Here is a 60,948-nt window from a genome sequence, read left to right on the forward strand (position 1 = left end):
GACCTCACAGCTCCATGTGGTGGAAACATCTCAGGGAATTAAAGTGCATCACTGCAGGTTCTTCATAAAGCTGCAGCGTCGCTCGCTTCATATCGACTGTTAATGAGAAAAAAATAACAAGTTTGCTTCGGGCCAAACACTCAGCTCCTCTTTGTCTCCCTTCGTCTCCCAGACAAGATGAGCCTCCTGTGGAAAACAGTTTGTGTTTGTGTGGCATCAGCACAACGACCGAGCTGCTCCTCACACATTCAGTCAGTGTCGCTGAGGCAAATGTTGTTTTCTGTAATAGGGAGAGAACTTTGTTTTTGTTTACTGCCTTCGACCAAAAGAGCCGCAAGTCTTACGATGAATTATTTTCTAATCTAACGTGGGTTGTGGTTTAATTTGCATGGACGCAGACGTGGAAAATAAATTGTACCTGGGAAGTATCTGAGTTTTTACTTTACCTGATAATTATTTCTTAGCAGATTTTAAAACACTGAGTTTTCAAAACTACAGCTAGAGATTAAATCATCTAAGAGTTTATAAAGTAGTTTCAGTTTTATCCACAAAATGCTTCTTGAAGTTTGCATGTTCCTCCGGTTTCTCATTTCTCTTGATTATTCTTGACCTGGATTGAACGTGTCAATAAACGCAAACGTGGATATATACATACATATATATATATATATATATATATATATAGTCCATAGTCAATGGACTGAATCCTAAATCCATTTTTATACATATATACTGTATACTGAGTTTACAAAACTATAGCTAGAGATTAAATCATCTAAGAGTTTATAAAGTAGTTTCAGTTTTATCAACAAAATGCTTCTTGAAGTTTGCATGTTCCTCCGGTTTCTCATTTCTCTTGAATAATCTTGACCTGGATTGAACGTCAATAAAAGTAAATGTGGAGATGTATAAATATATAGTCCATAGTCCATGGACTGAATCCTAAATCCATTTATATACGTATTTACATATATATATATATATATATATATATACTGTATATTATAGGGACTTTCACATTGGCTTAACTTTCTAGACCTGGATTCTATTGGATCCATATTTATACACAATCTCTGGATGGAAGAAAGTGCTCAGTGAGATAATGTAACTATAAACAAGAATAAAGATCTATACACAATAATATTCTGATGTAAACATGACAATTATCTTATTTTTACATTATTTTCCTTGAATTAATCATCAAACAATGTAATTTTTTATTTACATGAACTAGTAATACTAATATCATATTAATAGTAATAATGTACCCGGGTTGACAGATGTGTGTTCGACTGCTGAGCAGCTGCTCTCAGAGTCTCAGGCTCCCTGGTGTTTTGGTGGATGAGATGAAGTTTGTGTCTCCAAATGTGTGCGACTGATAAATTATTAATAATCGTTCGACTCCAGGCGCCTGTTTTTTCTCTGTGGGATTTCAGACTTTGGTTCAGCTTCCTCCTCCAACCACAGGCTCGTTTTCTCTCCAGCACATCTCTCATTCTCCCTCTTTACTCGCACCCCCACTGCCGCTGTCTCCTCATCCTTTCTCCTCCAGCATCATCATCACCATCTCAGACTCGGCTGGAGATTGTTCTGCTGAAGACTTTCATCCTTCCCGTCTCGTAAAAGTAAAGAACTGTGTCAGCTGCTCATGAATGAACAAAATACAACTGATACCAGGTTTGGGAAAAGAGACGTTGGATTTATTTTTCATTTGAGCGTAACGACCGTTTCTCTGGTTTTCATTTAGCAGAGAGGAGGAGATCGAGCTGAATATGAAAACGAAAGAAAAAGCGAAGTTTGAAAATTATTCGGCCGAGAATGAGGAGAATTATTTAATAGATAATAAAAGATCGAAAGAAGACGACTCAGGAAGCTGCTTATGAACATGGACGAACTGAAGCCAAGTCGTGCTGATCGCCCCCTGGTGCAGGGCTGGAGAACGGATCAGGTTGTATTTCGCTTCTGGAATCCGGCCCAAATACCACAAGTGTAAAATCGACAATTTGTCTTGCACCCAGCCGCCAAAAGCCATTAATCGTCTGGCGAGCGAAAACATGTATTTTTCAAAGTTTCAAAAGAGCCAGACTCGCTGTTTCCTCTTCTCTTCCCTGTTGTGCTCAGCAAACCCAGGCGGCTGCTGGCTGAAGCCTTTGGTGTATATTTAATGGACAGATGTGAGAGGTATTGATTTCCTCATCTCTACCTCGCTGCCAGAGAGCAAGAAGGAAGAAAAAAAATCATATCCCCACAAAAAAAAAAATCAAACTTGAGATTAAAACCTGGGGAGAAATTAACTCGTCAAGGTTAAAGGATCAGAAACCTCGGGAACCTTCCGGGACCTGAACTGTCTCACTGCACTTTTAAAGTTCAATTTCTTTCCGGATGCTTCCAGGTCCGCTTTCTCCTCTGAGAGCCGCGGACGACACATAAACAAACCCGACGACGCCGGGTTCATCGTCGTGTTAACCTCATCAAGCGGGCAAATGTATCGACGGGATGAAGGCCGCGGCCTCCAGACGCCAGATTACCCAGGATCCTCTGTAATGTCATCACGACCAGCGGAGGAGGCAGGAGAGAGGCCGACGTGGAGGCTGCGGAGAGTCGCAGCTTATTGGGTTTACGTCGGGTTAATTACACGACTGGGAGACAGACCCGCCGGCGGGAGGGACGCTGATATCATTAACGTTCGTCTGAAGAGGAGGAACGAGATGCGTGGGCTGGAGTGTGGAGCTGTGAGGGAGAAATGCCAGAAGGTAATGAAAGATGCAGGCGAGCGGCAGGAGAGAGTCTTACTCAGGTATCAGAACAGCCTGATTAGGATTAAATATTAATCACTATTGTTTTTTTCTGCTCTGCGAGTTTCTCAGCGAGAAAAAAGTGTTTCTCCTCCGACAGACGAGAGCCGATCAACTGAATGTTTTTAATATCCGATGAATTAACGGACCGGGATCTGAACGAGAGCTTCAGGATCATGAGACTGTTAATGTCCTCACCTGTGATGGTGATACTTAAACTTTCCTCATCCTGTTCACACATCAAATTGTAAATATCTAAAATTCATACTGAACATAACTTATTTCTTGGTTCTAGGGTTTATATTTTGTATTTATGTACATTAGTACTTTTACACAACAGCTAATTCAGATTAATACAATTAGGCAGGAACTGTATAGAACCACAGACCGTAGATAAAGATGGACGACATGTCAGCTCCCATAAAGTGAAGCCAGAGAGTCTCCATTGCCCCCTGGTGGCTGGCTACAAAAGGACACAAACTCCGCCTCCTCCCCTTTAGATGACGGGACATAGACTTAACTAAGACGATTTCTCAAAAAGAGCTTCTGTCGCTAGATCGTTCTCATCACATGTTTGTCTGAGTGGAAATATTTAGAATTTTTTTTGTTATTTCAAGCTAAAAAAAATCGACTTATGATTCGTCAACCCATCATTCAACAGGACGTCGTTAAAGCAGCTCTATCAGCCAATCAGAGCAGACGCTGGCTCTAGATGTCTTCAGAGCAGGTGTTTGTATGCAGGTTAATTCCAGGATAGAGGGAGAAAGATGACATGTATCGTTCATCTCTATTTACAGTCTACGATTAGACCTGATCCTTTTCTATAGAATCCGAAGTAAAGAATTTGCACTCTGAGACAGTTTGAATATGTCGTCCACAATAAACAAAGGTTTTGATGTTCGAGCCACAGACCTGAGAAGAAGAAAACATTCTATTGACGTCTTCACATGACTTTGTCCGACCAGCAGCTCAATTTAATTTCATTCATTTAACATTTAACATTTTGACATTTAATTTAAGAAAAGTGGGAAAACTTCAAAGCTGAGGAGCGGATCAATAATTGTTCTCCAATTATCTTCTGATGAATATTCTATTGATCAAATGCTCAACTAAACGTATAAGTGGAAAGATGTGAACAGTCAGATGAGTCTCATAACAGTTCATAGTATGAACATCTTCAAAACACTGAAAGACACAGAACTTTAAGAAAAATGCTTTTATTTTGCACACCTTTTAAAAAGCAACTTTTATAGCACAAAGATTTACTCTGTATATAAACACTTCTCTTCCTGTGGCTAAAAAACGGTAGCTTTTGCACATTGTGCTTAGATTGCAAAGTCTATACAACTGCTCTGGGTCTCCTGCGGTGGAACGACCCCAGTAAACATTTTATTGCATAAATCACATGTGACCTCAGCGGTCATATGTTGACGTCTTTTGAATGGATAGTGGAAAGACCGGGAGAAAAGATACCACTGAGAACGAGGAAAAGGAATTTCTCATCTCCATTATACAGTGAACAATCATAGCAGCTTTCTTAATGAAGGCGATGCACATTTTCCTAAACAAAAAATTAAAATAAAGTGATTATACACGGCAGTTGTGCTTTTGTCTAGAAAAAAAAATCGGATGCAAATGATATCAACAAATGAACAAACACAAAATGTAAAAATGAGCAAAAGCTTTCAAGGATAATTTGCAGCTCTTGGCTCACTTCCCTTTTAAACAGTAGCTGACTAAATGCTAATCTCTAGTTGCACACAGCCCCCGTTTACCATGAGCGAGTTTTACAAGCAAGTTGTTTTTGCGATAATCTATTTAACCTACATTTGATAAAACGAGCATGTCTCAAAAGGCAGTGTCCCGCTCCACGACTCCTCCGAGGAGACGCATCATTAAATACTGAGTGGAAATGAGTTTGCACAGAAATATACAAATTCAAATGTACTTAATTCTATGACTTTGGTATAACCAAAACAGAGGAAACATCAGTTCCTGGCAGTTTCCCTTCAAACAAAGAAGAATCAATAATGCAAGTGTTCATGGGAAGAAAAAAAAAAACACCACCACGAAATGAACAAAATCAAAAACTGCAGATTATCAAAATGTGCACACACACACACGTCCTCTCTGGGATTAAACATTTATCTGATAGCTTTATGAACTGAGTATTCATATCACTGTTTGCATCCACAATATAAACCTCTAATAGTATCAGGGCCTCTGCGGGAATAAAACGTGTTTCCAGACAAAATAAGATAGTGAATTACCGAATTCGGTTTTAAAGACGTTTTCTGCTCATATTCAGGTTCAGAATTTTGAATTTGTGTTATAACTTGAAAGTTTAAATGCTGTAATGTTCTCAAACTGTTGCTGCAGCTCCTCCTTTCAGCCTCTGTCTGAAACACTTGATTTTAGCTCCTGTCTCTTTAAGGCCCACCCCCTCCTCCAATAAAGACTTTGGGGTTTTTAACTTTGCAGAACTTTTACATTCACAACAACCATAAAACACACAAGAGGAAAGAGAAACTGAAAAAAAGCATAATGTGCCAGCTTTCAGAGTCAGGAACCAACTCTTTTCATCAGAATGAATCACAAGCTTTTCCCTTCATTTCTCGCACTAAGACGACCTGAAATCAGACTCTGTGGGAAATTGTGTTTATCTCAAAGTTTAATGGAAACGACCAAAGAAAATTCACCAGCGCCACTTTTCAGACGAGCGACGGCGCCACATTCTCCTGCTTCTCATTAATAATCTTTAAAGCAGATCGATGAAAGCCTCATTGAAGCCGAGGGCTCCACTCTGTTTTGTTTGTGAATGCGACGCCGGCGGATGCTGACTCATCCCCCCCCCCCCCGACGAGCGACCTCGCCGCCCGGCCGCCTCTCCAGCCTATTAGCCGGGTGAATTGTTGGTGTCTGGGCGAGTCAGTTTCTCCTCGAACAGCGGTCAGCAGGGCAGCGCTCAGATTAAAAACACAGAGTTCATGCACCCAGAGAGAGAGAGAGGGAGAGGGAGAGAGATGGAGAGAAACGAGAGCCTCTTTGCGTTTATAAAGAATTCACCTCCGGCTCCACTTCTCCTGGCTTTGTTGATTTTTAACGTTAAGAGGCTGCCTTGGCTGTGAGCTGCAGCTGTGCCTCCTCCTCTTCCTCTGCTCTGAGACACAACACAGACGTCTACACTTAGCTTCACCTGCAGCTCACTTTGAGAGGAAGAGGACTCTAAAGCTGTTTCTCCACCGAGCACTGAACAGCAGCAGGGAAACGTCAGGAAAACTCAGAGCGGGCGAGCGGGCGCTATGATGACGTCTCCGCAATGAAAGCGGAATGTAAATATCTCAGGATGAAAAGACACGTGGAAGATGCAGATGAAGATTGGGAAAATTTGGAAAGACGGATTGCACGCGATTTGGGCGATAACGTCAGATGGCAGTGATGACGTGTTGTAAACAAAAAACATGCGATTTCCACAATTTATACGTCACATCCTGCGTTGTTTGAATGTTCCAGACTTTATCCAGTGGTTGTGAACGTGTCTCACCCAGAACATCTCCTGCTGCTTCTTCATATGTGGAAGAAAAACTCAATTTCTTATGGGATGACAGAGCTTTAAAATAAAACGGATCTTACTCAAATTTTCCATTAGAATTTGTCCTGTAATGCACATTGATCTCCATTCATCCAAACTGCTGACTCATCTCCATCCGTACTTCCTTGTTTAAATGGAAATTATGAATAATAAAACCTAAGATGACTCTTAAGGTGGAACGCGCCCACGAAGGAGTTAAATATATCTGAAGCTTTATCCAAACCGTGCAAACCAGAAGAACTGGGGGGAGTTTTAATCAGCAAATCTTCATTTCTCAGTCGCCTTCTTTCTTTTTCATTAATCACTGTGATTTGTGATCAGCTGCGACCGCACACACACACACAGACACACACACACACAGACACACACACACACACACACACACAGACACACACACACAGCTGACTGGACTGAGTTGGGATTCACAGCCAGGTTCTCTGAGATGGGAAACTTATGCTTTACAAACTGAGCTGAACTCAAAGTGATGCAGAACTAATTACTTTTAGCCGTGTTCCTCAACGCCACATGAATTATTAATGATTCTTTGTGACCAGCCAGACTTTAGGGGGGGTTTGGTTACAGCTGAGAATGGTGGCAAACAGCGTGTTGTCTTAAAACTTTACGTATAATGATTCTTTGTGACCAGCCAGACTTTAGGGGGGGTTTGGTTACAGCTGAGAATGGTGGCAAACAGCGTGTTGTCTTAAAACTTTACGTATAGATACAAGCTTTGCAGCGGCTTCAGCGCTGGTGACAAATTATTAATTCAGATTATTGATTATAGGTCATGAATTGTAATAGGAACACTCATGTTGGGGCAGCTCCATCCCCAGATTGCTACAGACTCTGGTTACATAATGATCTGCATTTGTATCCAGGATGTTTTTGGGTTCATTTCTAGACAGTAGGTGGAAATGTGTCGTCCATATATTTACAGTTTACAGTGGGAGAGCAGCAGAATTCAAATATGTTGGTTTATCAGACACATGGTCCATGATGTTGAGTTTAGATTAAAACAAAAATACTTAAAAGGAGTTCAGCTCATGAACTGGAAAAAAACCTAATCAACAAAAAAACATTTGTCACGTTTTATGTGGATCAGAGAGAAAAGTGTTTCAGAACAAACCTGGAAGCTACTGGTTGGGAAGCGTTCGACTCTTCATCTTTCCTGATGAAGGGAAAATAAATCTCACCTCAAAGCTTAAAGACCAAAAAATGTATAACTCGTCTTTCGTAGGTTATGAGATAAAAATGATGAATTTGAGAATTATAATCCAAAATAATTAAATATTGATATTCTTTTTTCTTTTTTTGGCAACATTCTCCAAATAATTTATCATATATTCTGTTATTTACAGTTTATCTATTCCAATAAACTTTGCAACTCCGGGGTGAAATGGTAGAAAAGTAGTGTTGGGTTTATCGAAGACCGTTGTGACCTCAATGTGATTCGGTTTTAACTATTTGAAGGTAGTGTATATCACACACACACACACACACACACACACACACACACACACACACACACACACACACAAGGTCTGTGCATAATTACAAACACTCGCTGAAGGAAAAAGGGGGGGGGAGCTACAGTCGGCAGAAAATATAAAACCTGCAGCAGAGATGAGAATTATTTTGAGTTGTGAGCTGCAGCAGATTACACTCATCTGTTACATGTTGAACCTCAACCAGGAACACACACATTCACACACACTCACAATGTGAGAGAACCCACCTCACATTCATTATCCAGTTCACACACACACACACACACAGTCGTCCCCTCGGCTGGATCACATTGGTGGATTACACTCTGCCTAGTTGTGCTTGGCGCGAATCCCTTTTAAGTAGTTTTTCCAGCGCTTGACCACATCTTTGAAGACGGGAGCATTGTCTATGGACGCCAGCAGCTGCAGCTGGTTAATGTGCGTGGTGTGATAGTCCCAGCGCGCCAGGTTGGGCGCGGCGCCCAGCATGAAGTGACGCAGGTCATAGATGCTGCCCGACCCGGTGTCGTAGAGCGGCAGCATGGCCTTCAGCGACTCCATGCCGCGGCTGAACAGCTGCCCCGCCTCCCTGCCGACCTTCTCTCCCGCCGTCTCCGTCAAGTCGAAGAGTCCCAGCAGGGAGTAGATGAAGCCGTTGAGGACGAAGGAGCTGGGCGTGGTGGGGTACTCCTCGTACCAGTCGTACTTGTTCATGAACACAGCTTTGACCCCGTGCTGCGCTGAAGGCACCTTGTAGGGTCCGACCGCCTTGAGGGCAGCGTTGAGGTAAACCTGCTCCTTGGTGAGGAGGTAGGCTCTCACTAAGGTGGACATGGCCTGGCCCTGGGCCATGGCCGAGTACCAGCCGGGCTCCAGAGGCCGGAAGCCCTCGCCCAGTTTGCGAGTGACCATGATGGGCCAGCCGCCTCGCTCGTCCTGGTTGCGCACCAGCCAGTCGCTGGCGGCGAAGAAGGCGGCCATGTGGGCGGTGGTGGAGATGGTGACGTTGTCGACGGAGCCGCGTCCCTGTAGAACTAAGCGCACCACCCGTCTGGGCATGATCTGAGAGGAAAACCAGACACAATCAAAGCAAAGTTTAACTTTGTTGCTTGAAAACCGAGGAGATAAATTATCTCACTTTAGCGACACAGTTAACTCCCTTTCAAGGGGATTCGTGATTCTAAATGATGACTCATTAATCCTTGTGATTACTGATTCATCTTCTACTGAGAGTATATTTGTTTCTTCTCCAGTCCAGTTAAATATTCATTAGAGCAGGGGTTTTCAACTGGTTTTGTCCCAGGGACCACCATTCTGACCATAAAGTAATCCGCGGCCCACTGAAATGGTTTTCCATGTTGGTTTTATTTAAAAATCTCAAACAAATCTAGAAAAATCTGTGTAAAAACAACAAAAACGGTTGATTTTCAGTGCTTAAGAATTGGAAACAAAATTAAAATGCAGTTTGTAGTTGTACTGCATCTCAGAACCATATGAACATCAATATATAACGTTCATGACTTAAATGTACAGACATGTAGCTGACATGTTGAGAGAACGTTAAAGTAACGGTGATCAATAACAATCAACATAAACTGGGGCTACAACGGTAGAGGGAAGATCACAAAGGAATGCAGAATATGTCACAAATGATAATCATACAATATCACACAAACAATTGAGGCCTACTTAAGTTTAACCTCATGATCACCAGCACCTTTATATTATTTTAGACTAGGGCTGGGCAAGTTAACTCGTTTCAATCGAGTTAACCCAAGTGATGAGTTAACGATTAATTATTTTATCTCGCATTAACTCAGGTTTGATTATTTATTGTTTTATTGTGAAAGTCAGGCTTTTATTTTGTGAAAGTCTGTTGCTGACTGCTGCAGAACAGGAAAAAAGAAAATAATTGGCGGATGAACAATCGAGTTAACTCATCACTTGAGTTAACTCGATTAAAACGAGTTAACTTGCCCAGCCCTAGTTTTAGACATATTTTTCTTATTATATATATTTTTCACGATATTCAAGAGTAATCTGGAAATGTGTCGAAATATCAAAGCGAATGTCGCGGACCCCCTGCAATGGCGTCGCGGACCACCAGGGGGCCGCGGACCCCCGGTTGAAAACCCCTGCATTAGAACACAGATATCTTATGAACGCACCTTAGTGGCCTTCACAGCCTTGGTGTTGGACAAGCCGACGCCCTTCCTCAGGTCGGTGAGCAGGTCCCGGGTCAGAGTGCTCCAGCCGGTTCTCGGCCCGATTCCGTAGGTGATCTCGTGATCCTTGAAGGCGATGAGCTGCGAGCTGGTCACATAGTGAATGGTGAAGTGGGGGCCCTTCTCCGTGGTTTCCAGGACCACCGACACGCTGCCGTTGGAGGTGAACTTGATGTCCAGGCTGAGGATGAAGTCCTTGGCGTTTCCCAGCTGGAGGGAGACGCCTTCTGACGACTCTGTGGAACCAGAGGAAGAAATGTGTCTGAAGCAGCCGAATGACAGGAGAAGGTAAAGTTTACAGCTTATATTCAAGTGCATTCCTTCAAACTAAATAAAAGACTTAGTGAGTTCAAGAACTTCAGACAGTTACTAGACGACAATGGGCTATTTTTAGCGCAGTGACTGGAAGTCTGTCTCTGAATAGTCGTCTTTGATGCTTCAATGAGAGCTTGTCTTTTTTACTCTTGTTCCCAAGATTCACTCTGTAGTCACACTGTCAAATCAATAACAGACTGACGACTTCAGACACACTCGCTGCCTTTTATTACAGAGTTCATGATTCGTTGTTACCTGTGTGAAGTGTGTACGAGTGAGTGTGTGTGTGTGTGTGAGGTGTCTTTGAGTGCAGAGAGAGAAGTTAGACTCCGACACGCACAGACGAGGTTCTCACGGGAAGCTGAGTACAGATGTTCCACTGCACATTGAAATTAATTAGGAGGACAGAATGAAGAGAATAGAGGAAAAGAAGTGAGAAGCAGCAGGATGGAAGAAGAGAGTGTGACGACTGCGGCTCTTTGGCTGCTGTGGAATCGTCTACTTTAGTTAACAAAGTTTCTCACCGAGCGAAATGATCCGGAAAGATTTCAGCTGCAGCCATGACGAGACCTTTTTGAGTTCTCTTAATGATGAGGAAAGGAGCTTCGATGTTTCCTATGTTGTCTCCTTAAGGAAACACTGGACCATCCTTTATGAAAGGAAAGGAGGAAATGCTCTCCCACAATTCAAATCAGCTATTATTTCAATCGCACAAGCATTTCTACTTCTTTTATTCCGTATGTATTTATATTATTTCAACATTTCAGCAGTTTGTTTTGGATTTGTTTTCAATAATATCTCTTTAGTTGTGTTTTTGATGAGGGAAACTTATTTTCATCATTGTGTTTGTAGTAGGGGTGGGAATTGGCAAAAATGTGACGATTCAATAGTATTGTGATTCGATTCTGCGATTTATTGCGATTCGTGTCCCCCATATTATTCAAAGGCATTACAAAAAATGAGGAAAATAAAACTGCTCAACTCACTTCAAATGTCACATTTAATTCTGTGAACAACATCGTCTTGTACACATTAACTGAAGTGTAAAAACTTTGTCCTTGAACATTCAGGACACAGGACCTTTGTAATTATTTTCTGAATAGGAGACCTCTCACATGAACACTGAGCTCAATCATATAAATAAGAGTAACCTAGAGCTTCAATCAAATTGAGACCTGCAAGGTCATGACCCAAAATGTTAAATTCATTTGGGAATATTTGCTTTTTTGTTCAGAAAAAGGAGTTGGTCAACATGCTCAGATGTTAAAGTTCCTCTGGGCAGTTACTGGTCCTGCAGTGGAGAACATCCTTTCCACAGACACACTAGGTATCTTTTAAACTCTGAAACTCTCCTCGTCATGCTTTGCCAGCCAGGGGCTGTTACATATATAATTGTAAATAAATATAAGTATCGATATAATTGCGGGCGCAAAATATCGCGATACTGAACAGAATCGATTTTTTCCCCCAACACTATTTTGTAGTTGTACTTTATTAAGTTATTGATGAAGCTAGATTAAAAGAACTCATTAAAGATTCTCCTTCACATATTTCCTCAACCTGATGATGTTTTCCATGTTGGGGAAGTGATTCCTTGTTTGATTCCTTGTTTGTGGTACTTTTTGTCAGCGGCCCTTGTGTGTGTTCTGTTCTCCTCTGCCTGTTGAGGAGTAAATCAGAGTGGCAGACGGGCGTCAGGAGAAGATGAGCCACATCTGAATCCATTTCTCCTGATCGTGATACGAGAGGTCTGGAGGATCTCTCTCTCTCTCTCTCTCTCTCTCTCTCTCTCTCTCTCTCTCTCTCTCTCTCTCTCTCTCTCTCTCTCTCTCTCTCTCTCTCTCTCTCTCTCTCTCTCTCTCTCTCTCTCTCTCTCTCTCTCTCTCTCTCTCTCTCTCTCTCTCTCTCTCTCTCTCTCTCTCTCTCTCTCTCTCTCTCTCTCTCTCTCTCTCTCTCTCTCTCTCTCTCTCTCTCTCTCTCTCTCTCTCTCTCTCTCTCTCTCTCTCTCTCTCTCTCTCTCTCTCTCTCCCTCTCTCTCTCTCCCTCTCTCTCTCTCTCTCTCTCTCTCTCTCTCCCTCTCTCTCCTCCCAGGAGGGAGGGTTTTTGTTTGGTTCTTTGAGGTTTCTTTTTTCACTCCGTCTCTTTCATACCCTTAGTTACACTTTCACACATTCCAGCTGTCACCACATCACCGATACTACTGACCTACATATTCCACAGTAGGTTTTCGTAGAGCTTACTATAAATGCTGTTTTCCGGCATGAACAGACCTAAACTTTACGTTTGCGTTTCACATATGAAGAAAGCAGCAGGAGATTGTTGGGGTCAGACAAGCGGAAAAGCTGAAGGCAGGAAGAAATGACTTATAAATTCCACTGTCTTCTACACGTCTTCTCTTTTTCCTCCTGAGATATGTGTAGTCTCACATGAGCCGTTTCATGACAGAGTGAAACTTCTCTCCTCTTCCCACACACTGCCACGGCTCCGCTCACACCCCATCATCTCTCATCCAGTTAAACTTGAGTTGAGTTCATTTCAAAACCCCTGGAGCGCCACGAGCTCCTCCATTGATCTCCCCTTTGGCCTCATTGCTGGATCTAAACAAACCTTTTTTCTAATCAAGGCTCCCCCGGAGGACGGAGGGAGGACAGCGTGGAGGAGTCAGGAAACAGAAAAAGGAGGGTAATGGAATGACGGGTCGCCCAAGAGCCCTTAAGGCCAGCTGAAGAGCGGAAAGAGTGAAAATGAGCCAACAGCGAGAAGACAATTGAGAATCGGAGACTCAGAGAGATCTCGCGTGACACGAGCCGAAAGAGCAGAAGCAGACGAGGTGGACGGAGACACAAAGACAGTTGATCAGCAGGAGAGTGAAGGAGGGAGCCAGTCTGGCAGGGGCCTCTGGATGACTACGGCTCTTTAATGCACTCATAAATCCATTACTTAAGGCAATGCAGAGAGTAAGTGGATTTGTACGCTGGCCCTGTGATTACCCTGCCATCAATAAAGGATGGACAGGGAATATAGAGGAGCAGATTCCACCTCCTCTGCTCGGCTCGCTGGCTGTTTAGCAATAAGGAAGGAGACAGAGGAGACGTGCAGCTAGAAGCACGTGTCAGCACAAACCCAGCTTGTATTCATGAGCGAGCGTGTGAGGCGAACACGTGAAAACACATGTACGGTGCGTGTTGTGCGTCAGGGGACACAAAGGATCCAAGTGACAGGAAAACAGTCAGTGACGTGCGAGTAATCAGACAGAATCTCTGAACACATACAGGAGACATGGGGCCTATTAAACCTCTAGGAAATTGGAATGTTGATATATTTGTATTCGTACTTCTTAATTATTTTCTTCATTTCATCTTTTGTCCATGCAATATTGTAAAATATGATGAAAAATACTAGGCCAAGGTGATTGATTCCAGATTGAGTCCAACTCTTAAACATTTCGATAAAACTGAAACCATAATAACAACCTGATTGTTGGCCTTTGAGATATTGAAATATAAGTTTTGATTTCATCAATTGAACGGATTATAAAACTAGTTAACGGTGAACTTTCTGTTTAAATACTAGATTTAATGAGGCTTTTTTAATATGAATACATTTGGGGGGAAAAATCTTTAGCAGGGATTCTCATAAATCTTTAAAATCAAAAAATGTATGTTTGAGTAAGTATTCACTCTTTTCAAGTCAGTATTCAGAAGATTCACCTTTCAGCCTCGAGTGTATGTGAATAAAGATGGACGACACATCTCCACTTCCTCCCACTGACCAGAGATTAAGCAAACAGTGTCAGTCATGTTTAATCCTGTTTCTACAATATCAAACAACTAATCAAAACCAAACTTACTGGGAAAACTGAGCACTTGAACATACTTCAGTGTAATAAGAACAACATAAAACCATCAGGCAAGCAGATCACAGTGGCATCTATAATAGCCTGACTTTGTATTTGTGATGAAGTAGCTGCTCAAGGTCTCCAAGGACTGAAATCTTAAGGAACTTTAAAGAGACTTTGTATGTTTATCACACCAAATAAAGTCTGCTTTAATTTGGTGACGTAAAACTTTGAAGATTTGAGAAAACTTTGAGAAAAAGACGCAGTACAGCTGGTGACAGATGTTACTGCGTCTGCAAACAGTGAACAATTCCAGCAGTGATTAGTCCGTACAAACTACATTCTTATACTAATAATCGAACCACGAGGGGATTGAGAAAATAACGGTGCTCTGTGGAGGACAGTGTTGGTGCAGCCATGTGCAGATGGTAGACAGCGGGTTATTATCAGGGGACCGACGATTGATCCACTTGTCAGAAGCTTTGAGGGGCTGCTCAACACAGGTGCCCTAGATACAGTAGAAAGAAGGGAGAGAAGGAGGAGAAGGAGGAGAAGAAGGAGGAGAAGGGAAGGGAGGCAGAGGACAGAGAGAGAAACTGACAGCAGAGGAATAAAACAAAGAAATATGTACGAGAACAGAAGGCATTCAGATGAATCAGAAAAATATGACTGCAACGTTTAGGACGCACAAGAGGGTTGAGGCGTGATAAGCAGGTGGAAATGATAAAATAGAGGTTGAAGACGGAAATACGGTGATAGACAGTGAAGATTAATGGAGAACGAAGACTGTCAAGGGAAAGTTGAGGAGCGATGATGAAAACATGATGATGTCAAGGAAACAGAGAGCTGCAATGGAGAGTGGAAGCTACAAGCTGAGCGATGAGAGAGACAATAAGCTGTAGAGCGTTGGAATGAATGGAAATTGATGATGATGAGGGGATGAAAGCTGAAGAATTAGGAGGAGGGGGGAAATTTCAGGAGAGATAGAGATTCACTCGAGAGAGATCGGAGAAAATGACTGTCCTAGAAATCTCAGTAGATCAGATCAGAAGAATGAGTTCACAGTTATCGCTGGGTGAAAGATTCTGACTTCTCCCGATTCCAAAAAGTATCTCAGCAAAGTGGCCGTCGTTATTTTACAGATCACGACCACTTATAGATTTGCACAGTCACGTCTCAGCACTAAAAACATAAACCTAGGTGTCCAGCTTGTTCTAGTAGATATGCTTAAGCTTAAGAGTCAACAGGCAGCAGTCTACTAACTCTGCTGCTTTCAGACACGTATTGAAGTTCGGACATTTTCCTGAAAAAAAAAAGCTGTAGGAGAAACCAGGATGTGAGAGGCAGGATCAATCGTGCTTCTGACACCTGAGCAGGTCTTTCCCTTATTAGAGGAAATAGACAGCCGAGCACCAGCCTGGTCCTGTCTGTCCTCCTGTGCACTATCCAGACTTTGAAACTGACCTCAGACCTGAGCAAAATCTGGCTGCCTTTGATACCAGCTGTCTGTGTAGCATAGGAGGCCTGAGGTGGTCCCACAGTGTCTCCAATGCTAGACTACAGCAGCTGAATGTAAAGCCACCTGTCTCAGCAATGATCAGGGGCCAGATTCTCCCCATTAAACCTGCTCAACTGCTCTGGGAGCTGCCACCCCGAGGATGGACCAGACATCCCAGGAGAACGTGGACTGGTCTCCTGTAGGAGGACCTGAGAGGCCTGGGACTATTTCAGAGTCCAGAGAATCCAGCACACGATGAAGGAAGTTATCACAAGCTCAGTGTTTTCCTCTAATGACCCACATTTGATCCCATTGATTTCCTCAGCTGTATCTGTGCCTTCTGAATCATTTGGTCAGAATTAAAATCCACAGTATCTGAGTCTGTATCCCGACGCATACTGACATTGCCCGGAAAGTCATTCTGTTTGGGATGCAGTTGAAATAACAATAAGAGTCAAGAGGTTTTTTTATTTTATATTTTCCCCTCTTCAAAGATCAATTTTTAGATGCATAAGTGAGAACACTGCACCCAATAACAAATGACTGCATGTTCCGAGGCACCTGGAGCACAGTGTTCTCAGTACCACACGACTCCGGGATGCACTGTGAGAGAGGTGAATTAAATTTGATTCCTTGGAGGTAAAATGGTGCAAAGTCAGTAAGCTTTATCGCGAGTGATAACATTTTATGAAAGTGTGTTAATTACGCACTTGAGGAGAAATAAAGAGACAATAGGGCGAAAATTCAACAGTTTGGAAAGATGTTATAGTTCTGCCTGCAATTTTCAGATATTTTTTAGATGTTAACTCAATCTGTGACTCACCCTTTATATACATCTATATATAGATATATGTGTATATACTGTGTATAAACATGTTATTATACTGCCTGTGTTATGAGCTCATACTGCATTCTAAAATAGGTTCATTAAAATAAGGAAACTAAAATTACATATAAATCCCTTCGGATAATGTTAAAGATAATGAAATCTGCCTAATGACAACAGAGAACCTGACCCAGAGCTATAAGGGGGATTTGATCAACTTATAATTATAATTAATATGACTTGATTTAGGAAATAACGTTATGATAATCTACATAATGTTTAAATAATAAAAAGACAATCAGACAAGGGCCGATCTAACTTATTCCTCGACTTCAGCTAAAAACAAGACTATAGTTAGAATTTAACTCACTCAAAGGAGGCGTCTGAAGCATCAGCAGGAATTATTACATTTCATTTAGCCAACATAAATGTGACCATGTCTGTGTGAAGCTGCTTCTTTAATCAATGCTGTAATTTATAGGACAAAATGGTGCAAAGTCAGTAAGCTTTATCGCGAGTGATTACATTTTATGAAAGTGTGTTAATTACGCACTTGAGGAGAAATAAAGAGACAAAAGGGCAACAATTCAACAGTTTGGAAGGATCTTATAGTTCTACCTGCAATTTTGTAATTCTGAGATGTTAACTCAATCTGTAACTCACCCTTTAGATACATCTATATAAAGATATATGCGTATATACTATGTAAACGCATGTTATTATACTGCCTGTGTTATGAGCTCATACTGCATTCTAAAATAGGTTCATTATAAATCTCTTCAGATAATGTTAAAGATAATGAAATCTGCCCAATGACAACAGAGAACCCGACCCCGAGCTATAAGGGTGATTTGATCAACTTGTAACTATTATTAATATGACTTGATTTAGGAAATAACGTTATGATAATCTACATAATGTTTAAATAATAAAAAGACAATCAGACAAGGGCCGATCTAACTTATTCCTTGACTTCAGCTAAAAACAAGACTATATTTATAATTTCAACCTGATAAGTTATGTTCTCGCTCTTCAAGAGATAAAAAATAGGATGAAATGTGTAAAGCTGCTTCTTTAATCAATGCTGTAATTTATAGGACTCTGCGATTACGTGGGGTGTCCGCTGTCAACCGGCATCAGCCGCTGGTATTCTCCGACTGTGCCGGTGACTCATCCTGTCCTGGGGGGTGCAGTTGCATATCGAGCCTCTTACAGCCACGGTTAAAGGAGATAAGCTGCATGCCTGGAGGCTGTCGGGGCTCGTGGCAGGTTTGCTTACCTGGAGCACTGAACTGACGCACGGAGGAAGCTCGGGTCTTGTCGTGGACACGGCTGAGGGCACAACCTTTCGGCACACTCCAGGGTGCTGTGCTGGCCCGGCTGTCTCTCTCCTCCGCGGTGTCGTAGACCTCCACGTGGGGGGGGCGCTCTGTCAGGTTTTTGCTGTAATGGCTCAGACCGTACTGGGCAATCTGGATGGCGTAGAAGTAGCCCTGAGGGCCCCACTGGGTAGAGAGAGGCACGCCTGGGTGGAAAGGAGAGAGAGAGTGGTAAATTGAAAGATGTAAAAAATAAATAAACTAAACGGGACCATAGACATTGCAAAAACCTTATGCTTCTGTAATTCGTTGTAATTTTCTAGTGGTTAGATAGATAGATAGATAGATAGATAGATAGATAGAGTACTTTATTCATCCCCGAAGGGAAATTAAGTCGTCATAGCAGCCGGTATATTTGAATACAATAAAATACAATACAATACAATAGAATAAAATTAAAAATAAAAGGTAGAAAGAATAAAAAAACAGAAGCACAAGATAAAAATACAATAAAATAGGTTGATAAGGTGCATTGGCAAGATGATGGTAAAAGTACTGATGATATGATGGTAATGGTATTGTTAGACAGTATATAAGAATAGTACAGTATATATAGTATATAATATAACATAATATATATTTATATATGATAGTAATTATACCAATATAAAAGCAGTATATGGTAATAGTGGCAGCAACAGTATATATAATAATAATAGTAATGGTGATATAATAATAGTAATTATAACATGTACACATAAATAAATATGTGTATATAGACTTATGTAAACAAGAATATACAGAGAGTATGATATGATATATAGTAGAAGTATGAATATGAATATAAGTATTTGACTATACAATAGGTAATATAATATACTATGAGTCTAAGAATATGTATACAGAGTGTGCAAAAGACAATATTATTGTATAAAATGATATATAATATCAATATGGTTTATATGCACACATATCACATATGATGTGAAGTAAGTGTAAAAGGAGCGGTTGTACAGGTACACAGTGCAGGAGACATGTTTAGTGCAGTTCTGTGATGGTGGCTCTGACAGAGGTAGAGGAGTTGTACAGTCTTATTGCGGTTGGGAGGAACAATTTCCTGCATCGTTCCTTAGAGCAGCGGGGTTGAATGAGTCTGTGGCTGAGTGTTAAAAATGATTCTTAATCTTGTGGTGATTATTTGTTTTTTAAACTCGTTGCAGGGAATTAAGCAGATGTTCCTTTTAACATGGCAGATGACATTGACCATGATTACATCAGTAAAACCAAATAAATAACTAAAACTTTCCAGTAACCGGATGTGACTGGATACGGCACTAACCAGGATTAAAATCTGAGTTCATCTTAATTTTTAAACAGAGAAACAGAAGAGAGCAGAAAATGGTCACAACAAATAAAGAGCAGAAAAATGTAAGTGAAAAAATACCACCGGCAGTATGTATGGCTAATAATTTCACAGCGTGGTGAAATCCGAGCTAATCTACTGCATTTCACCGGAGGCGAGTTTCCCTGTTCACACACAGCCAGAAATAGCTCGGGCAGGAGCATCACTCTGATTAACAGATAGTTCACTTCAAGACCTTGTGACAGAGAGAGCAAATGTGCAATTCAAACCCCTTCCGCCCGAGAAGAACACAATATGCTCAGATTAGCGCTGGTGATAATGGGCCTCCTTGTCTCAAAATAATTACCGCTCCGAACATAGCTGATCACTTGTGCTTTCTGATGGATATATCTCCACCATGCAGGAGCATCATGGAGCTGGTATATCCAGTGTCTGGTTCGGTGCTTCGATTGCGCACGTCCTCAGAAATTAATGATACGCATCCACACGATGCAGCACGCATATTAACAGTGGGGGGGCAGATACTCTCAATTGTCACTACATGGTTGATTTACCGGCCTATCATTCCATCTTTAACGGCACCCTGATAATTTTAAACCATAAACTAACCTCTTCCTGTGTTTTCAAATTGCAAACCCAGAGGTTATATATGGTCTGATTGTGCAGCAACAGAAAATATGACCCAGGCTCAAATCAAGACACTAATAACAATATAATAACAATTAGTACAACACTTCCTGATAGAAAACTGATATATTTGATTGCGTTGGTAAAAAGAAAACAGAAAGAAATACATAAACTCACATACAAACTTAAACATCCCCACAAAACTCCCACTTTCTTCCAATCCCCTGCCAGGCTCTTCTCCATGCCTGTCTTGTTACTGGCATCTCCCTCGACAACTTAAGTCAAATGACTGTCAAAATCCTAACTCTGTACCAGTGTGCTACTCACTGAATAACTCTAAGTAATCCATGTGGAATTGACTGTTAAGCCTCCACATATTTCTCCGACTCCAGAGAGAGAGAGAGAACTTGAATTCAAAACCTTCTTCTAGGTCTTCTATGTGTTAGAGTAGCTTCTAAACCCACTGAAGACAATACAGCTACAGACTAACTTTTGTTTTTGACCCTTAAACTCTAACATGTGGATGAATGTGAGTAGAACTTAAAGCTGCAGTAAGGGAAAAGGCTCCTTTTCAACTTTGAAGCTAATGTCTGGAATGTGTCATGAAGGGCAGCACTGGACATATTCTTTATAATTGTTTGCCAATTCCTTTTCCATAATAGTTTAAGAAACCAATGGTGTGTCAGGACTGAGTTTCCCAGAGGTGTTTTTGGAGTATTATCTGCCTCCTGGTGGCTAAACCGTCTTAATGCGGCTTTAATGTTTGGAATACAGCTGAGCTCATCATGAAACACTTATATATTCTAATTATTAAGCTGGATACGACACTTCCTGCTGTTAAGTGTTTCACAGAGCACTGTTTCCCATTAATTAACTAGACTGTGGCAACTCGAGTCCCCCCCACCCCCCACCCCCGGGCAGCTACCGCCACAGACTCCATCTAATTCTGTGGGAAACCAGCAGAACACGGGGGTTGAACACTCGACAAACTGCATCATCTGGCTCTAACCCAGCTGGATTAAGTAATTATATGAAAAATCTCCTGCACTGCAGGTGTAAGCCTATTCGAAAACAGCACAAATGAATAGAACAACAATGCTCGCTGTCTGCAAACCGCAATTTTATTTTATTTTTAAAATGCACCAATTGAAATGGACTCCAAATGTTGTCCATTTAAATTGCTGTGTGGTTTGGAGTCAATGTAATCGCCCTCTAACCACAGTGGTTTGCAGCGGTGCCCTTTATTCCGTTAGACTAGCTCCCCCTCTGTTCTAGAAAGTGATATATTGTGTTAAGTAAAAAAGAAACCAGGCATCAAGAGTATAAGTGATAATGTGAGCATTTTGTCAAGCACTTAAAAAGCTATAGGACATGTTTTATTACTGTGTTTGAACAAATGTGTAAGTGATGGTGGTCCGCAACAGAACGGGGAGCAAAGATAAAGGTAGTGCAGGAGGAAGTGGGAGACACAGAAAACGAGACGTATCATGATTTAAGAGGGTGTTGTTCGGGAGGATTAACTACTTCCACTAATGATTGTGCCCGGCTGCCGGAGCTTCATTTTTCTCAACTTCTCAGGGCTCCTGCGGCTTAAGGCAAGTTTGATTTAACACTTTTTAAGACTTTTAATGCCACTCAGGGTGAAATCTAAGACCAACCTGTAACTGCATTAAAACGTGTGGGCAAAGTCAGCGTCTGGGATCAAGTCTCCAACTCTCTCTTTAACTTGAATGATGTGTTGTTTTGTCTCCGTGTTCAGACACAACAGGACCTTTGCTCTCAGTGGTTTGGAGATATGGTGAACGTATTAGGAGATGTCCGTAGAACACAACCTGATTGCCCTTCCTGAGCCGTCCTCTTAACTGACCCCTGAACCATTTTCAATTCACCTGAAACCCCATAGCTCCCACAACCATCCTCCCTCCTAAGGAGCAGTTTGCTCAATGTATAAGCCTCTGAAAAACTAGATCTAAAAAGAACAGTTAAGGTATAAACTAACAATATTGATTGAACGGAATATTTTCCATTAAGATTAATAGAAAGATTAATATCGAGAATGTAAATTCATCAGAGCCCTAGGTTGGCGCCAGCTTATAGAGAGTGCGTCTGCTTTGAGACATCCTTGCTCCAAGGACAATAAGAGTGTTGTTGTTTGCAAAGAGAATTCAGTAAGTAATTAAAAAAATATGTGTTTTCTCTCATTGGGATTCTCTTATTGCAGTGAGAGTAACAAATGATTCCTAAAAATCTACATCCTGTGTCTAAGCGTTTTTTAAAGACACTTTATAACCAGTTCATTTTGTATATTTTTGACTAATTGACCTATTTTTTAAAGGAACCTGCTTCTGTGTCATGGAGCCTCTGGGGAATTAAAGACCTCAATATCTTAAACTACAGTGAAATCACAGGCCCTCCGGTAGTTGTGACGAGCAACGAGTTGTGCTGCGAGTGTTTCATGAATCCAGACAACCTACATTTGCATTCAAAGCCTGTCTGAAACACCCTCAGTCTAAATTTGTTCCATCCCAATACCATCACAGTTTAAAGAAACAAATGACTGTTGGAGCTGCGGATATTAGTACAAATTTAACTGGATGTCCAGCGATTTAATGCCAGAGTGATGTAGAGTGGTCATTATAAAATGTCATATTGCTGTGGGTCCTGTTAAAGCACTTTTCCACGGGTTGAGGGAGACTCGGGAGAGAAAACGCTCCCATGACCTTGTCTAAGCCCTAAGGTGCCTCTGACTGTGACAGGCTAATTAATGAACTCCTATTTTCACATATAAAAAAATATGCTAAGTTGAAAAGAGGTGTGTAAGCTGGTGGATGTGGAGTGCTACATCTCAACAGAGCCTTGGGCTTAATTAATGGACCTTGATAAATTGTGCGGGTGTGAGTGCAAGTGTGTGGCAGCGTTGAAATGTTTCCTCAGTTCTATACGAAGAGAAACGATCTGAAAGCAATTGGAGGGTGAGAATATCTTGGCTTTCTGCTGCTCAGCCCAGAGAGAGGGCTGTATTCCAGTCTGACCCATTTTCCACTACGTATGCTCCTCATGCATGTGTTGCATCTGGGCTCAACTATGATGCAGGTAGCATAACTTGTCGCCCAGAAAGGCAATTACGTGCCGCAGTTCTGATTAAAAAAAGAAAAAGATGGAGAGCTACAAACATATAAAAAGCAATTTATTGAAAAACAACCTAAGTTAATGGAACTTATCGAACAAATGTGTTTTTTTTATATAGGTTTTCTGACCAACCTCACAATCCCGTTCTCTGCAGACTTTACCATAAAGAAAACCACTCAGCGGTTCTGTTTGTGTGATGAACTGAAAAGCAGATTTCTGTCAACACATAAAAAAAATGCCAATGTTGGAAAGTGCACCATCCATCTCAGCAGAAATACCTATTTACTGCTGGAAAATGGCTCTTTAAAGACACCGGCTCTCATTACTCATCAAGCTAACCTCCGCAACTGACACTTTACTCGTTAATAATTGAACATTTACTACATGTACCCACCATAGAAGGAAAAGTCTGGAGCGGAAAAGGACTCAGGACTGTGGCTGAATAACTGTACCCTTTCAACTTCAGTGATAAAACCAATGTTTGACTATGTGAGGGAAGACTTTGGGGGACGAACGCTTCACTTTGACTTCCTGTCGTGACCTTATTTTTGTGACTTTTGTGAATTGACAATAAACGACGTCTAATGAATCTATTTTGGAACGTTGGACAAGTATGAAGAAGTACTTCTTCAAGTAAGCGGGGCACGGAACTATATTGATGACAATGGGGTTTGAACTAATAGTTTTTTGAAATGAGCTATTGATCCTTCCTGGCAATTATTTTGAAAGGAACATTGAAAGGGAAACAACTTTGAGGACGAAGTGTGAGGGAAGAGAGAGAGAGAAATGAATTCACTTACCAGAGTTCCAGCAGGATTATCTCACAAAGAAATGTGCAAATGTCTGACTGAAGGAAATATATACGATTTTAATTGACTTTCTAATCTGTTTTAAAGAAAAGTTATATTTCTTTTGGGCTTGTGTGAGAGAGATTGAGTTGGTGCTTCTGAAATACAGCTTGAAAACCAGTCATTTCATTCATGATGCATCTCTTTGCTGTAATAGCCCTCATTGAATGTAACATATTTATCAGTGGTGTTTAAAAATTAATCACAGTTTATGATGCAATACCCTCCTCATTATCATACATTCAATTTCTGTTGCATTGATGGTTTATTACCTGCACCAATAAGGTTATGATTTCAACCCTGTTCGTTTGGCTCGACCTCACTATGGAAAGTGCCTTGAGATAATCTTAGTTATGATTTGGCGTTAAACAAATACAAATGAATTGAAATTTGAATGGTCCATTTGTTTGTTGGTTGGTTTGTGAGTAAGATTACACAAAAACAACTGAACAGATTTCCATGAATCTTGATGGAAGGAGGCACCGATTGGGTCAGAAAAGAACCCATTGAATCTTGTTGTTGATTCTAAAAGCAGACCCAGGATTCTTTTCTGTCTTCACTTTGTTAAATATTGTGAGATTTTTGATATATATCTAGTGTGTGGGAATTTTGGTGCAGCTCGACTGGATTTAAGGGGACTGTAGCCAGAGGTATTCGCTCTACTGAGTGACAACTACTGTTCTCGGTGTGTTTGCGTGTTGAATATTTTATGCTCTTGTGTGTCATAGAGGGAAAAAAAAAACACCAGCACACTGACAATGCAAATCCAAAAAATCCAAACTGAAACTCAGAGTATTGTTTTTCCAATAGAATGTTTGTTTTTCAAGTATCTAAAATAACACATTGCATACGAGTTTCCTAAATATATTGGCTGCACTGTAACTTAAATTGATGAACCTCAAGCTGTGCTCAACTATGTGAACATCAATAATTAAAGTCTTTACCTTCCACTCCACTTATGCACTTGACGCGGTCTCGGACCTCCACGTTGTAGCCCTCAAACGACATGAAGACCCCATCGGGGTGGTAGGGCTCTCGCTGCGTGTAGACCTTGGAGTAGCTGTGCTGGAACTCGAACCGGTCGTATCCGTCGTACTGCACAACTTTCCCGTACACCTCAAAGTACTTCTCCATCCAAGTGAAGGGCAGGTAGACCTCTCCGCCCTCACGCCGCCCTTTGATGGTGGACTCGTCGTTGATCAGGCAGTCGATTTCTTCAAACTTGACGCCGCTGACGCCCCCGACAACAGGCGGGGGCTCTGGGGGCTGGGGCGGGTGTTGCTGGCTGCTGATGCTGGCATCCCCCACCCTGGGACTGGGAGCCACGAGGGCGGCCCGGGGCAGGAAGTGCACTGTGGTGTCACTGGAGCATCGGTTCCACAGCAGCACGGTGATGAGTGTGAAGAGGGCGCAGATGACAATGAGGGTCTTGTAGTTCACCCGAGCAGCCAGGCAGCGCATTGTCACAAGTCACCTGTGGGACAAAAGCACACAAAATAAATACAAATCAAATCATAATTTCTTGACAGTCATTATGTTATTAGAGAACAAGGGATGAAGTGTAAAAGGTGCATATCTAAATACAATTACCTAAATACAGTCAAGAACATATAGCACAATTTTTGGAGGGCAGAATAAAAATAAAAACAATAAATGAATACCAGAAATCAGCTTTTGCAACGTGACATGTTTCATGCACTGCAGTAATTAAGCAACTGTAACAGCCGGTCTGAATTCATGGTCCTCTCTTTCCCAGACTTTGGAGCCAAAGTTGTATAAGATTTTTTTTTTGTCTGTGCATTTGTGTTGCCAATGCAGTGAGAAAGAACGGCTCTGTAGTGAGAGAGCACAGTTTGTCCTTTCGACAAGAATGTGTCTTCTAGACTTGTGGAGGCTACTTAGTGTCAGATACAGTTTCCCTCAGACTTTGAATGAAATAATTTGGAGACAAGGATCCATTGTCGAGCTGTGGATGAGTGAGATGGTAAATGCTAAAAAACTGGTTTGTGAACAATAACAAGATGTGGATTGTGCTTTGAACGCCACTGTGTTCATGTGTTTACTGGTCATGGAACAAGTCTATTTTTCTGCAAATGGCTGCATTGTATGTTCTAAGAAAAATATTTTTTTATTGGACGAATGCAACATGTAAAAAAAACTAAGTTAACTCGTTTTAATCGAGTTAACTCAAGTGATGAGTTAACTCGATTAATTATTTTATCTCGCATTAACTCAGGTTTGATTATTTATTGTTTTATTGTGAAAGTCAGGCTTTTATTTTGTGAAAGTCTGTTGCTGACTGCTGCAGAACAGGAAAAAAGAAAATAATTGGCGGATAAACAATCGAGTTAACTCATCACTTGAGTTAACTCGATTAAAACGAGTTAACTTGCCCAGCCCTAAAAAAAAACAAAAGGATGAACGACTTAAAGGCCAAAATACAGGCGTGTTCAAGTTCTCTAGTTTAATAACTCTGAATGAAATGATGCACCAAATTCATCGTCAACTGGCCTAATTGGATGGAGATCTCATTCAGCAGAGAGCGAATCAGACATGTAAACATTGATTCACATTTAAATGTTCTCAGTGCGTCTCCGGGGTCTTCACCACGCCAGCGAGAAATCAATGTACATACTGAGGGGTCTCCTCCTCCACACTAATTGCAGCTCGTAGAATTTACTATCATCGGGACAACAGAACCAGGTCCTCTGATGACGGAGGAGGGAGAGGAGGAAAATCATTACCCTCCAAGTTAATTTCAATATCTCAGCTTAAACAAAGCCACGACTAAAAGGTCAGCTTAATTATTGTGCATTAATTGGACAGTTGCTATCAGCCGTAGCGCTGCAGTCAAATTATAGTGCCAGCAGCTTTTTGAACAAGGTTAATGTCTGACTCTTAAATAGGAGAATGGACCTCTAGAGTGCTTTTACAACAGAAGATGAAGAATAAGATTCCTCTAAATTAAGACTTCCGAGTAAAAACTGCAAAAAGCCAAAACAGTGAATTAAGGCTATTTGATGGAATAAATATACATAAATAATGTATCACTTTAAATTTGTACAGCACCAGATTCACATTCACTGTTGTTCCACAGGAAAGTTGGAAGAAACACGTACAACAATCCTTCATATTGGTTCTAGTTTAAAGTGGACATATTACCCCCGTTTCCAGGTCGATATAGTAACTAAAACTAATAACAGTTGTTAGATTGAAGAAGCCAACTTTTTAAAACCCCTCAGTCATTGAAATGCTACTCTGCTTTCTCCAAACGACTGTACAGTAAACCTGTACAGTCAATTATTTACTGAAGTACATTAAATGCTTTTAAAACTCCTTACATAGAATGTTTTGTGAGAATGAGCTGTGCATGGAGCAGTTTAAAAGAAATCCCCGGTGAGCCGAGATCAGCTTGTTAAATAAGTAAGAAAATACACTGAAAGCAAGTAATCTGTATGTTTTTAAAATGTATATTTGTATATGTATATGACTGAAAATAAGGAAAAGCACATTCGATCTGGTTTTTAAACTTTTTGTTGTTGTCTTCGAGATGGTACGTGATAAAAACTTTGGTCTGCGGCTGATGAATTACTGCCACACATAAAAGCTATCATTGATATTTGGAGAAATGTCAGCCTGCTGATAACAGATCGGGCCGGCAGAGCTCTGTCAGGGAGGCGGGAGGCCTGAGGAATGCACCCTGAAAGATAAGTAGGACCAAGCCTGTCAGGAAACCAACTATAAATAATTGGCTCTTTTTATAGTAATTTGTCGCTAGTGTTGAGCTCAGGCTCAAGGAGGATAGACATGGGCTTAAGCACTGCAGCATAAAGACTATCCTAATGCTTTCCGATGACTAGGAGACAATTTGTCTGAAGCCATGTCCCATTTCACAAATGCAATTTACCCAGACGACAGAACAGTGGGAGCAGTGAAGGAGTCACCGGCAAGTAAATTACAAAAGCAGTTGATTTATGGATCAAAAAAGTCATGAATGATTTGATTCAGGTCTGTCTCATCCACATCTGCCACACAAAAAAGCATTGACCCATTTGCTATATGGCTGAAACTAGTTCAAGAGGCTGAAAGAAACTCACTGGAGACACGAGAGTTTCTTATTAAAAAAACAAGAGACAGACCAAAAAAGGCGAAGAGAAATAGAGAGCCGAGAAAAGAGACCGACTGAGAGTGCAAGCAAGAAAATGTAACTAAAACCAAAACTTTATTTGATCCATATTTCATTGGGATAAATTAGCAGCAGATATGACTCATCAACAGTCGGAGTAATGAGACACACGAGACACTAAGGAAAACCAACTTGTCAAAAAGCGAAGGATCTGGCAGGGAGTCTTGCAGATATCAAAAATGTTTTCTGCCTCAATAACACTTTATTATAATTAAATTACACTTTGTGGACGTGCACACGGACAAAAAGGGACAAGAAGACGAGTTAAATGCAGACGGGTCGTTGCATATATTCCCGTCCTTGCCTATCCTTATTAAATGGTTCCTTATTATATTAAATAACGTTAACTGGAGAGAACATGTAGTATAAATTCAAGGAGAGAACTGTGAGCAGACTGTTCCCAATAACTGGTATTAAATGGTCACATGAACTGTACAGAGTCAAATGCTGGTAAAGCATTATACTGCAAATCATTTTTTAAATGGACCTTCTGCTCAGCAGGTCGGTACCGAACAATACCGGCTCGCAGCCGCCAAATTACAGCCACCTCTTCTTCAGGATCAGGGCAAACACACAATACATGTCCAGTACTCCAGTTCGGTGCTGTATTACCCTGCTGCATTTCCTCCCCCCCACTGACCTGAGCTCGCTTTACACGTTAATAAATACCAACATTAATCAAAAGTTACCAGGATCCGAGCAGTGCTGAAGTTCACTTTGTGTTTGTTTGATTCCCTCGAGAGTTTATGAGAAACGTATTTAACCACATTGACAAAAGAAGTCCAACACACACACACACAGAGACACACACACACACACAACTTGAGAGAGGAGGAAGCTGAGACACCATAAATCTTTATATACAGTCTTTGTTTACAATCCGTTCTGCAGTGTTGTGGCATCGGAAAAATCTCTTGACATATTCATCTGTTACCGGACTTCAAGGACCTTAGACAATATGATTCCCCACAAACTCAGTGCCGCTGCTGTTGCTTTAACTCAGGACCAGTTTAGGTCTGAATCCCTACTTCGGCCGAGGCAATCCACTCATCCAGTCGTTCTAAACCCACATAGATTATTAACATTCCGTGGTTACGTCCTGTGAACTGCGTCGATGCAAACAATTCAGTTTAACACCTCTCGGCTGTGTTTTGACAAATCGGCTGCTGTGTACAAGTTAATTACAAGGCAACCAAACAACATTTAGCTACTTAGACAGTAGCAGAACTGTCCCTGGTGTATTTTGACCCACATTCACTTACATTTATTAGACGTCTGCTCTCAGCAGAAACACAACAGCAGTGGTTGCTTATTCAGAAGCTCAGACTGGCTGTGTGTTTATCTCCCTGACAAGCTGAACCTTTTAGTAGTGCCAATAAACACTGTGCTTGTTCAGAGAGCAAACACTGGAGAGGATGATCATCTATTTTATTTATCTAACCAAGCTTGTGACTGTTCAAAATTTAGATTTTTATGACTCAGTTTTTATTTATTTATTTTGTTCAAGGTATGAGGACATGTTGTTTATACAGTATGAATGGACCTTTGTCTAAACTACTGGTTTTCAGCACTTGAGGAGCCTTGCATGGATATAACCCCCCTCGGGTAATAACACTGTTTTGATCTGGAAGGAAAACTACCCTGACATAAAATGTATAAAAAAAGATAGATGAGACTGGACAGGAGGTGGAAGACAATCCTGCCAGAGGATAAAAGTCTTCCACGCTTGACAGATAAAGGCAAAAGATACGGGAAAACAAAAGCAGCTTTTCAGCTTACATGCTCCAAGTGTCCTGCCTGAGGAAATTGAAAGTGCCTGAAATAGCTGGTAGTGACTTCTTGAGATTTTTTTAGATGATTTTATAAGATTCTTTGAGAATATCCGAACGTTCAAACCTTAACATGTGTACTGATAAATGCAGAGAAAGAGGAATGAAGTGAGGCTTTAGCTTTTCGTGTTTTTGCCCAAACAAACCCATAGTCTAAATATTTTTCATACTACAGCAACAAAAACCTGTAGTTTTGAAGACAACACATGACGAGGGTCATTATGCTGTAGAGTTGTCTGCTGTGTTTTGGAGGAAGTGGTAATTACGACAACAGCTACTGGGGATTTTTCAGTATTGTTCTTTAAGGAAATATACATTACACTTCCCAGCTTGTCACTGACCTGTGACAAGTCGTTGAGCAGAAATAATGTGTTGGACGTTAGGACTGATCATCTTATCCTTAAACATAAAAATAGATCAACGCAAAACTGGCACCTCGTTAACAACCTGTCACTTCACTGAAGTGCTATTTAGAGGCAAATTGCTAAGATGAATGCAGTGAGGTTAGGACTTTGCCTCCCGTTGCTTATTCACAGTCCTGTCACACATTCACAGGTTGTGCAGTGGAAACAGCCGACAGAAAACGACCTAATTCAGCAACACGTTTGGAGCTGTATCTGTAAACATTAAACAACAAATTCAGTGTCTATGCGATGTATGTATGTGGCTGATGAATCCTACATGATACTGTTGACAGTTCTACACACAAACAACTTCTGAGGCGTGACACCCTGAGGTCTCGGGCGGCTCTCATGGCCGATAACGCTCCTTTTCTTGCTGCTGCTGCAGATCCTCAGAAGGCTTTACACTTTGATTGTGAGGATTTGAGCTGTGATGAGCTGTAACTTGGAGGGCTAGCTAGCTGGATGCCCTGACAATTGCTTCATCAAATGTGGAAAGTTATCGCCCAGGCTTAAATCTATAGGCATTAATCCTGCCTGACACAGATAGCACTTTTTTTAAACACACTAAATAATTTGGATCCCCCTAAAATTCCTGGTGATAAGGCTCGACAGTTGTAGCAGGTTCCTAAATACCACCACTTGTTTGTTCCATCATCTGCATCCCCGACTTGAGCAGTGTATGAAATCAAATCTTTAACGGCAAAACAAAAGAAATAACATGTGCCCTTGTTAGCTGCACTTCAAATTGAACATAGCTGCTAATCTCTGTCCGGGTCTCCGGTGCATTTAGAACAATGTCAGACCTGCTGCAGCACTGGGCAAAGGGAAGGCTGAGCAGAGTTGTTTTCATTCTCCTGATGTCCTCTGGCGTTAAAATCACAAGCAGTCATCACAGCAATAAAAGCTTGTGAGCCACCCTCAGGGAGCTATTGGAGCAGAAGTCCAGTGTATGTGCAGGTGCTGGAGCCCGAGCTAAACTCTTGATGGTTTCACTGCTCTCCTGCACGGTTGAAATAAGGATTTTTAGACTGGCTATAATTTATCAGCTTATGCTGAGGCTGTGAGGTATGTTAGCTGCTGTGCAGATGGGATGGTTTGTGTGGGTTTGTGTGGGTCTGTGTATTTGCGTGTGCATATATATTGCTGTGGTTCTCAGCCTGATTATGATAATGTGTAGGCATCAGGGCGAATTCTCGGCAGCCGCTGACAGGGGGAAAAATAATGCTGCTTAATCCCACAACTATTTATTATGCGAGTTCATATAAACATGTTGCAAATTGTCAAAATGTTATTATAAAAACCAAATGTCAACAACAGACAGATCACGGGAATAAAACACCAGTAGATTCAGTTGTTTTGTAAAAACGGTTTGTTAAAAAACAAGGTTGACCCAACAAAATTGTCGGCTCAGTCGACACTGATCTAAGGTCAGTTATCCAATTATTAACTCTACAGTTAATTTAACTTTTCCTGAGCTGGAGCCATTAAGATGGATTTATGCTTCTGTGCTTTACCTCCAGCGGTGACGTGCATAAGCTCCAAGGTTATGTCATAAACTTCACCTTAGCTGACGTGTACCTCCTCAAAACTGGAACTACACATGCCAGCAAGAAGTGTGATTGGTTGCTTGTTTTCTTCTACCCGTCTATTTGAAAATCTATATGCGCAGCTTTCCTTTGCTCTGTATCACAAAGTAACAGAAAAATGCAAACACAAATTCTGCAGGGAATATCAAGCATGTACTGCCTGATCATGTTTCTACTCCTGCAGAGGCAAAGAAATTCGTAGGTGAAACCAGATTCTCAACTATAAATCTAAACCTACGCCTACGAATCAATGCCTACAGGACTCCTGTTAACCCCTTGCATCGACTAAAGCTAAACCACATGATACGATGTAATAAGTCTGATAGCAAATTATCGTGTAAACATGAGGGAGTCAACCAAGTTTTCCCAACACATTTAGAATCATTACTGTTTTTGCCAGATGGTTCACTAAACTTGTGCATGTAAAATATTTACATGTTAAAAGGTTAGTTGTTAGTGTTCTGTGTTTTTCTTTAATACAGCACAGTGTTTACAGAATTTTATATATTATTATAACTGAAGTTATATCATGAACATGGTCAAGTAATGGCTTTAACCAATAACCACTGCCCACAGCCCAAATAATGTGGCAATAACTCAACGCTGCAAGAAAACAAAAGGTCAGTTTCACTGGACAGTGTAACCAGGACAAGTTAACCAATGCAATTTCATAAATGTTGTGCAGAGGGTGCAGTTGTGTGTTTCCTCCTGGTCGTTGTGTATGCAGAGTCGCTCTGTCACAGACTGAGGATGACACCAGAGCTGCAGCGAGCACAGACGTCTGCATACACAACAGCGCTGAGGACTCACTTCAAGTAAAACCACCAATCATACTGACACTGATGTCTGCCTCACAACAAAGCCACGTTTATTTTTAAATGTATATGATGAAAGTTACTTAGATTCACAAGTTCCTATGACAACAGGGCTGCAACCACATACTGTTTTGAGTATAAAATCATGTTCAGAATGTCATCTCACTAAGCAGATTAATTATTTGGTCTGTACGCTGCAAGTAAACACAATTCCCTAATTTCCACTGTCTCAGTATTAATTTTCTGTTAGCTTTTTTTTCTATGACGTCTTCAAGCAGTCGAGGGGGCGGAGCTCTAGGACTGAAGCCACACCTACTTGCTTTGGCTGAGTATTACCACAGGAATTCACTTCAAACAGAATAGTCAGTTAAATCAAAATTATTTAGATCAATTGAAAAATCAATTCTTTGTTGTTTTTTTCAGTGACCTCCATAAAACAAAAACCTTCTAGACAAATAACTTCAGGCCTGTCAACAAGATATTTGTCCTCTTCTTCACTACACTGTTAAAAACAATGACAGATGGTTAGCGAATAAACCTAAAAAACACCACAACAGACCAAAGTTGTGAACTCGCGTCTGTGCTCAGTAATACTAGTGAGTAGAGTACACTGCTTTTGAATTAATGTGCCCGTGTGTGTTATCTACAGTTGGAGGATTAAGCAGGTCATTACCAAAACTGAGGCCCACTCAGGGATTAAGCGAACTCTTAATCAAAGGGACGGGAGACAAGAGAAAAATGTATGCATAATTTTAGAGGCAGGCCATGCTAGCTGTTTGTCTTGCAACGTCTTGGCTCAGAACAAAATTTATACTATGGCATGGTAGGATTTACTGCACCAAGTCTAGAAGTGATGCAGCAAGAATCAGGTCTGTATGAAGGGACACTAGGCTGCAGTTACATTCTATGTGCACAGACTGATCAACAAGCTAAGATAAACATATAATACATTAACTTTAAAAAGGTATTTTGGGGAATCTTGAATAAACATTTCATCTCCAAAATGTATATTTTTATATGTTAATGTAGATGTACAGCACATGTGGGGCTTTGTTTGTAGAGTGATCCTAACAGACATGTACTGGTTTCTATGTCCTGATGACAAAATGTATTTTTATATAACTGAAGTTAACATGAGGCTTGTAGGCAAGTCCTGTTCAGTGCTATAATAACAATGTAACACTAGAAGAAAAGACTCAGGTTTCCTCCAATTAGAAGAAATTTACAAAATATCTTTTCATATTTTTCTTCATAGTTGGGTTAAAATCAAGATCATAGGAAAACCAAACTTAAAACAAGTTGCGATACAGAGTCCCTGCTTTTCTAAGGCCTTTTGGTTTTATTTGTCCGTAAAAACCTGGACTAAAAACTTTTGCTTTTTCTGCACTGAACCGCTCCTCTTCTTTTTTCTTTGTGTGTTCAATATCTAACAAACAACTTCAGAATCAGCCAAATAACATGGCAAAACCTAAACTAAATCCAGACAATAGGTAATACACTCCACGATAAAAAACAATCACTTTTAACATTGTGATAATTTCATATGTTAACCAAAGGAAAAAACTGCATGTTCACTTTAGTCTTTGTGGAACCAAAACAGGGTTATGCCACTGTACATGGAGGTTTCAACATCAAACATTATTAAATCAACAATATCACATAATGACTATGGGACGTAATGGCCTCTCACATAATGATGATCATAATAGTGTTGTATTGGGGTGTGGGTTGTGCAGAGAGAAAATCACCACAGTTCTGCTGTACAAGCTAATGCAGCCAGAGTTAGTTCAGAGCCCAGTCTTTTCCTTATGCAATCAAAAATTAATCAGTGTTGACAAGAGGAGGAATGCAGAGCTTGGGGGACTCGTTGCAGCTATGCTTAGTTATTCTATCATACAAATAAGACCAGGCCTCTTTCACTGTGGATATGGAGAAGATTTAATTTGTCTATGTAATGAAGTCTAGCACAAATCTGCATGCATAAGAGGTTAGGCTGCACGTACGCAGCGTGCATGAGCAAATTATACGCACTAAAAATGACAGCTGGAGAATAAGCTCTCCTCTGCGGGCGCTTGTTGGAACTTGAGGACCTTAAAAAGGTAACCACTGCCTTTCCCTGCTTCTTGACAGGGAGGACTTTATAGGTACTGACCTCTACTCCATTCACAAAGAAACGGCCAAGTGGCTGGACATCCTCTCAACGTTCACCCCCCTTGAGTCTTGACACAGATGGTTCTTCTGCAGTTTCCTCAGCACCTGTGTATGAGAGGAGAAGGGGAGTTTTTGTGAGAACAATTTTGCACTGATTTGAACGTTTAAGAGTATTTAAATATCAACTCTTCAGCGATAAGTATGAAATGTAGGCGGTGTTTAAGTAGCTTGAACCTAATCTGGCACTGGCCCATTTTCTTGGTGCTTAAAAACGAGCTTACAGCTATTCAGGATCACATGGAGCGGAGGAACGGTTGGTTTGGGTTATCTCAGCTTGCACTGAGGGCAAGTTAGGTAAAAACCCTGGAGCTGATCACAGGCTCGGTTCAGTCGAGTCAAACACTCAGATGTCAGGGAGGGTTTAAATCCATAGTCACAGCTGTTGATCAGCTGGTAATCACACGGAAGAATTAACTCCTCCCTGCTCTGTTCATCTCAGCGCTACCAGACGCTGCTCACATGAAATCCTTTGACACGCCAAACGCTTCTAGATGCAAATTATGACGGATCGCTACTCCAGCTTTTCAAGACAAACAATATTTTGGAGCGAAACAAAGTCAACTGTAGACATTTCATTCATTGTTGCTAATTAGAACGTTAAATCAATGCCCCACAGACGTTTGACACCGATGCACTATAAATTAAAATGAGGAAACAAATTCATATTTGTGATTGCAGCCATGATGAATTCATAGGCCTTCCGACAGCAGGGTCATTAATGTACAACCGATCTATCAGCGCAAATATGCAGAGTGACATGGATACTTTACTCCACAATTAATCTCACCAATGTATTTCTCGCCCCTGTTGAAACAGGCAATTAAATTAAAGAAGGTGCTAAATGGCCACATCAAAGAGAGAGTATCGATCTTCTCATGAAATGGGCTTATTGACGAAACACTTAAATTAGATCTGGTTGAAATGAAAGCATAAATGAAATGAAGTCACTGCATGGTTCACTGCAGTTGAAGGTGAACGGATGAAAACGACAGTTAACATCTCACATTATAATGCAGTCAAATTAGGAATCAGTATGATGCATGAATCAAAGCACCACTAACTGTTTCTGTTGTGTTATCGTTCCAATCCGTTTGCATAATGATTTGTTTGTGTGTTTGTGCAAGATACACAATAAAACAGTCGGCTCTGTACGTGCCACTTTCTTCATTATTGTGAGATTTTTCCACACTTTCACCAATATCCCAGGGAATATTTCATGGATCTTGAGGGAACTGATAACATGTTTGATAGAATTTAAAAGGGGGCTGTTGGACCTTAGTGCGATTTACTAAGTACAATTCTAGCTGCCACTGTAATTAATCCCAAATCAACATCAGAAGTAGTGTTGAAACACATACACGTATTTGCCGTCTTTCTTCTTCAGAGTCTTCTCTATCAACTACAAGTGAATGATGCATTTGCAGGATATAACAGCAAAATATCAACGTGCTGTTGCCGAACTGAACCAAAACTCTTTCATTAATATACATCAGCTTGTCTGCTTCAAATAAGTAACTGCACGAGATGCAGAGACCTGCTTTCCAGCCTGTCTGTCTGTTAGCGGATTTACTGCAGCCCAGCCTTGGCTAGAGAAGCAAAATTCATCTAATATGAATCTTAAATGAATCTAAAATGAATCAAATGTTATTTATGTTCAAAATCTGTAACCTGAAATTCAATTTTATGTAAATATTTGGGACATAATGGAAGTCTGGTGACACAAAGGGGGGATGGTGTGTGTATTTGTGTGCAGCCTGCCTTCGTCGGAAAGATGGCACATGTTGTACCCAGCCTGTGTGAAAGGGAAGTAGAAATGTCAGCAGTCTTAATCAATATTCCTTGGCTGCTGTATAGGTGTACTGATGTTGTTTGAGGCAGGTGTGCTGCAGGCAGATGGTGAGAAGTAGAAAATGAAAGCAAATGTCACCCGAGCTCATTCTTTCTGCAACCACTCCTGCACCACTCCTGCCACCCAGGCACTCGGTAGGAAACATTTCATTGTGGGTCTCCTCCCTGTCAACATCCGGATGTAACCTTTCATTGCATAAAGAAACATCTGATGGCTAACGTCCATCAGCAGCTTTTTTGCATATGTATGTGGATAAACTAAAAAAAGCCAAGAATGTTTTTCGGTCAAGATGCAAAACATGGTCGAACTCGAAGGTTTCTGGCCCAAAGATATTGTCCCTCACCCACGGGTTATTCAAATTCACATGCAGAATCTTTTAACACAGATTAACTTCCCAATAAGCACTGAGAAGTCAGAGCGGCTGAATTTCCACTTCTCAAGTTTATCCAGGGCAAAGTATGAGTCATAATAAAATCTCTTAAGGATGCATGATCAAGGGGAAGGAAAGCCAAGTCGCTCTCTAGCTCCTCTTCAGGGCGGCTTAGCACGTCGCTCTGTGAGCTTAGCTCTGCACTGACACCGTTTTCATAGCCTTTGCATAGTGTCCTATTCAGTCGACCTTTCTAAAGCAATGGACGAACACCTTGAATATGAATCACGCACATCAACTTTAAAGCACTCTCCTGTGAATACATTTTGAACGTTAGGCTGAGGATAGTTTTTTTTTACAGCTGCTTGACCGTGAAAGATATTAGGTCATTAATTAATTGAGTTGCTCCTCATTTGCTGCCATTCTGACTGAGGCAGCCATCTATCAGGACTTGTAGTGAGGGTAGAAGAAAGAGAGAGAGGGAGACCCATCTGTTGGGCATTCTATATATTTTCTCAAGGGAGTCAATGGCTGGCCAAACATTGTATGATCGCACTAGTCATGCCACCCTGGTGCCAGCTACCACTGACCATCTGATGCCCACTGCGACATCCAAGAAGTCTGAATCTGCTAAGTGAGGATCTCAGTTAATTGAGTTTTCTGCTTCTACAGAGTTAGAGCAAACCGGTTAAATTCGATGACTTATAACAAATTTCAACAACTATGCCTTTATCCACACGTACACGAATACACACACAAGCCAGAAGCATCACGAATTTGATCCGGCGATTTTTATGGTCAAAATTCCACTAGAGTATTAGGACCATGTTGAAGAAAATTCTGATTTATAGAATTAATTAGAGGAGGAAGAACGTGTGCATGGCAGAGTTTCACTCCTCCCTAGATCATGCATACCGAACTGAATGCTTCTTGAGAAACTATGAAACCCGTACGAACAGCATGAAAATATAAGAAACTATAAACTCAAGCCCCTACCAGACATTTGCTGCCTCCTGCAAACGGCAAGATCCTGCAAGTCTGAGACATTCTTCCATCGAAAATAACACGTAGCCTCAAAATTATGACTTTTAGTAATGTTATGACATTATTGTCGATATCTCATTTTTTTTCCATTTAGTTTGCCCTAATGCTCTGTTGGAAGAGTTCAACACTTAATGTAGTTACTGAATAAGAAATAGTTTGGCTATTTTCAAATTGCTGTCTGCCTGAAAACAGGAGAAGAGTTTAGAAGACACGTTTGTCTGCCGAGTCAAAACCAATAAATTAATGTGTGTTTGCAAAGAGACACTGTCAAAAAATAGCTAAATTTAGAAGCTTCAATCCGTCACGAGATAAAAGGGAAAAAAGGAGGTGTCGCTCTCCAGGCTAATTTACATTCTGCATGTTTTATACCAAAGGTTAAACCAAAAATGCCTGAATCTGAAACTCCAGCTCATTACTGTCAGAGGCAGTAACACTGAAACAATTTTCAACAACATTTTAATATGGACTGCAATGAAATAAAATAAGGCTTCTTCATTAATACTGGTCAAATCAAAGAAAGGACACTTGAAAACAATACCCACCCCTTTACACTGCTGTGGTCGGGCGTGATTCAGATTCGCTGCCGTACCAACAGACTTCGAAACAGTTTCTTTCCTCGTTACTGAATTAATCCCACACACTCCACCACGAAAAAAACATTACTTCATTATTTTTATTCATTATTCGTTATGAACCCTTCAATGCGATTCTTTCACCAGAGTTTAATTAATGAGCCGCAAACCTGAGGGCCCGAGCTCTTCCCCAGTGCTAGGCATATTCTTCCTCTCCACTGGCCCCATGCCAACGTCTCCCAACTCTCAGAACATTAGGGAAATTTTCACACTGGATTTAGGGAACAAAGAGGGTTTCAGTGTGCCGGCATCACATGTCGAGAGATGTGCTGTGGCTGTCACAAGTGTTCAGGGATGTAGACGGTAAATTCTGATGTTATTTAGTGGTGCTTTGCATATGTTTAAGGGCTCTGTCGCTGCTTTTGGAGCCTGTGAAGAAATGCAGCTCTGTTGAAGCGACTAACACCCAGATCGCATGCAACTGTTCTCTCAAAGTTTGCTCTCTTGTTTCCAATAAAGAAACAAATGTTCATAAACAGACATACTTCTACACTGAGGTGTTTCCCAGAGAATCATCAATCGTACTGTTGGCAGTAGCTAACCGGCTTGCAGAGCATGTGAGATTGTCATAGACCCCTCTCATGATTAGGAATGCGTCAGTCAATGCACCTTCTTGTGATTGTCCAAAACTCAGGTATGGAAGAGGTAGAGCGACCGTAGAGACGAGTTAATTTACCACAGATGGCGTCATTATCAGACAAATAACAATAAAAGCAACATAAAAGCTTAAACTAGGTCTATACCCGAGTGGTCCGTCCGAGTTCAGTCTACAATGGTAAACACTGCTTTATAAACCACATCTGTCATTAGTTAGACTTAAAATAAACAAACACCCAAAGCTACCTTTTTTTGCATCCAGTCATTAGATCATGTTAATATCAGTGTTGGAGTGACACAGTTGTTTAAGGCTGAGGCAACAAGAACAAACAGGCTCTGGGGAGACAGATTGAGTCGGTGCACAAATGCAGTACAAAGCAGAGAAACTTGAAAACTGAAGCGTGTCTGAGAGCCACTCCTGCTTTGCACTCCAACTCCACACTGAGGAAAACAGGATGAGAGGATGAAACTTGGAGTGGGAGGCAGCAAAGGCAAGCTTGCAAGAGGAAGCCAAGATGAAAGTAAATAAGAGTTTGAAAGTTTTTGGAAGCTAAGTAAATTCCCTTGGTGCCTGTCAGGCCTCTGCGGTGCTCTCTGTAATGAACTCTGCTTTCATGCTTGTCGGCAAAAGCTGGGAATGGAAAGAAATATACCGTCACATTCCAGCAATAAGCCACAGAATAAGCACACAAAACAGCAATAAAGCTGGTAAGGCTCAGGAATTATTCATTATCTCATTAAGGAGGTTAAAAAAAAGAGCCGTCTGCATGAGACTTCACCACTTTTGGTTAGTAGAGGTTATGATCATCCTGTAAGATTTAGTTTAATCTTGATTTCTATAAAATGGAGTCGGGCTGCAAATAAAAATAACTTTAAATTAAATCTGCATGTTAACTGCATAATTAATAAATTAATAATGAATCTATTCGATATATAGATTGCCAAGACAATGCATGTCATAGTTTTGAAGTGATCAAAAGGACTCAATGTATTTTTGTTTTTGAGTTACCAATAATTATAAAACAGAGAAAGACATAGAAACTGGAACCAGTGTATGTGGGACATTTCTGCGTAAGGCAATAATTAAATGATTAATCAAAATAGTTGCCAATTAATTTCCTGCTGATCTAATCAACTAACAGTTCCAGCTCTTACATGGAGTAGACAATGTAAAGCTACATACTCAAATAGTAAAAAAACAAACACACCACCAATTCCTGACTTTTCCTCTTCTAAGAAAACTAAATAAAGAATCGGACAGAGAGTGCATGAAAAAACATATTTTGTCTTTGACAGGACAAAACCCCAAGTACAGAAAGACAAATGACATGACAACATGTCCTGTCTGCCCCTGTCCTTCTGACGAACAGCTCTGAACTTTTTAGTAGCACAGACACCTCGGTGTGAGCTCTGAAGAAGAAGAGGGCTGTGCCGCAGATGCCTTTCACATGAAGACAAGACTTGCAGCTTCAGAACCTTGTTAGTTCTCTGAAAAGGCCACAGACTAGTTAGGAATATTAAGCAGCTCATGCTGTCGGAAATCAAAAGGGTTTTGGAAGAGAGTGGGAAGCTTCAAAACGGCTTTGATGGTATATATCGCTCAATCTCCAACAGATATGACGGAATTGAAAAATAAAGACAGGGCAACAAAGAGCTGCAGGGAGAGGAGGTTGACAGAGGGTATTCTTCTGCGCTCAGAATTCTGCCTATGCATATATCATTATTCCTCAATCAGTGAGTCCTGCTCTTAAAATGTCAAGAGTTCTGACTGAGAAGACAGAGAGAGCGAAAGAGAGACAGAAATAGAAAAAGAGGAAAGTGGGACACCAAAATGTTTCAGGTCATTGATCATAACAGGCACACTCAAGTAAGGCAAACTCAGTTCTCACATCCAGTAATGTCCAAAGGCAGACCACATTTACAACATTAATAAGTTACGCATCAGTGCAGGTCTGTGCTATCATGCCCAGCACCACTACTTCTTTATTCTGCATTGAAAAGAGAGCAACTATAGAAAGAGAAAACCAAACGTACTGAAATCTTGGATGACTCAAGATTCACTTTTGGTTTCTAGCCCTTCCTCAGATGGGTGCGGACCGTTTAAGTCAGTACGACGATGGAAAAATACTCATTGTGAAGAGGCGGATGAAGGTGGGAAGCACATTAGAAATCCTGACCATGATCTCTGTGTGGAAGGAATGGTTTCTCCAGAGGAATCTATGGTCAAGTTCCTAATGAAATCATTAGATCCCAAGAACTCTTTGTGGGAATGATTACAGACACTACAAGCTCCTCCTGAAAGGGTTTAAAGACCTGAATGTGCACTGAGTATTTCTTTGTGTGACTCTTAGACAAACATGTTGATTTAATAAAGGGCACTCCTTTTGCAGAGAGAAAATTAAGCAATCACTTTGCAGGCAGATTAGATTTAGCCTGATAACACGTCCTTCATTCACCCCTGGAATAAAATAGGCTGCTGTCCTTGAAAGAGGATTCACAGACAAAACTTCTCAACTTGAGAGAAAGGTCAAGACTTTGAGAGTCACTTCAGAGATAATGAAGACAGAATGCGTTGTGTGATACTCAGTATGTGAAATGCTTCGTCTCTCACTGAGCTAAAGAATGCAACAGCCTGTGGGCCATTCAGCAACAAGGTTGAACATGTTTGGGAAAGGAGAAAAGAGCTTTTCATAGGGAAAGGTAAAAGCCTGAAAATATGTAAAAATGTCTCTTTCTTGGTCTGGTCTCTGCTATGACTCGTCTTGTCATTATTCTACTAGCTGTATGTGCTCTGGTGGTTTTGTCTGTGTTCATGTTCTGCAGTGTTTTAATTTGTGTTTGATTGAGCCAGGGACTGGAGGTGGAAATTTAGTCAATTAAACTGAAACCTAAAAAATATCAATAAAACACAGCATAAAATTGTGCTTTAATGCCTTTTTCTTACCTATATAGATTAAACCCATCTATTGTATAGCACTGGGCAATGATGTGCATTCCCCCATAAATAAGGGCCGTCCCTTGGTTGGACAGTCACCGTCACTTTTACATTAGAGGGATAAAATGGTTTGAAGACATGACATTGAGACAGTGCACGGTCCATCAAAATCATCACTGCTGTCAGACATGAGCTGAATGGGAAATGTGCTGCTCAGGCACTGGGTGTGGGTGTGTGGTCGCAATGGGAAGTGGATAAGCACTGTTTTTCTGACAGTACAGCAAAGCCTATTTATTCAGCAGCACTTCTTCGATATATGGAGAACACAGACAAATTCACCCCCCTTTTTCTGGAGTCAGCATTCCAGGGGCTTATCGACCTCAGCACCATTCATCATGACGAGGCAGATGTCAAAAAAATGTAAAATAAAAAAAACAGGAATCATTAAACTCTTGTGCAGAACCAAATAATCATGTGCAGCTCGTATAGTCTCCGTGTTTGACAAGTATAAGTGGAGCTGTTGCAGGGTATCTGACTGAAAATTGAAGCATGACACTTCTACTTGAAGGATTGGCCAAAACATTAGAAGTGACAGAATTTATGAGAAATTATATTTAATAACCGCTAAACTGAATGTAACTGACTTTAAAATTAACAAATTACAAGCATTTGTCCAATCGGCCACCGAGGCTTCAAAGTAGAACCGGTTGAATATTTTATTCTTCTGAAGGACACCAACGTTTTTTTAAGACTCGTCAATTCACTTTGCCGACATGTCTGTGAACTGTGGGAGCAAACCTGAGGCCCCAAATGATTATTAGGATATAGATATATATTAGCATATATATTAGCAATGGTACAACTTCATGAATTAAGATACTTAGCTTAATTTATTGCCTTGATTATTATTTGACCAAAACCATTGCGCAGAGTTATATTATGTGATAATGCGAATCTGCCAAATAAAAAATTGCAATTATGTTTTCTTTCTTCCATCATAGGGTATAAACAGCAGATTGATGGGAATAATTAATTTAAATGGATTTACCATATGGTGAAGATGTCTGAATGCACTGTATAATAACTGAGGTTGCTGATATATCGGATAGATATATTGTAAATCAACTAGCAAATGTGTCCAGACATGAAACTACAAAGGAGCCATGGAGAAATCCAGCGCTGATGAAGCAGGTGCACCGGCTGCTGCAAAACAATGCTGGGACATCGTCCGAGCTTAATATGTCCGGCCAATCCAATCAAGACTTAACAGGTCCCTGGGGCCAAGGTCGAGTCTCCTGCCTCAAAAGAAGGAAAACTTAATTTGCAAGCCTAATCAAGTGTGAATGTCACAGTGGCAAAGCAAAGGAGGGTTGAGGAAGGCTAATGTTGTTCAGGGAGGACGAGAGAGCATCAGAGTCATTGCATCAGTTTTGCAATATTGGAGAGGCAGGTTGTAAAGAAGGCTATTAAAACAATTAACACAGACATCCTTAATCCACACTGGGGAGTAAGAGTGGATGGCTCTCATGAGAGTGAATGTAAAATGGCCGTCCAGAGACATTTCACTACACAAGCGTCTCACACTGAGCCCATTAGTTATCAAGCTGGATGGAAAATGACTAATTCATACAAAATCATTGTTGTCTTATGTTAGTCTTCTGACTACCTGCTTCCTTGAGAAATGACTAAATAAATAAATCACAGTGCAGTGCAACACTCACTTTGTATGTCTTGCTTCATGCCATAAATGACAACCCCCAACTGAGCTACACTGAGATCATGGCTGACTGCTCAAACCTCCACGTTCACTTGAGTGATTTTGTAGCTCCATTCGAAGCAGGGGTCCATTCCACCCGTTTCTATTTTTAATTGTTGTGTGACAGATGGATCTGTCTGAATTGTTATAACAGATGTTTGTAACTAACAATTATATCATAACTTCCAAATTGTCCAAAGCTTTTTGTGGAAATACTTGCTTAGTTTGTCTGACTCAATACAGGCAAATACATAGTCTGTTTACCACTATTTAAGGAAATCAGTATATCTTCACAAATAAGATTTGAATGTATATCTTATAAGATTTTGTCATGTGTTAAAACTTGAAAAAATCACCAACACTTCAACATGGTGAATCCTGCTCAGGAACTCCTGCTGTGTTCTGACATCAGCACCTTAGAAATAGAAATGACTCCTTACTTTATTATGTCTGTTGTTCCTGGTGATATTTTTGTCCATTTTAATTATGACTAGTGAATATTATGCAAATTAAATGCTTACACTATGCAATTTCTTTAACTAGCTAACCCAGCAGCCTACTCTCTGTATTTATTTCCCATCCAAATTCACAATGGCTGTAATTAAAAAAAATATAAGACTGGTATGAAAATAGGTATTTTAATTTGGAGACATAACGAATACAATCTAGGAAAAAACAATGAAATGTCAGAAAACACACACTTCATTGGCACAAGCACCAACAACCAATGAAAGGGTAGAACAATATTCAGTTTGTTTAGCTGGTGCCAAGTTCTTTAACCATCACGGTTAAGAAACGTTGGGAAAAGAGAACGGCACGAGGAGTCTGAAGTGTGTACAAACGGAGTGAGAGGCATTCAACCTTTTAGTACAACACTGCGAGGGTGATTAGCATTGGTTGCACAGAACAAAAGCTGTGAGACAACACTGTAGTATCTCCATTCACTGCCACTGCAATAGACACTTAGAACTCAGACTATACGGCAAGAGACAATTCTGGCTGAGACGAGCAGCACTATATTATTGGCTTAAGTTGGGCAGGGCAGTGAGGTTATTGGGTTCAGGTACTGATGCTGTGACAGATAGAACAGAAGGCAAAAGCACAAGCAGTCCACACATGATCATGAGACAGTCAACCAGAGCATCTCGCTCCCTGTGGAGGTTTTTTTTTATGAGTCCTTGGAAAGCCTTTTCTTGGAGCCACCAACTCTGGCTTCACACACAACCCAAAATCGTTGTTGGACACATTTTTCTGAAAGACTCGTTCAATGAAAGCCAAAAGTATGAGGAATGAGAAGATTGAAGCTTCTCTGTTCTCTGTGTGCCTTAGGGCATCTGTGGCCACTTTCTTTTGTTGTATGGGGCGGTGCGTGCTTGGAAATGAGGAGGGGTGTAGAGGAGGATGCCTGGGGGAGGGTTACGGCTCCAAAGTATGCAGACATAAGCTGTGCATGAGTTGCCTTTGAAGCAGGCCATGGTCGATTGTACTGAGAGGGTCACAGGGCCAAGGTTTAGAACAACTGGGTCCCACAGAGAGCCTGGACTCATCAGACCACCTTGACCCACTGCCAAAAGTTAACAAAGAATGTAGGCTAGAATAACTAGAAACCTGTTGACTAAGTGCTAACAAAAGAAGCCATTGTGAAGGGCTTGTTGGGTTGTGAACTTTTGAGTACTCAGAAATGCAAGTAGAAATGACTGTAGAGAAATGAAAGTGTGCTGATTGCCAAGAAGTTAAACACTTTGACAGTTATAATGGCTGTGTAATACCTACTGACAAAATTGAAAAGAAAATGGGCCCAAATTCGTAATTTTCTTCTAGGGCAATTGACCAAATGTAATATTTGTAATGGCAGAGGGAGTGAGTCCTATAACATGGATGGTTGGAGCCCTTTTTGTTCATCTAATACATGAGCTGTCTCATAGTGGAGCAGCATCTTGACACCTCATTACATCCAGACAAAAACAAACACAAACTTTTTCCCTTCGCACTCCAAGTTTTATGGCATTGACCAAAAGGAACAAGCAGCATACTCATAACTATGCAGAAGCGAACACAAAATGATGTCGGTGGTTTCAGGAGGAGCAGCGAGGTCAGGCCCATGCAACTCCTTCCAGAAAATCAATGGTCTGGTCTGGAAAGACGGCATGCCATGATTGGTTGGTCAATTGTGTAGTCTGCCAAGTCACAGCAAGAAATTAGGATTCTGATCGTCTAATCAGACACAGATAGCATCTCAAAGGACGGACTTATGGTTTTGTCTGAAACCCACATAATACAATCTAAATGTCATCCGACTGTCACCTATCATACGCTGCATTGCCACAAACTTCACAAAGGAGTCAAGCAATCCTCCACCTGCCCACTCACACACAGAGAGGTTAGCCAGTCATCAGGCACAGCAACAATCCTCGTGAATGACGGTGGAAAATTTTGAGTTAAGGTGTTAGGGTTTTTGGAAGTGTTATGCACACAGACCTCTTTCTATTAGCCTATTATTAAGCTCCATGGGGCATTCAGGCTTTGTCTGTGCTACAGACAAAAATCCCAGCATGAGCAGACTCAAGCTACTGCAGCACTGGGCCCGACGCAAAGTGATTATCAGACATCAACATCATTTAGGGGAGCTGAAGGAAGATAGTATAACAGCTCAGCGTCAGCAAGTTCCACTCAACTAACACAGTATCTCTTATCTAGTCTTTGAATTTGGTGCAATGCTGATGAGAACCAACAATTACAAAACCACAGCCTTCTTTGATTTTAGCTGAAGCTGCTTTTACTTCCTTTCCTCAACACTTTCACGGTTTGCTTTATAGGACCAGTGAGGCTATATGAGGCGAGTTCAATTCAAAGCAAGACAGCATCTTTTTTTAACCTTAAAATAGCAGCTTTAAAATTATTTTAGTACACTGACTTAAAATCACCCTGAACACCTGTTCTTGTACTACTTTGGTGAGCGGGCACAATCTCCCGTGAGAAGTGCTTAACTAACAGATGACTGTAGATTAGTTAACAGACTTAGAAGTCATTTAAAAGTCCTTTAAAATATCAAGGATTCTACACAGAGTTTGGTGTATTTGTAACAGTCACAGCTCCTCTGGTTCAGGAAGCCTGGACCATAAGGAATAGCCTCCATTCAGTTGGGTTTCAGTTCATTGAGTGGGGCTACACAGTCAGAGCTCCGGTCAAGAGACTGATTGGCTTTGTTTTTTCTCTACATGAAACCCCCTTAATCGCTTGGACACAGGGCCCAACAGAATAAATCACTACGTGGCTGCAGGGGGTGCTGCTGCTCAATACCACGTACATAATGTTGGTTTAACGGGATTTCATTTCCGATGGATGCACCAATGTTGAGAGAGGAAGGGGAAGTAGGCTTGGGAGTGTTTAAGAGCACCGTGAGTGACTAAACGAAAACATTCTTATCATAGGACGAGGTTTGTGCAGACAATGACAGTGTGGACTCTCAAGGACAGCTGGACAAAGAGACTCTGCTGCTGCTGCAATGGTTGCCAAGATTATATAGGTTTTAATATTAGTGCCACACAGTGACCAGTGTTTTATGAAATGTGTAATCAGGGCGTAGAGTAGATCTTTCTCCTGTGGATTCTTGTTCAAACAGACATGCTTAGACTTGGCAAAAGGCAAGGAATTATATTTTTATAGGCTACTGCATAATTCAGAGAGTGGGCAGATCAAAGACAACCAGCAATGGTCTTTAAGGGTCATAATTACTACTGGAGTACACAGCAAAGGCCTGGACATGCTACGAGTCGCATTACTGGTTTCAGCTCAGCTCTCACTCGGCAGAACTGAGATGAGTTCAACATAACACTCAGTGAGCGTTTGACATCTCGCTGTCCTGTGCTCCTCGACGTTTTAAACATCCCACTCATTTGGAATAAGACGAGAGAACTTCAGCCACAAGGACACTTGGTGCAGTGTGGTGAAATGTGCTGATTAAGGGCACTCATCAGGGAGGAGACTGAAATGGCTTTGGAAGGACATACATCAACAATAAATCAAAGCACAGAGATATAAAACGGCACTCTGCCAAACTCTGCCTAGTTGACAGACTGAATGAGAGGATACTGGTTTAACACTAGAATTGTGACATGTTTGATACCACACAGTCGTGAGGATTGAGTAAAACTGTACAAATCGACTGCAGAGACACAAGAAGCTGTGAAACATCAGTGCTATGTCCGCGTCAGATTATAGCCATACATGTATTTAAATACTTTGAAATAACATCCACATAAAACAAAAATGTCAAAGCCATTTCAACTTCTTTAACTCTTTATGTGACGCCTGTCTTATACCAAACACATAAAGAGGTATCAAACTGGCAGTGATATAATAAAACTGCTACGTGCATGGAACAGAGCTGTAGCGTGAAAGCGGATAAGGACAACATCAAGGCTCCGCTGTGCTTTCTGTTGTAGGTGTAACTTTTGATGAGGTACATTTTGCACCACAGCAGGAAACGGCCTTAAAACATCTAAGAGGGGGCTGGTGGAGCTGGTGATTGATACCAATGACTGAAGGATTACTTTGCCAGGTGTGAAGATTCATGTGTTTCAAAGCTCTTTATTCCTCCGAGCCGGCAACAACCGTTGCTGGAGACAGAACGTGTTTAAGGATGTCCTCTGTCTGTCTGTGTGGACGCAGCATTCTCATCGACACATCTCAGGGACGTCTCGAGAGGCGAGTGGATTATATAAATTGTAGAATGTCCCATGTGTATAAAATCACAATCAAATACAAGATGTATTTCGTTAGATCTTATTTTATTATAATATGTAAAGGCTGAAATCTTCAGTTTACTTCTCATTTGAGTTTGCATAGATATATGCAGAAAATTGTGATAAGAATCTTAAAACTTGGTAGTTAAGAATTGTGAAATTTCTTCTTGTACAGGTTAAATTTGATTATGTATATTGATCCTACGAGCACAAAAATGTCCATCCCCATGAAAACAGGTCTCTCTTAATCCCGTGGGGGACATTCAGAAGGATAAGGACATATGTTAGGACCCTTAAAATAGCCGGATGCCAGTTAAGATCCCAAACAATGCACACTGTTAGCAGCTGTGTAGTTACTGAAGCAGATCTGGGATCAGTCCGAAACTAATCGGTGTGGACGGGCACGACAAGATGTGCAGTCAAGCGTGTCACTGACAACTAAAAGGTAAAGTTAGTGTCATTGCATCTGTTATTACTTTACTCCCGGAAGCACAATTTGACATAAGTGGCCTCTTCCCTTCAGCCTATAATAACAACCCAGCTGCAGAGATGTCTGCCGCTTGTGGGTGGAGATATCGTGGGAGGAGGGAAGGGTGGGGAAAGAAATCTTTTAAGGAGGATGAAGTTACTGCAGATTAAAGAGACATTAAGGTGACATATAATAAAGTGACAAGGAGTTATCTTGCAATGAGGAGGACCACACTTTTTTAAGAGCTTTAAATGTTTAGATTATTTTGCACAAGGGAGGCATCTGATTGTCACTATCTTCAGCTGCAGGAACAAGGAGAACAAGGAGTCCAGCAACAGATGGTGGAGCCTCCACAGAGCTGTGATCTCCACATCGTGGAATCATTCTGGGATTAGAGGCAGGAGACACGGAAGCGGATTTAGGAGTCCTGGCAAGTATCGACCACCATTGCAGAATATAATATAATGAAGAACTGACTGAACAAACACTGATTGAATATTGATATTTGACTTTATTCCCTTTTTACTGCACTTAGACAATAAAAAAAACACACATACTTATTCTGCTTACTTTTGGTCTTTTAAAACTTTTGCACAGCGCTTGCAGTGATTCTGTTGCAAAGGCTAAACACATCTTTAGTGGGGAAACCTCAGCTAACTAAAAGCACAAACACACAAAAGGGACCAGGGGGCTGAAGTTGAGTTGTTCAGCTTCATTCAGAAAACAACACGTCTGTTTGTCATGGCTTCCTCGCAACCTCAGGACAATAAGGAGGAGAGGACGTTATTTACGTGGCGACACACACACACACACACACACACACACAGACAGACACACACACAGCTAGCTAGGGAGCCAGCTACTTTACACTAAGCAGTTAGCATGGAAGCTAACAGAGGTGTGTGCCTCTCCCAGACAGTCAACACACACAGAGGTGATGGGAAGTTGTGGTTCTCCCCCTCCGCTCCGGCTGAAGACAGCCGACGAGCAGAAGGTTGAATCGGACACTTATCTGCGGGGACCGGGGGCTGACAGCCGGGGGGACGCGAGCGGGCTGCGGGGTTCGAACGCTTCTTCCCCCGCTGATGGAAAAGTGAAGTGTCGGGGGGGGAAAGGACCAGCTAGCTGTGCAGACACCGGGTCCGGACCGGGGGGGACGGCAGCGGGCTTACCTGGAGGGTCGCACCCGTCGAGAGGGGTCGGTTGCCCGGCAGGGAGTTGTCGGTTCGGTGGGTGTAGTTTGGACGAGTCCAGCTCCGGGTCCGGATCCTCGGATCCTCCGCCACTGAAGCTCCGCCGCGTCCCGCTCAGCCACAACCGAGACTGAGAGAAGAGCCAGATCCGCTTCTACCCGAGAGCAGCCCAAACATCGCGATATGTGAGGACGGCTGCGAGACTTCAGAGAGCCAATCACAGGGGCCGGCTGGAGCTCTTAGGACAGGGTTTTAGAATAATATAAAATAAAATAGAATAAAATAAAATATGAAATTAAGTAAAATGAAAATAAAAGAAGATACAATAAAATATTATTTGATGGATGTTAGATGAAGTAAAATAATAAGATCTAATAAAAAATAAAATAACATAAATTAAATAAATTAAATTAATTAATTAATTTATTTATTTATTTTTATTTTATTTATTTTTAAATAAATAAACAAATAAATAGATACATAAAATAAAAGATTAAGTAAAATAATTAGATCTAATAAAAAATAAAATAAATAAAATAAATAAAATAAATAAAATAAATAAAATAAATTAAATAAATTAAATAAATTAAATAAATTAAATAAATTAAATAAATTAAATTAAATTAATTAATTAATTAATTAATTAATTAATTTATTTTATTTTAAAATCAAATTAATAAAATTAAGTAAAATGCAATAAAACAGAAAATTTAGTAAAGTGTAAAAGAAATGAATTAAATTAAGTAAAATAAACAAGATCAAATAAGGTAAAGTAAAGTGCAATAACTTTAGATCAAATAAAATAATATGAAATAAAATAAAGTGAAATAAAATAGAATAAAGCACTATTCATTTAAGTTCCATAAAATAAGTAAAATAAAACACAGCAAAATACAGTTAAATTTAATTAAATCCATGAACTATACATTTTATCATTTGAGGAATCAGGGTACAATCAAATAAAATAAGATAAATTCCATCAACCACACTGCTTATCCATGGAGGGAAGGAGGTAAAAAAAATGACTTAAAAACTTAAAACAAGAAACATCCATCAATTAACCATAGCACTTCTCCTTTTAGGGAAAGGGGTAAAATCAAAAACAATGAATAAGAGCATCGAGCTTCAAGATATGTTAATTACTCCATGAAGATGGATCAGTCGATATCCGACAGAAGTCATTCAAAAGTCAGTATTTATTGGTGGAACCTGTAGCTGAAGATACGAACACGACTGTCACATCAATAACATTTATAATAGCCCCTAGTGCTGTACAGAGATTGATGTTAATTGATACATTAAATTCATGACCACTAAAAACAAATGAAACAGTTGAAAAGCAATATTTAATTACTGTATAAAAATAATGCACTTGCACCACGGGAGGCATCACATATCTTGCTCAGTATTACTTACTGTATAATGTATTATTCACTTTGTTCAGGCCAAACCTTGCTCATTACATCCCCAGAGGAAAAGACTCAACGTGTAAATCTTTATTCCTTTGCTGTGAGGAAGGTTCGGGAAGAACCAATATTACTTCAAACATCACGATGCATCACTGTAAATCCTGCAATGGAAGGAGAAACTTTTTAATAGACCCTCCTGTCAAGTTGCATTGCTCCTTCTTTCATGTTTTTTAAATGGAAAATGATTTCAAGCAGAGTTTATCAATAGTGGGCATAAGTTTTCCTAACAAAGTTTCTATTATCGCAAAAACCACTGGATTTACAACCCAGACGGATCCAAGATTCCAATATTTCCTCTGCCCCCTAGTTGAAATATATTGTTCACTCCGGTTTTACTGTGTATTTAATCCCACTCCCTCCTGTCCAGTCTTTAAATTAAGTATCTTTAATTTGGTGAGATGTATCTCTATGGACTTTCCCACATTTTTTTATTTCCCTCACAATGTTCTATTTGCTGTTTCCACACAGCATCTGCTTATGTATGCCTATTTAGTTTAGGTTTGTTGTCTTAGCTGAATATGTGTGTGTGTGTGTTTGTTCTTGCACTGTAAGGACCCACAGAGACATTAATACCTGGAATTAAACACACTTGGCCAATTAGGCTGATTCTGATTTGTATTGCATTTTCTAGACTATAGCCTTAACTATGATTTATCCTTGGTTTGGATTTTGTGGGTGTGGAATCTGTTCAGCGACATGATGGTTACCAGCATGACCAGAGGGAGAAAAGATGTTCAAATGTTAAAATGGCTTTTATAAAGTCTCATTTCTAATGCTGAAATGTCTTTTGCATGAGGCTGCATGAAGCAGAGACTTAAATAAATGAGGCTTTCCCCGACTCTTCAGTATACGCTGCTGCCAAGTCGTATACAGAACCTCACAAGGAAGATTAAATTAGGATGATATCATCACAGGCACACAGAGCTCAGAGTACAGCACATGCATGATGCAAGAAGGCCACATCTTCTGTCGGAAAGAACTTTCCCTTTTTCACTGAGAGTATCACAGTTAGTCTGACTCACTGGATGTAGGCTGCAGATCTGAGCCTGACATTGGCCGCATGGCTCACGCAGGATCCTTCTCCTCTTCTGCTTCCGGCCTGTCGCCTCTTTCAAAATCCCCTTCACTGGAATGACCTCAGAGACAGCAACCTATGGGCAGCAAATGGGACATGGAGTTTTAAAGAGGATTTTCATTTCGCATTCACACAGTCAATGTGTCTTTTACTATTTGTAGCATTTTCCTGTGATCACCGACCAATGTGCAAATGTCCCACCAAAACAGTTTCAATGTTTAATAGACTATATAGATATAAATATACCTGATACGAAAGCTGCCATCTTCTGCTGATGAGGTTATTATGAGCCCAATTCTGTGCAGTAGCAATTAGGGGATGGAGCTAAGACACCGTCACAAGTCGGTCTCAGCTGTCATCATGACGTTTGACCCTAGTTTTATAGCATCAAATACCAGATTAAAACCACACTTACTGGGAAAACTAGTGCTTGAACATACATGCGTTTGAAGAACCTAAAATGACAGAAACCATCTGTCAGAAAACATTTATTTCACGCTTAGTTTCACTTTTTAGTTTGGTCCATGTGCCATCCACCAACATGGAGAAGGCAGGGTTTATAACCTATATTGCAGGCAGCCACCAGGGGCGATCGAGTCAAGTGACTTCACTTAGCATGCTCATCTCAAGATGGTGAACGTGACATCAGCACATTGTGAACATGTTAGCATGCTAATATCATGCTCACAGTCAGATATGATGATCATGGGAATAAAGCAGTGAGCTGGAGACAATGTAGCATTCACTGTGTGTGGTTCATGGGTTTCCTCAGTAGAAATATTCTTAGTCGTAGATATCCATCATCCTCCATTGTTTTTTAATATGTTTGTCTCTGTAAGTAGTGTAATATCCCTTTATTACAAAAACAAGGAATCCCTTGGTGATATTTTTGTCCTAGAGCACAGTGTGAGAACGACTGTGGGAGGACAGTGTTATGTGGAGCTTCATTCTCTCTGTTTAGAATCGTGCACAGTTTGACTGAACCTTCTATATCAGTATCTTTATTCCAGTTTTTCTTTATAGTTCTTAATCACCTAACAGGACACTGAAGCCACTGTGAGAATAATGTTCCCATAATACAGAAAGATCCTCAATAAAGCCAGAGAAACGATTCTAACAAGATGCAGAAGCGGATTACATTTTTATGCTGTGTTTTTATGACACAATGCTATTATTTTGGTGTGTCCATATTTTGATCTGTCACATATTTCCATGAAACTTGTATGTTGCATGTAAATCCGGTCATTCCCTCCGTGCAGAGTAGTATTTGATTCTATTTCTGGCGTTCTGCAGACTAAGGAATCTAAATTGGGGATTAAACAGAAACAAATCAAAGCAGATCATTTTCTCTTTCCACATTTCCTCCATCGACAGAGAATATTTCAGAGCTGATTGACAAGCAGGAGCAGCCCTCTCCAGCAGAGCCCACAAAACCGAAAGTTTATGGAAATGAACAGGCTCCTTTTCTAAAATTTGCATGATTGTGTGATGAAGGCTGATTAAACACATCACAGCTGGAGGAGATTTCTGGTTGTTTCTCTGTGGCTCAAACTCTCAAAGTGTGCTCTTACCTCCAGGTTTAGAATGTGGACTCTCTGAAGCAGTTTCAATAGATCTTCAAACACCCGTTTTAATACAGTGTCAGAAATCCTTCCACTGCAACAGCACCATAACACAGGGATTAGTGCAGCTCACTGTCTGACGCAAATATCAAACTCCCTTCTTAAAGATGCTGGAGCCGGAGCCCCGCGGATCCACTTTTACAGCAGAGGAAGGGCAAAAAGCAGCTTGGGTAGAAAGTAGATAAATTCTTTAAAGAGGCTTTTAAAAAATAATAACATATTGAAGGCAAAAGTTAATGTTGTATGAGTGTGAGATGTACCTGTTTCCACAGCAGCCTGGGGGATGGCTGCGAGGATCTCCGAGGCCACGCTCTTCTCTCTGGGCCTTTGTATCCGGCGCCAGCTCCAGACCGACTGACTGTGGGAGATAAGGCGCTCAAAATCCCCTCCATTCATTTGATCTGTGCCATTTGTATTCCCAGTCTGTTCCTCATTTTAACTTTTGGAAAAAAGGGCAGAGCGGGTGCGCCTCTTTAATGTGATGTTCTCCTTATCTGATATCAACCCCGGGCACAAGAAAGAGAAATGGACTGACTGACAGCGCTGCGTGGACACAGAGAGGGGAGGAGGGCGGGCGGGGGGTCTCACTGTGGATGGAGACATTCAAAACCAAGCTGTCTCTCATGCAGCTCTATCAATGTGTCAATGTGATGGTACTTCTGTCAGAGCCACCATCACAGAACTGCACTAAATATACCTGTCTCCTTGCACTGTGTACCTGTACAACACTCCGCTCCATATACACTTACTTCACATCATATGTGATATGTGTTCATATAAACCATATTGATATTATATATCATTTTATACAGTAATATTGTCTTTTGCACACTGTCTACATATTCTTACACTCATAGTATATTATATTACCTATTGTATAGTCAAATACTTATATTCATATTCATACCTCTACTATATATCATATATTATATCATACTCTCTGTATATTCTTGTATACATAAGTCTATATACACATATTTATACATGTGTACATGTTATAATTACTATTATTATATCACTATTACTATTATTATTATTATATATACTGTTGCTGCCATTACTACTATATAGTGCTATTATATTGGTATAATTACTATCATATATAATATATATTATGTTATATTTTATACTATATAGACTGTACAATTCATATATACTGTCTAACAATAACATTACCATCATATCATCAGTACTATTACCATCATCTTGCCACTGCACCTTATCTGCCTATTTTATTTTATTTTATCTTGTGCTTCTGTTTTTTTATTCTATTGTATTGTATTTTATTGTATTCAAATGTACCGGCTGCTATGACGACTTAATTTCCCTTCGGGGATGAATAAAGTACTCTATCTATCTATCTATCTATCTATCTATCTATCTATCTATCTATCTATCTATCTATCTATCTATCTATCTATCTATCTATCTATCTATCTATCTATCTATCTATCTATCTATCTATCTATCTATCTATCTATCTATCTATCTATCTATCTATCTATCTATCTATCTATCTATCTATCTATCTATCTATCTATCTATCTATCTATCTATCTATCTATCTATCTATCTATCTATCTATCTATCTATCTATCTATCTATCTATCTATCTATCTATCTATCTATCTATCTATCTATCTATCTATCTATCTATCTATCTATCTATCTATCTATCTATCTATCTATCTATCTATCTATCTATCTATCTATCTATCTCTCTATCTATCTATCTATCTATCTATCTATCTATCTAACCATTCCCTTTCCAGTGCTACGCCCCTTCACACACTTCTACGTGGCCTTTTATGTCCTGTTATTTTGCACCAGACTGAGTGTAATGTAATTTGCACCAGTGAAGAGCAGCCTCACTTCCTCCTGAAATACACAGACACCCACAGAGACCATTTAGATTGATAACAGTTTGTTAGTCAGGCTGCTAATTTACATTCTCGGGAAGCATAAAGTTGTGTCGCTAATGAAAGAAGAAGGAGCGCAAAGGAACGTAATCAAATGCTAATTCTCACACATGGTTCCCTGGGACACAATGGATACAGTCCTGGATGCAGCTGCTGGCTTCAGAAGTGAACAGCCTGCGAGCTGTAATGTTTTACTATATAAATGAGGTGGTGCATAGAAACAGATTGAACAAAAACATGTGAAAAAGGAAGGATTTTTTATAAAGAGGATTTACTGTGAGTTATTTACTGTTGGCAAAGTGAGTGACAAGACCCAGGCGCTCAAATTAGACTGAGACGGTGCAAGATCAAAGGCATCTGTGAATAGTTATGTTTTCATCTCGGTGGGTTTGTTTGTCTGTTTGCAATAAATACTGGACGGATTACCACGAAACTTAGTGGAACAATGTGATATGAGTCGGGGAAGAAGCCATTATATTTTGGTGCAGATCCGGTTCAAGGGGGGGGTTATCCAGGAATTCTCTTTCATTTTCTTTAACATTTTGCTTGATATCTCAGAAACTGATTCATGGATCTTCATATAAAAGATTGGCCATGTTTAGGAGACTTATATTAACGAGTTTGTGCATTTTGGTTCATATCCAAATAAATATCTGGCCTATCTAGTGAATTTAAATGTGGTTTCACCCAATTTTTATAGCATTAAGTTGGGCCCTGGAAATATGTGCCCTGCTAGCTATATATTTTATTATCAATACTGTTGTGCACATACGAGTGTCCAAGATACATGGACCTACAAGACAATTATAAAAGTTGTGTTGCAGCAGTGAAACATTCCAAGATCTTAAAAGTTCTTTCAAGGCCGTCCATGTTGACCTCTGCCTGCAGGCGCCTTCCTATGTGGAGCGTGCATGTTCTCCCAATGCCTGCAGGGGGCACCATAGGAAGAGCACTTGCAGGTTTCTATAGGTTGATGGGAGATTTTAGATCGTCCACAGTTGTGAGTGGTTGTTTTCCTTGTGAAACGCTGTGGACCTGTCCAGGATTTGCTCCAACTCTCCTCCAATGTGAGCCTCAGCTCCCTCTGCAACCCTCACAGGACCGGAGGTATAGATAATGGATGGATCTCTGCAATTAATGTTGAAAGCCTGTCTGCAGAAAAAGGACAACTCCTAATATACAATGTCTGTCAGTCACCACTTCTTTACTAAACACTGTAGCACCACTCCATGTCGGAATGAGACAGTTAGATAAAGCTCCAGATGAATATATTTATATTTATATGTGGAGTGTGTCATTACTGTCCCTCCGCAGCACTTCAGCACATCTCAAAGACGCTGCCTGAGTCTCAGATTAAGATTCAACGCGGAGACGAGTCTGTCTCTGCAACATGTGATTGATCTGAGTGTCCAGAGTGCAGCACGAGTGCAGCTTTTGTGTTTCACTTTATCAGCTCTCACATCAAATATTCATGTCCCGTGGCTTCTATATACTTTATCTTAAGTGGAGCATTACATCAAGAGAGATCAGTGCCTTGTTGATTTTATAAGATATTCTACTCCCAGAAGAATGTTCTGTTTAAGCGGTGAACTAAGTGAAAGAAAGATGGCCGACAAGTCAGGGAAACAAGAGTTTTAAAACCACAGCATTCGAGAAGAGTTTATATCTTTATATGCAAATTCTCTCCCTCTTTGTTTAAATTAATTAACAAACTCACTAGTTGAGCGTCTTCTAGGTTCAGAGGTCAGTGAGGTTAAAAAAGAAAAACGTTATATTTTAAATGAACTTTGCTGATGCTTTTAAAAAAAAACCATTCTGATTGACTAGTATAATAAAGTATGAATATAAGTATGAATATAAAGGACGAATAAGAAGTATCACTTTCTCATAGCATTCTAAATATTGTCACATTCACAACTCATTTGTGTCAACGCAAAACTCCACAATAACGATATAACCACAGCTAATGTGCTTTTGTTAAAACACTTGCAACAAGCCACTCGTGTTATTTATCACCTTAATACTTTTCCTGGCAATTACCATAAAGCTGCTCATTTTTTAAAAGGCTGTAGAAGTGCTGAAGACGGCAGCTCCTCCTGACAGCTGAATGAAAGCTCAGCTTTTCCACTTGTAATCCATCACTGAGCTGAAGTGCACAGAAATGACAAATCTGAGTCTGTGCACTTTTCACTCGATGTATATTCTGCATCGTCCTCACTCTCCCGGTCGGTTGTTTTCTTTCAAGAGTTGATTCAGAGTCAGCGATGACGACTCGCTTTCCAACTCTCTGTGTCAGGGCCGATCGCTCTGCTCACTATGTGTCATCACACTTCAGTGCTAAATTAAAACACATAATAAGCTCAGGAATGAGCGAGTGGGTGTTCTGCACTTTAACTCAGCTCCAGTGGTCCTGATTATCTCAGTTCTTTGGTGATTGAGGGAATTAATGCAAATGTCATCACCAGGTTCCTTTCAGCTTTAAACCATAATGTGAGTTACGTTTGCTATTCTTCATTTTCATGATGTACAGCATCACTGACACACATGCAGGTAGTAGTGTGGTGCATTTGTTTTCCAGCAGGAGAAGAGTATTTGTTCATGGCCTCAGGTCTGCTGCATGTGTACAAAGTGTTTTTTGCTGCAGAAGGAGCTGCACGAAATGTAGAAACACCACCTCACTTTTTTTTTTAACAATCTGTTTATTGAATTTTTTACATCATTAACAAACAAACAATACTGTTCCATCAATAACAATTACAGATGTAATTTCAACATACCACAGAACAGATACCAACCCCCCACCCCCCTCCCTCCGGCACCTAGCCCCAACAGATGAGCACATATAGTTGAAAAATAACAAAAGAAAAACAAAAAAAGATGGGTTGATAGAGGAAGAGAGAGAAAGGATAAATAAATAAGCAAGTAAATACATTAATAAAAGAATAGATGACATAAATCATCATCATTATAATAATAACAATATAATAGTAATACTAAAAATAAATGAATGAATAAATAAATAGATACATACGATCAATAAACACCACCTCACTTGAGTCAGTGCTGGTGAACTGAAAAGTACAAGTTTTGAAAATGAGAAACAAAAAAGCTGTGTGCATGGAATGAGAAACTGCCCACGAGATTGTACTGGTGATACCAGTATTGTTCATATACCCTGAGTTATTTTTTGTTGTACATGTGGATTCAGGTTACAGAAATGTTATGACATTAGTTCCGGTTTTGTCCACGTACACAACTTCTCTGCTGCTGTGATCGCTCGCTGAACAAACTCTGCAAACTTCTACCGGGAAAAAGATCAAGTGAACGTGCAGGTTGACATCCGAGTTTCCGTTGTTGGCAAAAGCTGAGAACATGTTCTCATTTAAAAACAGCATTTAAAAACAAAACCAAGCATTTCCACTCCAGAGTTATAATCAGTAATAATCTCTGTCCGTACCAACATGTGTTAAAATTAGGGTTGCAAAGGGGCGGATAGTTTCCGGTAAATTTCCGGAAACTTTCCGGACACTTTCCATGGGAAGTTTAGCATGGGAATTTTGAAAAAAAAACAATAAATACGCAAATTAAACGCTGAGCAATAAAAACATCATTCAAAACTCTTTTTTAAAGATGTATTGATTGAGGCATTCTTCCATCACATGCACAGATAACTCCCAGCATCCTTCACTCTACAGCAGGGCTATTGAGGCCCTGCTGTAGATTGCTGTAGTTTCGATGATATTACTGGGAAAATATATTAGCATGCTGATTGAGGATTGTTCATCTGTTCATCTAGCCTATTTCCATTCATTTATCCATCAATTGTAAAATATGTTTACAGACGATTCCAATTGTTTGGCTAACTATTTATATCTCTGGCATTGCATTAGTGTTTTGTTACAAACTTTTTTCTCATCTTATTCTACAGAACAATGCCACTTGCACTATCTCATGTGTGGAGACATTTCACCTCATCCAATGTAGAAGCAAAGGCTGTGTACATTTGCAAATACTGCGCAAAGACCTATGTTAAGAATGACACAACGATGCAGAAGCATATAGTTAAGTGCCCAAAGTTTCCTCAGGGCTCAAATCAGCCTATGACACAACAAAATGTTATTCCCGTTAATTCCCGTATATTCCCGTTTGTTCCCGTTAATTCCCGTATATTCCCATTAATTCCCATGGAAAGTTTCCAACTTTGAATATTCCCTGAATTTTGCAACCCTAGTTTAAATTCATAAATCACATCATATCACATATTCACAAACACTGGACATGCACATCCTGGTGTAGACACGAAGCAGATTGAGCGACCAGCAGTTGAGGAGGAGTAACGATGGAGTGGAACTGTTAATTAACAACACTTGTAATGCCTTG

At 40.4% G+C, this 60,948-nt stretch overlaps 1 protein-coding gene across 1 annotated transcript; it reads right to left on the reverse strand.

Moving 5' to 3' along the window:
* Positions 1 to 7,980: 7,980 nt before the first annotated feature.
* Positions 7,981 to 50,599, reverse strand: glceb (glucuronic acid epimerase b). The gene is made up of 6 exons (XM_061068395.1): positions 50,463 to 50,599; positions 34,835 to 34,938; positions 24,807 to 25,336; positions 17,856 to 18,101; positions 10,043 to 10,335; positions 7,981 to 8,936 (listed from the first exon to the last, which is right to left on the reverse strand). The coding sequence occupies exons 3-6, from the start codon at positions 25,321 to 25,323 to the stop codon at positions 8,205 to 8,207; spliced, it is 1,788 nt and encodes a 595-aa protein (XP_060924378.1). The 5' UTR covers positions 25,324 to 25,336; positions 34,835 to 34,938; positions 50,463 to 50,599; the 3' UTR covers positions 7,981 to 8,204.
* Positions 50,600 to 60,948: the final 10,349 nt, after the last annotated feature.

This window comes from Limanda limanda, chromosome 3 (genome assembly GCF_963576545.1).
Source record: "Limanda limanda chromosome 3, fLimLim1.1, whole genome shotgun sequence".
NCBI lineage: Eukaryota > Metazoa > Chordata > Actinopteri > Pleuronectiformes > Pleuronectidae > Limanda > Limanda limanda.

Excerpts from the sequence above, each read along its gene's own strand:
- glceb (XM_061068395.1), bottom strand. The coding sequence starts at position 25,323 with ATGCGCTGCCTGGCTGCTCGGGTGAACTACAAGACCCTCATTGTCATC. Across the intron at positions 18,102-24,806 it reads GTGCATAAGTGGAGTGGAAG|GCGTGCCTCTCTCTACCCAG; the intron begins GTAAAGACTTTA and ends CTTTCCACCCAG. Across the intron at positions 10,336-17,855 it reads GCGTCAGTTCAGTGCTCCAG|AGTCGTCAGAAGGCGTCTCC; the intron begins GTAAGCAAACCT and ends CTGGTTCCACAG.